Raw genomic sequence first — 65,730 nt, 5'->3', positions numbered from 1 at the left:
ACACACACACACACACACACACACCTGAACAAGCCTTGAGGAGCAGGCCCATGCAGCACTGTCCTCTGCCTCAGTTCCTGCCTGCCTCAGTTCCTGCCCTGCCCTCCTTCAAGGATAAGTTATCATATGGAAGCATAAGCAAAACAAAACCTTCCCCCAAGCTGCTTATGGTCCTCGTGTCTTATGGCAGCACTAGAAACGTGGTACCAGAGATTGGTACCAGGGTTAGGGTGTCCCTGTGACAGACCTGATAATGTGTTTTGGGGAGGACTAAGGTGGCATTTGTTCTTCGGGCTGGAAAAGCCACTGGGGTGCTCAGGGCTCCAATGGGCTGTTGTGTGGACACTTGGAAGAGAACGTGAACAGCAGTGCAGACGGTGGAGGGCTGGCTTGTCAATGTTTGAGGAAAGTCTGGGTCCCTTAAAGACTCTAATGAGGCTCTTTGTGTGATGCTTCAAGATTCTGCAGTCTCTGGTTACCTGGAGCTCAAGAATTAGCTTTGATTAGTAAGAGGCCAGTACCAAATGGAGTGAAAACTCTGCTCTCCTGGGACAATGGATGCTGGTCAGACGGAGCCAGACAATCAACTGTGACTCAGAAAAGGTAACAGACCGGGCGTGGTGGCGCATGCTTTTAATCCCAGCACTTGGGAGGCAGAGGCAGGTGGATCTCTCTGAGTTCGAGGCTAGCCTGGTCTACAAAGTGAGTCTGCTATGCAGAGAAACTGTCTTGAAAAACAAACAAACAAAACAAACAAACAAACAAACAAAACCCCCAAAACAAAACAAAACAAAAAACCAAACCAAAACAAACAGAAACAAAAGAAAAAAGAAAGAAAAATGAGCACGATGGGCATGGTATGGTGGCCATGCCTTTAATCCCAGCACTGGATGGGACAGAGGTAGGCAGGTTGCTGCTAGTTCAACGCCAGCCTGGTCTAGGCTACACAAAGAAACCCTGTCTCAAAACAAAAAAGAAAAGAAGGAAGAGGAAGAGGAAGGAGGAGGAGAAGAAGAAAAGGGAAGCAGAATTACAGAGGCAGAATCTACTGGGAAGTGTTTCCTCAGGCTTATCACACACAGCATAGGGCTGAGAAACAAAACTCTCCTAAATGCACTGGACGTATTACAGATGGCCGCGGGCTTGTCTGTGGTTTTACAGCTTAAACTCAGTCTTCCTCCTGGAAGTTAGTGGGTCTGTGCTTTAAGGCTCCTCACTCCTGCAGCATACCTACTGGCTAGATCTACTTCCTGTTCTAACCATTAAAAGGGTTTGCTCATCAGCGACTTACTTTGAAACTTGACACCTCCTTCTTTGTTCCTAGTGATCCCTGCCTGTAGTAATCACATGATCATGTGTAATATTCGGATGGTTTTATTAACAAGTATATAATACATATATTGCATACTGTATATAGTATATGAGGACTGTACAGTACAAATTTATGTTCACAGTTTGACATGACAAAATGTCATTACTGAATTCCCATTGGACTACAGGGTAGAAACAGAGAAGGTACATTTAACATTCACATCTTTAGTAAGAAAGATTACCAAAATGTTTCAGTATTTGCAAGTATACTAACGCATGCTAAAAACCTTTACCCATTCAGTCTTATTAGCTTATAAAATATATTACACTTTATTAAAAATTTCTGCATAGTTTATACAAGTATTAAAGTACTGTAAATGCAATAATCCTGCTATGCTTGCAGGTTGGGTTTAAGAGATGCTAAGCAGAAAGATTACTCTGACCCTCAAACACTAAGTACAGAACAGGAAAAAAAAAGTGCTAGTATTTGTAAAACACATTGTAGCCCTCATAATGCACGTAAGATGGCTTTGTAAATGTATTACTTAAGTGAATTTGCAATCATTTAGAAACTGTTAACCTTGACCAAGAAGAGAACAAAGAGAACTCAAGTGACTTCATGTACGTTAGCAATTCCTTCAAGACAATTCCAGCCTCAAACCAAATCACTTTAAGCCCTCTGATCGCCGAGATTGTCTACAACAGTCTACGGGATGGTGTGCAGATTACAGTATCAGCAAGTCTCTCAAATTCCACGTTAGTGCAATACTGATAGTGCAGGTGGGTGTGTAATAAAACACACATATACATAAATCATTCCCCTGTAATTCTGTTCCAAGGCTCTTGCAACGTCTGCATACTTAGCATCTTCTTAGTTGAACAAAGCTATGCCACATACAGTCTCCAAACCAAGCGACTTTAGAGTGCTAAATGCCCACTTAATGATGTACCCTCCCACTGTAAAACTCAAACACACAAAGATTCTGATTTTTCTAACTTCCCCAAGATGATACTTGAGCAGTAATTGAATGAACCCTGTAACAAATTGCACAGCGCTGACTTCGTGTTTGTAGCCTGTTCTCATCAATTTACTGCAATTTAATCACTGCTGACGACATAGCATGCCACCCTGCATCACGTTTCCAGGGCATCTTATCCTGCATCTCCCACAAAAACAGCTAAACAAACAAAACAACTAAGAAACTAAATTTCTCAACTATCATAGTAAGATACAAATACATACGTATGTATGTATGTATGTATGTATGTATGTATACAAAGAAAATTTGGTTAAGGGCCAATTAACTAAAAAGTATATCAGACCAGCCTGGGAACAGAGAATGGTTTCTCTGGGTTACTTTTCTTTTAGCGTTAAAATGGATCTTTCTGACTGAACTGTTAACATGATCTAAGCAAGCTAAACAGTAACATAGCATAGACTCTTGAACAAAATTTAAATGTCATATTTAAATACGTTATGAAGCTACTAACTGCACTCGGGTGTGAAGCCGAAGCAAAGCTAATTCTGTCCTTCCTTGCACCCTTGCCTCTTCTCAATGGGTTGGGACACACAGACGGAACAACAGAAAAGCAAACTGTGTTCTTCAATGCGCCGCCGCCGCCGAAGAACCATTTCAAGACATGATGGCGTTGGCGTGAATGCAAGTGAACAAGGTTGGGGATCCTGCTTCCCCAGCAGTCATTCGACTCCCCAGTCCGTGCAGTTGCAAACAGAGAAAAGCAAGAGCCTAGTTAGCTTGCTTTAATAGCCTGAACAGATTTTTTTCCCCTTGCAGTGCTAGAAAAGGAAAGAAAAGAAACCCAAGTGCCAAGATAACATTTCTTTGCAGTTTTCACTCAACATTTCCCTCTCAGCTGGATCATAGGGCTGAGCGGAATCTCCCTAGGGCAGCCGCTGCAACAGCGAACACAGTGCCACTAAAGCACGCTCCCTGAACATGCGCAGGCCTCCAGCGCTGCTCATCCACTGACGCTCTAGAACAATCAAGCCGGGTGTTCCTCCCAGTTAAGGTTGTGTTGGGTCCTGAGCTGTGGCTGGGACGAACTTTCAGGATTTCCCCCTCTCTTCTCCTCCATCCTTTGTGAGGGGATGATGGCACCGTTGGTCACAGGTACCCGTAGGTGACCAGCGTGCCCATTTTCTTCCCAATTTATAACCAACGGCATTTCTGCCTCTGGATTGTTTTCATTGGTGCTTAGACTGTGGTGTTCAAAAGCCTGCTTCTGAAACCCCTCCACCCCCAACGGTGCTGTTTATCTGCACCACCAACACGAGTCATTGTTTTTAGTTTGTCCTAATGGGATATGTGGTCGCGACAGGAAATTGCTAGCTCCAGCAGAGACTTGTGGGAATCTTCAAGCTACACACACACACACACACACACACACACACATAAATCCCTGAATTGTGGTTTTCTCTATTTTTCAAAAATCTGTAACCAAAATAAAGATCTATGTGCTTCACACTAGATATATTTACAAGTAGTGTCATTCAGATCTTAGTTGAATGACTTCCCTCAAGCTTAGTGGCTGTTCTCTTATGCTCTGTGTCAAGGGCACGATGACAGCGTTTGGCACCATACAGCTCACACAGGAAAGCTCCATATGAAAGCTATGTGACAAATTGGATACGGGGATTATAAGTACCACTCAGTGTTTTCCTGTTTGCACAAACACTCTTAGCAGACTAGGGCAGGCGGGGGAAAGAGAGCGTTTTATACTCTGTCTCCAAAGTTTTTGTTTGTTTTTAACGTAACTGGGCAAATATTTCTGTAGATCCCTTACTTCATGATCACAAATGAAAGATCCTGCAGGGATGGCTGGCGGTACCCACGACCCTCTCGGGACCCAGCGCAGCAGCAAGGGTGTGCTCAGCTGAGTTATGCTGGGGATGGACACTTAGCAACACTTAGCAACTGCGCTGCACAGCTAATGTCAACGGCCCGCGCGGTCCTAGCCAGGAATCGCTGACTTCCTCCTCCATTTTCAGTATCTTCTGCTTCTTCCCCACACCAAGGGGGCACATGGCCCACCAGGTTCTTCTCCCAGGGGTCTCACCGTCCTCCACAAGAGCTCCAGGCGCTAAGGAGGACAAAGGACTTGATTTAGCCGCGCTGGTAATCCAGGCCAACACGCAAGCGATGGGAGGGGCGCTGGCGGCAGGGAGGAGACCAGCTTGACATCTCGCGGGATCTTGCTAACTGGTGAAAGGGACCACATTCTTCCTGTTGTCAGACACGAAACGCGGCAGAGGTACGAAGGTCTCTGGCAAGGACTAGCAGGCTGGATACTGTATTTCTAATACATTTACTTTGACATTCTCTGAGGAATACATGGAGAAACCGACAAATCGGCCGTTCGTTTACACGTTCCCTTGTTCTCGTTACATGTAGGAGGGTTTGCTTAGCATCCCCGGAGGAGAAAAAAGTGTTCACATTCTTTAGGTCTGACCCGTGGTAAGGGGAGGGAGGGTTAGAGTATCAACTACTGACCATGTGGAAGTCTTGAATGATATAAATTCAGAGATTCAGACCAGCTGAACCGAAATTAAAATGTACATATAAAAATGAGTTAGGTAATGGGCAGGAGGAGAAGAGAGAGAGTGAGAGAGAGAGAGAGAGAGAGAGAGAGAGAGAGAGAGAGAGAGAGAGAGAGAGAGAGAGAGAAAGAGGAGAGGAGAGGACAGGAAAGCAGAGGAGAGTAGAGAGAAGAGTGAGAGCGCGGGCAAGTGGGGAGTCACACTGAAGTGGAGGCAAGGCTTTCAGACCAGCATGTGGCGTTTCCTGTGTAGGGCAAGATGGTCGGAGCGAGAGAAGCTTCGGTCACAGTCTGGGCACTGGAAAGGTTTGATCCCAGTGTGCTTCCGGAAATGTCTTGTTAGTTCATCTGACCGAGCAAACTTCCATGTACAGCCTTCCCAGGTGCATTTGTAGGGCTTTTCTCCTGGGGGGAGAAAAAAAAGTGAAAAGGAGCTCAAATTTTTTTGTTGTTGGAAAATACAACTTTTGAGATAATGCCATACTCGTTTATGTATAAACCACTACAGCAAAAGCACAGAATGGACATATTACCCACGGAAACCCAAAGAAAAGGAGTCAGGAGTGGGTTTTTTAAAGACCTCTTAGGGCAGGAAGGCCGTTATGAGGGGCCAGCATGGGGCATCCGGGTTCTGTAAGCACAGATGTGCAGGCCCTAAGCCTTCCTGTACGGTTCGTCCCATGCACTTCATCGGCCCACTGGAAGTGTGTGGGTTTTTCTCACGCTTTCCCACAGTTCGCTAAAACTATAGAGTCCCTATCAACCAAAAATACCTGTTAAAGAATCCAGTACCCCACTTTCTCATTTAGCCTCTGACAGGAGAATGCCAAACACAGTGCTTCAAGCCCCTATGTTCCCTCCGCCTCTCAGAAACCAGGCTTCCACAGCCCTTCCTGTAGGCCAACCCCTCACTCCCCTATGAGGAACAGACAGCCCTTGTGAGGAAGTCCCGTGAGAGCAAGCATGAATTCCCTCAGAGATGAACAGTGCTTAGTGGTGATCTTACTGTAGTTAAGTCGGTAAACAAGTTGGCCACCCCCAACACAAACTTCAGACTACTCTAAAACAATGGTTCTCAGCCTGTGGGTGGCGACCCCGGGAGAACCCGCGCGCGTGCGCTCTCTCTCACATGCATGAGCCGTTCATAACAGCAGATGGTCCCCTTGGCATCATGTCAACGCTCAGAGTTAGAAAAATGTCCTCTAACTAAAGTTACCTTCAGGCCGGGTGTAGAAAGCACACACAAACACCGACTCGCCTTATCCTCAAGATACCTCCTTATGTTTATGCAAAACATATGCTAATCGCCTAGAGTATTGCAGTCAGGGACACCTGGCCTATAGCAGGTCACAAATTAGTTCCTGCTTAGAGTGCCTTGTTCCTAGAATCCTTGGCATAAGAATTGGGATTTCTGTGCTGTATCTTCAGCCCACATACACCTGAATCCAAATACTCAATTCTGTTTTAATTTTAGGCTGGACAACACAAGGCGAGGCTCCACCCCGTTGGGCCCATCCACGCCCAGCAGATGATTTATGGGGTGACCTGCCACTGTTTTTTGGGAGCCCCTCGCCTGCAGGTTCCTCTGCAGCGCCTCTTCCTCCTCAGAGTGCTTGCAACACCAGATCAGAGTGGGGCACTCAAGCTGCACCCCGCTCTGAAGGCCAGATCGGCCGACTTCAACCATGTACACTGCTCCTCCCCAACGGTGCCAGTGGGGCGCACTGACGCCTCTCTTACCGGTGTGAGTTCTTCTGTGTGCTTTCAAGTGTGAGCTCTTCGTGTAGACTTTGTTGCATCCGTCGTAGTCACATCTGTGTATCCTCCGCTTCCTTTGGGTGTCCGGGGATTCCACAGGGAGGGGTCTCTTCCCTGGCTGCACTATGACCGAAGGGTGGTTCCTATCAAAGCCAAGGTTAAATGCAAAACATTGAGTGAATGAAGGCACTTCCTTTCCTTCAGTCTACTGAAAATAAAAAGCATTTATGACACCGGGCAAAAACAAACAAGAACCCCCCAACAAAATTAAAAAAATAAGAGTAATAATAATAATATAGTAATAATAATAATAAAGAATGAACTGTTCAACCCACGAAGCACTGCTAATATTCATTCAACAAACATGTAGCGAGCACCTACCATGAGCCAGGCACTGTGCTTGGCACCGGGACACAAAGATGAATAAAAACAGGGTTCCTGCCCTCGAGGAGCTCACACTCTAGGGGGAGACAGACATGGAGATAAGTAATGACAGCAAGAAGGTTAGGCGCGACGCGAGGCGCTCGAGGGAGTGCCGCGTGCTAGGAGAGGCTCTCTGCTGGCGTTCGAGACTGTTCCTTCTTAGCACCTCTTAGCACAGCACCGGGTTTCCCACAGGCTGTCTGAGTCTCATTTTTCTCGAAGGGAAAAATGTATAAAACAGTCAAATCCCTACTTCTCAGGCAAACACGCTGCTCGACAGAGCTAAATTCTGTCCTTTCTCTGAACGTCTTTTTTTAATGATCGAGGGTTCACTCGTGATTCTCGGAAGCCGACTCTATGAAAGGGAGAGTGTCGTTGCTGTCTCACGCACCATCTTTCAGTGCCACCGTGGCTCTGACAGGGGGAGGGCTCATTGGTGAGGTAGGGGTGGGGGGTAGGGGCACCTGACGCCCTCCCTGCCTCAACCTCTCTCACATCTGCCCCGGTTCCTAAGCCACATCCGCTCACCATTACTGTGAACTGTTTCCATCCCGGAAAAAGAAGCTGACGGAAGGGCAGATGGGAAAAGCTGTGGTGGTCTCACTACCCTTTCCTGTCGACTGCCAAGTCACTCGAAAGAGTTCTAGTGTGCCCATTCCCCTTTCATGGGCATATGCAGCTGGCCTCTGACTATGAGGAATTCAGTGTCAATCTCTGGGCTCTAAACTATTATAAATGATGCAGGAATGTTTCCTGTGTGGGAGCAGATTAAAAAACAACAAAACAAAACAAAACCAAAACCAAAACAAAGGGAGATAGCAAAAGGGTAATAAAAAGAACTTGGTTAAGGAACCACTTCAAGTTTCTGAGATTAACATAAATGAAGTTTTGGTCATTGAGGTGAGCCTGCAATACAATTTTGGAAGCTCAAAAAAAAAAAAAAAACAAAAAACAAAAAAACTGAACACACACACACACAATTTGGGGGGGGGTGACAAGTGTGTTAAGAGGTGGCCAGTGAAATAATAAAAGGTGGGCTCATTTTATGTGGCCGTTTTCTATCTTCCACCTGGGAGTGGAATATAGACAGATAAACGAAGTCAGACTCAAACGCACAGAAAAACCGAACACCAAGCAGCAAGGGCAGGGCCAGGAGACTCGAATTTCCATCTTACATGAGTTTTTTTAATTGAGAAAAGACAATGGAGAATAAGGTTTACTTGGGGTTTTCTTGTTAAGGTAAGTTCTCTCTTTTTTCCCTCTTTACTTTGGGGAAGGTTCTGGGCTTATGTGTCTGCAACACAAGCAGAGTCCATGCCAAATGGCTTCGGAAATTTCATCCAACAACTGGGTTCTGTGGTGTGGGCTGAGAATCATCTCAGCATGGTAATTACGACTGCTTTTCCCAGTGTCAGCTGTCACCGACCATCTCTGCCTCGGTTTACTCTGTGAAGTGAGGGTGTTAATGCTCCCAGCTGAAAAGGCTGCTATGGATGAGGACAGTGTGAGATGGTGTCTGTCACTGAGACCCAGAGAGCCACAGGACAGCGTCTGTGCCAGAGGCCAAGGGACTAACGGAAAACCACTAGTACCCTGAGTTCAGAAGTCCCCTTCCTGCTGCACTCTAGAGTTGTCTAATTTCATGTGAGGTTTTCTGGATGTTCCAAAGCCACTCTGGTGTCTATTGGAAAAGGAATAGTGAGAGGCTGGAGAGATGGCTCAGTGGTTAAGGGCACTGTCTGCTCTTCTAGAGGTCCTGAGCTCAATTCCAGGCAACCACATGGTGGCTCACAACCATCTATACCCTCTAATGCCCTCTTCTGGCGTGCAGGTGAACACTTATAAACATAAAAATAAATAAATAAATAAATAAATAAAAAAGAAAAGGAATGGTGTGATGGTACTGGCTAAAGCCAGAGGGAGATGAAGGGTCATGGTTGGAAATCAGTCTTCCGCCTTTCCAGTCTTTGTTTTTAAAGACATCCTATGGGATTGCGCCACCACAGACTAGCCACTGTGTATCAGATGCCCCCTTTGAGTTAAATTAGGCCTTCCCACGTTGTGTTCTCGTGACCCCCTCCTGGTTCCTGCTCCGAGTGCAGCCTCACGGGGGTAAACACACGTGGAACGGCATTTCGTTGCTATGCTTTTGAAGGCATCTAAAAGTGACCCTAGGCTGTAACTCTGGATCAAGCACATAGCTCTCCAAGTAGGAAGCCCGCGCCTGGGCAGCAGGCGTTCGATGGCTGGTGCTGCTGGGGGCCAGTCTCGAGGCAGTGTGCTAGGCACTTGGCGTCGAGTGAGTCTTTCCTGGCTAATGTGTCCTATGTGGGCTGCTGCTGGGCCCACTCCAAGACATTACTTAATCCCATCTGCAAAAGAATTACCGAGCGTGCTTGTTCCACTGTGCCTAATCTACAGTTTGGGTTTTGGCTTTTTTTTTTTTTTTGGAGAAAAATGCATCTTAGGTCAGCATTAAAAAAACACATTACTCACAAAGCATTTAAAGCCTCTAGTAGTGAGAGCACTAAAGGAATATTACTTTCAACAGGGAAGGAAAAAACATTTTTTTTTTTTGAGGCAATGTCTCATGTAGCCCAGGCTGGCCTAAATTCCTGACCCTCCTTCCTCTACCTCCCAAATGCTGGAGTCACAGGCACAGGCTACCACAACTGGCTGGAAACAGCATTTTCTTTTAAGCAGTATTTAAAGAATGAGAGACTCACATGTTAAATTTGTAATTTAAGACTTAAGCCATTGCTCAGCTAACACAGGGAGAACACCTGAACAGACTCAGGAGCTCAAAGCAGGTCCCCCCGTGCAGCCAGGAGTGGGACTGAGGTGTGTTAGGGTGCTCATCAGTTCTCTATTTGCTCTGAATAAAAGAGCTGATATGAAACACTTGGGGATGGTGTGGGGGCTGGAGAGATGGCTCAGTGGTTAAGAGCGCTGTCTGCTCTTCCAGAGGTCCTGAGTTCAGTTCCCAGCAACCACAGGGCGGCTCACAGCACGATGGTTTGCGCTTGCAACCCAGGTCCTCAGGAGGCCAAGCAGGTGGGTCACGAGTACGAGGTCAGCCTGGGCTACCCGTCAAGACTCTGTCTTTAAAACACACACACACACACATACACACTCCACAACTGAACTTGTACTATGCAACTGTGAAAACTGAACACACAGGCCTTCAAGACACTTCCCTCGCCTGATGTTGCACTTGGGCAGAAGAGCCCCCCTGCTGACCGGTTAGGGACTATATACGATGACACATATCTGCCATCATCCCTAGACTAAAAGGAGCTCAGAGTTGCGGTAAGGTCACACACGAACCATTATAAAAGCCAGAGGCGGGCATGACTGCAGACACAGCTTCTGGGAAGCCAGAGAACTTGTACTCTACTGTTGAGTTGAGTGACGAGAGGGGAGAAGGTGAGGCAGGAGAGGTGGGCAACACATTTACTGAAGCCAGAGAGAAGGTGGCGTGGGAGGACGCTGGGAGGGGCCCTGAAAAGGCCATGGCTGTGGCCACTGAGGCTGTCCACCGGAACCAGGGCAGAAGCATCATAGCAGAGATGATACGAGAGTAATTACAATCAAAAAACAAAAGCAGAAGATGTAGGCGGTGAGAGAGGCCACGGTCCCGAGCGTGCTGGAGCATAGCGCCCAGGGCCAAGCCATCGTCTCAGAGACTGCCCACCCCAGTGGTCAACCTATGAATGCTGGGACTTAACCATCCTGTCCGAGCACATGCTCAGATGCTGGCCAAGGCAAGGCAAGGCAAGGCAAGGCTCTGCAAGTGACAAGAGGCTCCCTGGGCAGCTGTGATTAAACTCAACATAAAGATTTCTTCCCGCAGCACTGAGATTCTCCGAGCTGCACGGTGAACCTTCTGAGGCCAGCACTGTGGCTGGTCAGAAGATTTTAATAAAAGACATTTTCAGTAATTAGACCACACTATATATACTGCATTAGAAGTGACAACTGTGAGGAGGGGCTGGATTCTGTTTGACACATGAAGACTTTTTGGTATTCGAGCTGATGTGAACATTAAATCCAATCTTCATGAAAATACTATATACGCATATCCCAGATGAAATGGAAAAGGGAAAAAAAAGATTCCCGTGGTCACCCTGGGGGACCCGCTCACTGAAGTTGACCCAACTGCTGTAGGTGTGACTCATGCAGTTCTTCGAGATTGTCTTGACCACTGTTACTGAGGCACCACCCAGTGGCGCCACACAATACAGGATGTCCCCAGTCACCCACAGCGCATCACGTTTGCTTTATTCCAAGTCCCCAGGTGCACGCCACTACTAAAACGCCAGGTACCCTAGGTATACTTACTCTTGCAACAGTGCTTGCGGGGGGGACACTGAGTTCATTAAAGGGGGTGACATTTCTTCAGGGTAATAGTCTGTCCTCTGTGGTTCAATTCCAGGCTCCGTTTTAATTTTTTTCTGTAACATGGGCTTCTCATATGATTCAATTACAGGTACTAAAAAACAAAAATAGAAAAATCGTTCTACATGCAATGTACCAACTTCAGCTTGTAAAAGCTCACTCGCTGCATGGCTTCTAGCTACTCCAGTTTTGTACGTGTATTTCTTTCTTTTCTTTCTTCTCTGGCAAGGGTTATTTCTGAGTGACCCTCACTTCTTTTGAAGCAGACAGAAAGAAGGCCCTGCACTTCAAGATGATTCTTCATTACAAAATCTGGCTATCCCCATAGTCCCCTGCCTATGGTTGGTGGCTTTTAAGAGCCATTAATTAGCACCATGATCAGAAAGTACTTAAGTCCCTTTTGTGCCCAGGACCACGTTAGTACTTGGAAAATCAAAGTATAAAATACACTGTGAAAGTAACTAATTATTGGATGCTCTCCCAATACCAGCACTTCAAAACAAAAACAGAAAGAACTGGCCAGGCCAGGCCAGACCATCCTCTTGAGGGTACAACAGCTCTAAGCCTAGTGTCCTCACCAGAGTCCCGATGGGAAAAGCAGGTACCGGGCGTAGGCAACACAGCAGGATTTACCTTGCATGCTACTGTTTGAATTGTCCATCTCTTCCGACAAGGAGACCATGAGTGGCTGCTGGAGGTGGCTGGTGTACATAAAAGGGACGGGCTGCACAACAACAGGCTGGATGACAGGGAGGATGCCCGGGCTGCGGATTCCGTGTCTGGACAGTGCAGCCGCCATCACCGGCGGCATGGACAGTGGTACCCCGAAGGGCTGCACGCCGGGAGAAGGGGGTGAGTACTTCTTAATGGGTGGGCTGGAGGACGGCATGCTCAGCCCAGGCGATGCTCTCCGGTGAGACGGAAATTTCAGGGAGGAAGGGGAGCTGCCGGCGGAGGGTGGGGAGCCCCGCTTGTTCACAGTGAGGTCCACTGGCTCCATCTGTATCCCGTGAGTAAGGCCTTCTGGGGCCTGGAAGAACTTGTCAGTTAACGGCGTGGAATAAATGACCCCATACTTGCTGGGCTTCATGGATTCTATGTAAGTCGACGGGTAGGACTATCAGAAATAAGAGAAAAAGGAAAAGTGTGAAAAAACAAAACAAAACCCAAAACAGTATACTTTACATCTAGAGATACATGATCCCACAAAAGGTATAGCAAAGATGGTTTAGCAAATGCTAGAAATTAAGGTTACTGGGCGTACTCGCTCGGGGATGGGGAGAACCTTGTCACGTTGGTACTGAGTAGCCCTCTTCCGGAAGGCTGAGGTGAAAACACAAGACAACCTACGTAATCATCACAACCTAATTCAGGACACACCGGCTTGCCCTGAGTCCCTCCCAACCATTTATGCAGGAGATGGACACTGCGGGCTGCGAGACTCCGAACATGGCTCCTCTACGATCACGGTGCACGCAAGGTTGGCCAGGCACACTGTTGGGAATTCAGGTTTTGAGCGACTAGGTGAGCAGCAGGCTAAGGTGGCAAACACCGCCACCTTTCTAGCCATGCCCTAAAGGACAGAGATAAAGAGCAAAAGCTCAGCTGAAGGATGCAAAGACCACCACCACCAACTGCAGAACTACGCAAAGGAATAAAGCCGGGAAGTACAAGACTCAAGGCTCTGGCGTCGGATTTCGGCTAGGGGTGGAGGGTTGAAAAACGACAATCTCTGTGCTCTCCTCCCTCTTCTCTGAACTTGTAGCAATCCTCCTGCCTCCACCTCCCAAGCGTTGGTCTGTGTCAGCAATAAGCAGCCCTGTCTTTCTTTAGAACTGGCCACAACCACCCAAGTAATAACAACACAAGGCAAGAGGTCCAATTTATATAGCAACACAAGCATTAAGCATATTTAAAATTAATTAAAATAGGCATTATTAAAAGAAGAACAAGGCTCACTTAAAAAAAATCAGACATTACGCACAAAGAGGATTGCCAGGGAGAATTTTCACATGTTTTAATTCTCTGAAGGACATAGTTCTGGTGGAGGCAGGACTTCGTGAAACGGACAGCGACGTGTTTCTTCACTGTAAAGCTGCGCCTACCTTATTTTCAGCCCTCTTCTTCTGAGACCTCCCACTGACCTAGATTTTAAGGCCCACAGTCACTGGCAGCTGAGCAGGGAGCGGAGTGAGGACATACTTTCACTGCTGCCACTGGCATGGATTTAAGACAAGTGGGAATTCAGGCAGAACCTGGGGGAATCTGCAAATGTAATAATATCTTCAGGGTCCTCCAAGCCATCAAAGGGGGGGGGGGGGAAGCCACGCATCAAGTGGAGTTTAATACACACTGCATTTTTATATACCCTTAGTGTAAATGAAGGTCCCTGTTCGCTAGACCGCTTGCCCGTCTACTTCAAAGTCCCAGGCTGAGTGCAGGGACAGACACTTAACCCCAAGTACGTAAGTCCCTATTTCCAGCTCAACTGCCTCACAAAAGGGCAAAGAAACGTGGTCCTTCCAACCGGCTCACTGGCAAGTCTTCTCTAAGCCATGTTTACTTTCAGCATTTGGGCGGAGCACACAGCCCACTGCAGGGGCTGGCACCCACCTGGCACCCACAGTGTCAAAAGTGATGCACACTAGGTGTGACTAAGTTACTTCCGCTCTAGTCTAGACCACTCCTAGCTTCCAAGACAGGAGCGCACAGGTGCGGCTCAGCAGGTCCTGAATACACACTAGAGCCAAGTGTTGGAACAGAAAATTCTCTGGCCATTGGCAGGCACGGAGAAGACCCCCAATGTCCCCCCACCCCATCTCCAGCAACATAGCTGTCCAAAGACGAGGACACAGACCCTTGCCTATCAGCTCCACCGCCAGCCCTGAGTTCTTTTCCTCTGTTGAAATGTGCACACCGGGATGTCCACACCTTTGGTGTGTGTATGCATTCACGGACTGCTGTTCTCCATGGATGTCTGGGGTGAATTAACCCGCTTTCTGCAGGTCTTCGATCCTGGGAAGGCTAGGGTAAGGACAATACATCTAAGTCTTGCGGATGGGGTAAGAGGGTTGGGGAAGAGGAGGGGTGGCAGGGGCTTGGACACTCTCCTGGAGGTCTCACTATTATTTTCTGCAGCGAGAGAGTTTTGTATTTTATTAGAGACAGCTTTGGAGAGTTCTCCTGACAAGACAGTAAGTGGGTGGGACAACTGACAGGAACAGGAAGTCTCTACTGCTGGTGAACATGAAAACAAGGGGCATCTGTGACTGGCTAAGCAGGAGTCCTCAGCCCGCAGGTGGGGCTCCAGGCACAGGAAGGCAGAAGGCGTGGCTCGTTCATAAACACTTGCTCTGGGCTCAGCAAATGCTGAGGCGAACAGAAGGCTTTCTGTCCACCTGGCCCGGGCAAACCACCAAGGGTTCTGTTGGGACAGAGCTCAGGAAGTGACTGGTTTAAGAACTTCTCCAAGTACAAGGGGTCTGCTGGGTGACAAAGATTCACCAGAAAAGAAAAAGAAAAATGGACTTCAAAGGGAGTTTCGAGAAAGATTAAAAGGATTTTGTTTGTTGGTTGGTTTTTGTTTTTGAGATAGGGTATCTCTGTGTAGCCTTACAGAAAACTCCCAGACTTGCCAGTGAGCCAATTGGAAGGATGACATTTTTATTGCCCCCTCCCTACAGTTAGCCACGTTCTTCTTGCACTTAGCAATCTGGTAATGTGGGTCTCATGTTAGCTGCAGTTGGGTTCGTGAGCTGTATTTTCATGCTTGACTAAGAACACTGGATGGGTATCAGTCAAATGTGTCACTGATGGCCATGCACCATTTATAATTATATTCTCCAGTTACAAACTGGACATACAAACGTGACTATCTTTTAGCTTTCATTTTCCTAGAAGGTGGCCATGCAGCAGGGGGCCGACGCAGGACGGTAGAGTAGAGAGAGCCTTGGCACTGTGGTTCTTAACCTTCCTAACGCTGGCACCCTTTAATACAGTTCCTCGAGTGTGGTGACCCCCCAACCACAAAACGATCTCATTGCTACTTCAGAACTGTACGTTTGCTGTCATGAATCTTAATGTTAATATATGACATGCAGCATATGTCTGGAACATGACCCTCCGAGGGGTCCAGACCCACAGCCTGAGAACCACTGCCTTGGAGGAAAAGTCCATTTCGTGACGAATATAACTTTAATGGCTCAGTTATTACATCCAGGCTTGTGACAGCTGCATTATCCGGCGATTGAGCAGCATTGTTCTTCCCTTGAAGATGCTCTCACTTAGCTTTTCCTCACAGACGATAATAAATACTTCACTGGCTTAGTAATTAATATCTATAATAACTGGGTTCCAAGCACCTTGGAGCGACCCTGTCTCTTGTGTAAGTATTTCTGGCAGGAGCTTCCGCAGCCAGTGCAGAAGGATGATCTAATTTTGCAAGCGCCGTTCCCAACCTTCGGATACACATCCAGGCCAAGATTACTTTCCCCCCCCCCTCCTTGTGAATATTTTCCAATCCCATGGAAGAAAAGAGCAAGCCGGCCCGGGAGCGCTGCCTTGTTAGTCAGTACCCCCACTAAACGCATCCTCTCGCGGTCAAACTGCTCCTGCTTTGAAAACTCCTCGGGCACCTCTTTGTCACCCACGTCTTGTCTCCTCAGCACTAGCGCTGGACCTACACAAACACCTGGACTCACTAGTTCCCTGGTGGCCTAGCACACGACGGCCTGGCTCACAAGAGGGGACAATGTTGCACCGAGGCTTAGAAAAAGACCACGGATGTAACTCCCACCCAGCCACGCACGCTTCCAAGAGAAATATGACTCTGGTCTCACTGCCAAGTCCCTTCTGCGGCTGGCTTTCCTTGGTCATCCCGCATAGAGCCACAGCCCCATATGGCTTCCGTCAATGTTTTTTAATTACTTCATTCTCAATGTATTTTACACATACATTTGTGAACTTATTTTCATTGTGAACAGATCGGCCCGTGGTTGACCGTACCTAGGGGGTGTGGGGAATACAGGCTAAGGACGGGATAGTGGCACCTTGTTTATTACGGGGCGGGGGGAGGGCTTTGAGAAATGCCACCTGTCAAATAAGAAGCACTTTAGGAAACAACACAACGCACGATGTTATCAGTTACAAAGAGTTGTTCACTTTGGGGAAACTTACCACCGAGACAGGGTCCATGGCCTCTTGCTTGACAGGGACTGGGTCAAACATGAGCATTCTTTTACTTAAGCCTTTCTAAGGTGTTCTGGTGTTTGGCCTAGAAAAACAAAACAACATACCAAAGTCTTAGTACCGAGGTCACATAAACTGAAGCAGCCCTTTTCCGTCTTTGCTCCACTGTTCTTTCCCCTTATCTCCAGAGTGGCCAGAACAGCTTCCCTCATCTACTTCGAAAGACACCCTTTCATGTAATTCAAACCAGGCCTCGCAGGCAGGACTAAATGAAAGTGGCCTAACTCAACTACACACACCCTGACATCTCTGGAACAGTATGTGCAGCCTCTTCTGGCAGGAAACCCAGCGTGGCATTGCCGGGCAGCTCAGCAGACGCTCCCCCTCAGGCTCACCACAGAAGAAAGCAGAGGCAATCATCACAGATGCGGGTTCTAACCCTTGTAAGCGGGAATGCCACGCATGCACTGCTCCTTGCCTATATGGTCACTTAATTCTTTACTGAAAATGCTTTCTTTTTGTAATGAGTATGGACTTAAACCACCAAGCCACGCTGCTCTGTGAGATGGTCAGCTTAAATTGTCACTTTTCTCCGAGCACTCCTTTAATCCCGACATTCCCAGAAGGCAGAGGCAGGGGGATCTCTGTTGAGTTCGAGGTCAGCCTGGTCTACAAAGTAAGTCCAGGACAGCCAGGGCTACACAGAGAAACCCTGTCTCAAAGCCCCTACCCCAACCCCAAAATTATTACCTTTCATTAGAAACAAGGGCCAGTGAGACAGCTCAGTGGGCAAACTGCTAAGCCTGACCCCCCCACACACAGTTAAACCTCCCAGAACCCATGTGGAAGCAAGTTGCCCGATGTTCTCCATGTGTGCTTGTACACACACACACACACACACACACACACACTCTCTCTCTCTCTCTCTCTCTCTCTCAAATGAAACAATGAAAACACTGTTGGACTCTTATGTTTCCAAGATGCTCACCACTAGAAATATCACAGACACATCCCCCCCCCCCCCATCCACAGGGTCTCTCTGAGTAGCCTTGGCTGTCCTGGAGTAGCTTTGTAGACCAGGCTGGCCTCGAACTCACAGCGATCTGCCTGTCTCTGCCTTCCAAGTGCTGGAATTAAAGGTGTGCGCCACCACACCCAGCCACTTTTTGTACTTGTATCGTACACACAGCTTAGTTTGTATGACAAATGCTCTAAAGGAGAACTCTTTACTTCCATTTTGATGTTTCCTAAATGATACATTGTTTCTCTTTGAGTTAACCATTGCTGAACATGAACCCTTTTCATCGTTAATTGTCATTTATATTTCTTTCTTTGAGAAAAGTCCACTTTGATCTTGAGACGTGCCCTACACACACACACACACACACACACACACACACACACACAGAGTTTTCTAGACATGGTTTCTATATTAGCTTGCTGTCACGCTAACATAAAGGCAAGGCCTACCTTGAGCCTGTCTTGCTTCTGAAATCACAATCTGCTGCACAGAAGAACCCCTGGCCAGCTGCTACACAGACTTCACACAACTGCACTAAATCCTTACTGTCCCAACTTGGTTTACACGCTTAGCGATTTGACTTAAGGCAAGGTCACCCTGGCTCAGGAGGCAAAGTGAGCAAGTTTGTCCCGAGGAAGCAGCATGCCTGTGATTTCAAGCACTAGGGAGACAGGGGGAGGAGGACTCCCCACAAGCTTGAGGCCGGCCCAGGGTATACAGCAAGATCCTGTCTCAAAAAAATTAAAATCCCTGTGGAGGCTGCAGAGATGGCTCAGTGGTTAAGAACACACACGTCTCTTGCATCAGCCTGAGTTTCGTTCCTAGCACCCATGTTGGGTGGCCCACAAGCACCCATAACTTCAGGCCTAGGGGACCCAATGCCCTCTCCTGGCCTCCATGGGTACCTGCACATAGCCACAGAGATACATAATTTCAATTAAAGTAAAACCTGTAAAAGAAGTCCCAGGTTCTAGAGTCTTTGCATCTTCTACCTCAGTATGGAGACTGTCCCACCCGGACAGCCCCATAACTGCACTTCGGAGTCTACTGCGCATGTGCTCTAGCTGTGACACCAAGACAGCATCACATACACACACGGACAGGTGGCTCTTGTCCTGCAGCACCTCAGCGGAACCTCCTTTGATCTTCCCGGCAACATGTAAATTCCACCACCAACACAAGGCCCTGACAACTGTCCTATACCCCTAGGGTGTGTAATAATCCAAAAACACAACTCAACACCAGGCTGCCCAAGGCCACGGTGTCATGACCCTCAACAGGTACCCAAGCAAAAACAAATCGACATCAGAAAAATCAGTGATCTCATTAGGAAGAAAACCATTTGTGTCTTGGCATCTAATAACCGGTCCTAATAAAGCAGCTACATACACAGGTGGGGCTAAGACCGGTCCATGCCCCCAAACCTGCATCTCCTGGCATTGTTAGGGACCATAATGCTGGCTGACACCTTCTACTTCCCTTGATAAGGCCAGACAGTTTAGCACCTTCCCACCAACTCCTCCGCTTTTTAAATGGAATTCCGGACTCTATCCCACAAGATGGTTATCTTGGCTCTCACATTGCCAGGTGTGGAAGGCAAGAGACCTGACTTAGAGAGCTCAGACTGCAGCCTAGCCCAGCCCCCAGGCAGCACTTCTCAGGAGCAGGAGGGTGCAGCCCACAGCACTTTCTCAAGTTTCAGGAACCTTTTCCCTCTAAAGTACTGTTTCAACGGATACACACACAGCCTTTTGGATGTGGTACATACTACAAACAGACACACAGCCAGAGAGACAGACAGACAGACAGACAGACAGACAGACACACACACACACACACACACCCCTAGATTCATTTCAAACCCTGGAGCAATACATAAAGTGAGATGAACACCCAGAACTTTCTACTGATAACAAGAGCTTCTAGGGGAAACTCTCTGTAGTGGTACGCGCCTATATTTCAGGCCTCAGGATGAAGTTAAGGCAGGAGGACGCCACAAGTTCAAGGCCAGTCTGCACTCACAACAGAGTTGGGAGCAGGGACTGGCTTCATAAACGGTGTGATGTTTACGCTCGTTAAGCCTACAGTTAAAAGGTTAAAGATAACAACAGGGAGAGACCCTGGAAAGGACAGGAAGAAAAACAGAGCACAACAGGGATGCCTGCTCAAGACAACAGCAGCAACTCCGTGGTACCAACCGCTTAGGCCTCTGCTTTAGGCTTATGGGTTCAGGTGAAGAGCCAGGGAAGGGGGTGGGGTGCCAAACTCTCTTGGCAGAATGCTTGCCTGGCACTGCAAGGCCCGGCATGCAATTGTTCATACTTGAACTAAAGTTAATATTTAAATCAGGAAAGAATGACTACAGCACTACCAAAGTGCCTCCATATTAACTAAAAAGTAAGCTAAGATCTGTAAGAGTCAGGGCCTTTAAACTTGGTGGCAGGCATTACCCAGGGACTGTGTGGTGCTCTACAGCTGTTGTTAGTTCTTTTTTAAAAGCTCGATTACCTTCTTTGCAGACAGGCCCTCACTATATAGCCTCGGCTGACCTAGAGCTCCACCCAACGACAAACGCATACTACCACACACATTCACTTTTAAAAGAGGATTCTGAAACCAATGCTTGTACAAGTCTTTTCCCCCCACACTGGCAGCAATCATAAAGAGAACCAGTAGGTGGCGCACTAAAACTGGCATTGAAGCCTTAAGACGCTGGCAGCAGATAGGAGTGTGCCAGCCTCAGGGTCTTTAAAACCTTGTGGGTTTTAACCAAGCTGAAGAATCCTATTAACTACTTTATGTGGGCATCGCAGAGATGAGAAAGCCTCAAATGTGGTTGTTTCTCTTCTGTTTTCCAATCAAACATGCATTTACATCAGTTCTGTTTAGTTTAACACTCTCAATCTGAATTAAGCAATGGCAGGAAAAAACAAAACAAAACGGTACGCCATGGGGGCAAAACAGGTTTTTGTTTTTAAAATTAAGCTGTCGAGGTGTTTAAAAACTAACAATATAGGAAAATTACCTTTATCCAAACAATTTTCCATACTTGTAACAATTTGCTCATTTTATGGGGAAGGGCCTATGATAAACCAAAATTTCACATAAAAGTGATGTTTTAAATAAAAAAAATCCCCGCTCCCTTTCTACATGCAAAACTACAGAATACACTGGAAGTCTGGCGAGTCATAGGTGACTTCTAGAAACGATGCAGCCCATGCACTGTGAGGCTCACTGTTTCCTAAGAGGTGGTGTGTGTGCACGTGCGTGTACATGTGTGTGTGCATATGTTTGTGTGTGTGTACAAGTGTGTGCGCGCGCGCGCGCGTGTAGACTCGAGCCTTCTCGGTTTGTAGAGGACAAAGCAAGACTTGCCCGACAGTCTCCTTGCCCAGCCTGACCCTAAGGCTTGCCCCAATTACCTGCTTCCCTCAAAGGCCTGGGTCAGGTGTGTAGAGAACACAGCCAAGCAGAGAGCAATCAGCAAGTGCCCTTTTCCACTCTCCCAAGTGTCTGAATGTTCAAAAGAGGAAGTAAGTGTGCTACTGGTCCCCACCCCCTCTCTCCAAAGGAACTTAGGGGGTAAAAATCTGCACCCGCTGTGTATCTTGGCCAGGAGGGCTAGCACCGTCTCTGGAGCTGAACTTCCGTTCTCAGAGAAACCTTTCTTCACATTTCTGTAGCAAACTCTCTGAGCGCTCCCAGCGGGGAGTGCTATATCGTGGCTTGGCCAGACCCACAGACGGGCAGGCACTCCGAGCCCGAGGCTTGCTTCCTGAGAGCCAGGCGCCGGTACCCACCTGGAAGGGTGGCTAGTTTTCACACCACTCAAGGATTTTTCACCCACCTCACTCTTCCACTGCTGATCTGAAAAGAACTCCGCGGGATACCTCCAAGTCTTTGCCTCTCATAAATTATTTTTGCATTCATGTGTTTTGTAAACGGGAGAGAGGTTAATTATTTCGATTCAGATGGGATGTAATGATCCAGTGAGCCAACAGTCCGCCCTCTCCTCTCTGTGAACAAGCCACCCAATTTTACTTTTCTGCCTCCACCCATCGACTCCACCCCATGGAGAGCTGCCAGGGCGAGTCCAACTTGTCCAAACAGGACATGGCTTCAGATAAGATTCCGCCCACACCCTGTACTTCGGAAAGACCGAGTGAAGCAATTGATTTTACATGTAAATAAGGACAGGTGGAAAGGTAACGACCCAGGAGAATCCCTCCCCCGTCCCACACCAGCCCCACAGCTCGGCTAGGGCTGTGGTAAGCGTACCCAGACCCATACTGCTGCCCTTCGGGCCAACCCTCGCATTCAAGGGCACCTGGTTAGTACTTGGGTTACATATTTGTTTTCCTCCTTTATGCCCGCTTGACAATTCCGTGTTTTAGTTTTAAGGGCAGGCAACCCAAGATAAATTGAAAGCTACCCACAATGTCTTAATCCTGGTGTGTACACACACAGCTCCTGAGGCCTCGCCTAAGCCCTCACCGGCCTAGTCTCCTCTGTGAGGCGTTATATAATCAAATCCAGAAGGGCTGCGTGAGACCACATGGCCTCTCATCTGCCTGGCTCACTAGGTGCCCTCCCTATCACTGGCGACCCACCTCACTCCACCCTGCTGGGCCTCCACCCATGTGGCCCCACCCTGCAGGGAGTGGGAAGGCTGGGAGGGACCTGACTGGCTCCAAGCTGCAGCCAGTTCCTGGAAATTCCACCCTGAACAAGGATGGCTGGAGCCTTAAAAATAACCAGAAAGGACTGTCAGGGTGGAGCAGCGCCCGGTGTGTGGGGTCTCACAGAAGTTCACCTCAGGGCTGCATCTTCCACACAAAACTGTGCTGGGCAAACTGCCCTCCGCTTGGAGAGTAAACACAAACCCGAAAGCATTTGCAACCACTACTGGGCAACAAGGCTCTAGCCCAAGCCGCCCCCTCCCCCTCCCTTCTCTCAGTCCCTGCTCTAAGAGGTGGCCCCTCCCTCCCGTCTGCCTTATTTTCTGCTCTGTCACCATGGAAACCTAAGGTCATCTGTGAAGTCGGCCCCACCCCTTCTCTCTCCATTTCCACCACTACTCCAGGGGGGCCCGGTCCTTAGGTCTCGCTCTGGAGTCCCCGACCCAGTAATACAGCCCAGCCCCCTTGCTACCAGTCCCAACCTCATCTGATCCCTCCTCCAGGGGAGCCTGGGGCTTCCAGGGTGGGGTCATGCTGCCTTGTAGTCCGCTTCCAGAACCAGCCCTGGCTCTCCAAGTGGCCCTGCCTGCCTCCCCCTGCCCAAGCCCAAGCTTTTGTTCATTTTTGGCCCTGAAGCTGGGCAACAGGGTGGAATGCCCCCTCCCCTTCCGGCTTATCTAAATCCTCTCGGCTCAAGGCCCTCCGCACCCCATGTGGCCAGCTGACCGCTCCCTGCTGCACCCAGGTTGGCCTACTCTTACCTAGACAAGCTGGAAGGTGTATCCTCTTTCTTCCCCTGCCAAAGGGGTCCAGGCAGGTGCCCCCCCCCCCACCTTAGGAGGCTCTCACTCCCAAAGAATGAAAACAAAGAAGTTTCTATGCTAGGCCCAAGGAGCTAACAAGCAACCCCTCCCCCCAATAATAATAATTAATTACAAGTGACCAAGCCTTGAGTAGGTCTTCTGCAGTCATCTCCTCCTGAGCACACTTGAAATGTTCCTGAACAGGTTCCAAGGGCGAGGGAGGGCCCAGCCCTACAGGAAATTAGCGATCAAAACTTCCTTTAAAAAGCTCCTGGCCCTAACCTTAGCCTTGCCTATCCAGTCTCCCGAGTTCTTCCCATATCATCTTCAATTATCTTTTCTTTTTTTTTTTTTTAAATCCACCCATGGAGGTCTTTTAAATAAGCCTCATTGCAACTGCTCTGGAAATATAAAATAGAGCAGTAAGAGAGAATAGGACTAGAAGAGGCAGCGTAGGTGATGAGCTTGGTTTAGGGCAGCTGTTTAGCTTTGTTTCTAATGATACTTCTGCCTGGTGTAGTGCTGTGCTGCTCACAGGGGGGAACAGACAGAAGGGCTACAAATTTGACACCAGCCTGGGCTACACCGAGAGACCCTGTCTCAAAAACACCAGAGAAGATAGTCTTGCTGACCAAAGAAAACAAAGGCTATGGGATGCATCTGTCCTGCTGGTCACTGCCACCTTCATGACGAATGTCCTGTTCTTTACTCATCTGTGTCATCTCACGCCTTGAGTGGGAACTGCCTTGTCATTTCACAAATGAAAATACTTAAAAGGCGAGGCTTAAAGACCTGCCAAGTTCACATAGGCGGGAGTGCCAGGACTCGAACTCAGGTTCACTGGCTTCAAGGCTGGCAACTTGGCACAGCACGCAACTGCCCCAACAGACAGAGGACTGCACTCTTAAGAGTGGGACAGTGACTTCTGTGAAGAGACTGGTCCTCGGGGAAAGTGGAACCCTGTGACAATGTCACATTAGCCAGCAGGAATGATTTTAAACCCTTCCAACTGGTGCTGGCTGCCTGCCCCCCCCCCCCTTCTTTGCAAGCACAAGATAAAACAGACATGTTTTCTCAAGGCCCCGAACTAGGTGTTATTCTTGCTAGCCAACACACCTGTAACTGGTCCATAAAACTGCTGAGAAAAACTGGCAGCTTTACCCAAGTAAATACGGATATCCTCACGGCCACTCTTTACAAAGGTGGAGGGGTCAAGTCTTCGTCCCCATTTTAGAAATGAGGAAATAGAGGAAGAAGTGAAGTGACTCTGCCACACTTGTGGGAGCTGCAGCCAAGACCCTCTCCCCTCCCTAAAAACATGCATTTGCAGACCAGAGCGTTTCTGTTCTGCAGAGCCTGGGTGGAGCGAGCCACTTTTGGGTGAAATCACCTCAGCCTGGGGTCACTCCCCAACAGAGGGTGTGGTGTGCACATTGGTCCATGGTAAGCAGTGCCGTGGGGAGGATCCAACAGCAATTAAGATTTCAAAATGCCCTTTCAGGTTAGCTCACTCACTGCAGCGCCACTCCATCCTGTGGCCTAACTCCCGAATAATGATTGCATATAGCATGAGATTACCACTAGTGACTACATGCTCAATAAATACCTGGCAGATGAACAAGCCAATGGATGTCAAACCACACTTCTCATATTAGGACAAACACGAAGGGCAAGAACCCAGGAGAAGCACTGGGTGGAGGCCAGTGAGGCCAGCGCGTCTAAAATGCAAGACATGAACCCTTTAAAAGGGGTTAGTTAGGGGGAGACAAACCACGTTTGGAGAAGTGGAACAGGAAACTGATCTCGCTAAACAAAGTATTTGGGAGTGCAAAGATTTGAAGGTGCCAGGGTATAAAGTACAGGCAGAGATAAAAGGAGTGCGTGGCAGTGATTAGACAGTAGGCAGTTCTTGGAAAGAATGGGGGGGGGGGGAAGCCCACAGGAGAGGAACCCAGGCTGCTCTCCAGGGTGGCAGGCTCCTTTCTCTCTTTCCTGCCTGGATTGGGCCGAGCTCCGTGGATGGGGGTTGACTGCCAGCTTGGAGCCATTTACTTGTGTGATCCCTAAACCTTCAAAGACTGGCAACTGGGGAGTCTCAGACTAGGCTGGACCTGAGATGGTTCTCCTGGGAGGGTACCCACTTTCTGGATATTGGGGAAAGCGGGACCAGGGGTTCAGAGTGTGTGGATGGCCAGAAAATTGCTGCTCGGTCAGCTTTTTTTCCATCTTCACACACACACCTCCCCTTAATATTTAGCTGGGGAGAAATGATAATGTTTTCAGCCTGCCAACACCAACGGCAACAAAACCTCCAGGGACCAGTTTTGCCAAAGAACTTTACTAGGAACACGCAGAACAAGGCACAGAGGACAGCTTCTTTAATGATGCACTGGAGAGGTCACAGTCCACAGTTGGTGTGGTGTGGACAGTGGAGTTACATATATATCTTTCTCTTTTGCTTTGGAAGAAAACACCTCTAGTCCTGAGTCACAAAGTATCTTCGGCACAGTGTTTCTTCTCCTACTAACTTTCAAGGAAGGAGTGTTTGGGGTGGGGTGGGAGAGCACGGCTGCCTCCTTAGACAACCCTCTCCTTTATCAGGACAGACTCTGTCTGGTTTCCTGTCTCTTGAGCTCTGGCATGACTGCCTAAGATGAGAAGCGAGGTCTGGACAGTCCGAGAACAGTCCAGACCATCTCGCTCCACTCCCAGAGGCCCCTCTGAGAAAAATGTCACTTAGCAAACCAGGTGGTAGCCCGGCTATAAGACTCCAGGGATTTCTTTCCTCATAAGAGCGAGGACCAAGGATAACCAGACACCTCAGAAGGAAGCCCAATGCCCTGTCATGAATGTAATTCCTACCATTTAAAGAACAATGTTGCTTCCATCTCTTTTTAAAAATGCAAATGGAGGTCAAGCCAGGAAGAAAACACTGAGGAGGAAGGACACCATTTTATAGTAAAAAGTGAGGATTTGGAAAGAGAAAAGGCGAGAACCTGGAGAGGATGAAGTTTAAGGAGGCGCGATGAGCTATATGGTAAAGAGATGAAACTATTGTTCCCATGTCTCATAATTATAGCTGGCACCAAGCACTACATCTGCCCTAACAATTCCACACAGCCTTTAGAAGCTTGCAGCACTTCTGGTAGAGAAGACTAGACCCTAATCGATCCTATGAGAGCCACCTCCCTGTCCCCACCCAAGCAGAAAGAATGACATGGAGAAAGCCTCATCCAGAGTGTCTACCCAATCTAGTTGGGCTATTACCAACTTTGGAACTACATTAAATTAAAAACAAAACAAAACAAAAATAAAAGCCCCACCTATTTCAATTTGAATGACTTATGAACTTCGGCTTAAAGGATCTCTTGTTCTACAAGTCAGCAAATATATCAAGTTGCTTTGTTCCAAGCGAGGAAGGAAGAAAATAAGAAACTAAACCAAACCACTCCTGGGAATCTCTAGGACGCCCATGATTCTTCAAGAACATATCAGTAGCCAACTGCTTGGCTTTAGTAACTTTCATAAATGAGGCAGATGGAATATTTGTTTCACTTGGTATCATTTTATAGATTCCCTTTGTAACTACAGCAGGATGGGGTAGTTACACTGGCAGCTCGCGCCTGATTTTTACTTGACCATCTCTTGGCTGTACAGGCATGACTACATCATTCCTTTAGGTTTGAAAGAAAATCCCCAAGTAGTTTGAAAAAGACACATAAAAGTCCCCACCCCAACCCTTTCTTTTAAAAGTTTCTCAAGAGCAGAGAGAGAGAGAGAACTTAGAGCAGTAGATAACCCATTTACCCAGGGGGATGAAGCCACAAGTGAAAGGCTGCAAAACTGATATCATGAGGAATAGAAAGCATCCCTCTGTATTCAAAACAGAAGATCACCATTTTCCAAACTATCCTTAAAGAAAACCAATCAGTCCTTAGCTCTCCTTTTCCTTAAGATTTTTATTCTTAAAATGGGCTAGAAACCAACTCTAGGATATAGTAAAGTCTTTATCCTTAAAAATGTTATTCTTGTGGTTTAATCTTCATCCCTAAAAGAAATGACTCTGGGACTTTTTTTTCCTGGGTACGTGTCATGCTTTGCTTGAATAATTTTTCTAGAGATTTCTCCTTCAAAACAAGCAAGACTTTCCAACTCTGCCCAGGTGACCAAGACTAAATTCTCCATCCCCTTGGGCCTACCGTGGGCAGCCCGAGTAAAAACGAACTAGGGTGGGCCACAGCTTTTGCATAATGCTGAATCTTTAACTCAGGTGTTAATCCTGATCTAAATTTGACAGCTTCGGGGCAATGTGCCTATCTCAAAACAATGGCTCTACCCATCTTCGCAGGGAAACTGCTCAAACAGCTTCCTTTAGATTTGTCAAGATGCCCATCAAACTCTCAACAGTAGGACCATATTCTAACAGTAGGACATGTTTTAAAAGGTTAAAAAAAAAAAGTATTGATTTTCCCCAATAAACAGTGGAGCAAAGGGCGTGTGTAAAAAGGTTAACTGCCTTCTCATTATGACATAACATAGGCATCTTAAGCAATCACAGTGCAGAGACATGATAACTCCCTGGGTGGGGATACGGAGTTTAGGGGCAGGGACCGTGGCCTGGTTTAGGCTACTGATCGACCAGAAAACAGCCTGAAACAGGAAAGAGCACACATATGCCACTTGGAATGTATGACGCAAACCCCAGCCTTGAAACAAAGAACAGGAAACAGCCCGGCCGGCAGTGCTGGAGAGAGAGCACAGAGAAACATTTAGTCGGCCCTCCCTGACCCTATATTCATGAGCAGCTGGAGTTTTTAAAGACAGCAACAAGAGGGGGGTGGAGGTGTTTGTTCTACGGGTGTGAATAATGACACCAGCTTTATACAAGGGACCTGCCCTATTTACAAATAGGAGCTGCCACACACAGTAAACATCCCAAGTGACTTTATCATCTTCAAGCTGCAGAGACCATCCAAATCTCCTTCCTCCTGACTCCTTTTGTCCCTTTCAGTCAGGTCCCATGGTCTAGTTGCCTCCAACTCTAACCAAATTTCTACCTTGGGATAATGATTTGAGCCAGCCACCATGCATGCTGGGGGAAACAGAGAGAAAGCACTGTTGTAAGAATCCAGGTTACAACTGCGTTAGCCCACAGTTCAAGCTTCCTTTAGTCACAGCTAAATTCGAAGACAGACATTGGTTTAGGCACTTGAAAATCTCACTCTTTTTCAAAGGTAGTGAAAGACACTGCTAGCCACTCACTGGTCCTCCATCTTTTTTGGGAATATGATCTTTACTCAGTTCCTTTACTCCAAAAACTGATATGCAATCCATAAGCTGCAGCACCAACTTTTAACCAGATAGTCTACCAGTGACTATTTTCCCCTTAAGGTATTCTTAAGGGCAGAATGGTCCACTTGAAGTCTGATGCACAGTATTTGTCCGTATACTTTGTTAGCCAAGATGGTTTAACTCAACTCAGGTTTCCATTATCAGATTTAAAGATTGGTATGTAGACAAAACTACACGTTGAAAAGGGAAAAAAAAAAAAAAAAGCTGGGGGGGGGGGGGGGAAGGGGCAAGGCATCTCTGTACCCATAGCAACAAGATTGGATTTTAATATAGAAACTTTGCAGCAAAGAGACAATAGCTTTCTCCACAGCAGCTATGTAGTTTCCTATCCCACAAGGGTTTGTGACCCCAGTTAACTACTTTTCTTTGTTATTCTCACAGCTCTATTCTTACACTTGTACTCTCCTTCATGCCTGGCAAACGGTCTCTCCAGTGCACCTTCACAGTGATGGTCTACAGCAACCGCCACTGATGAGAAAGCGGCTCTTCTCTAGGGAATTTAAATTAACCAAACATCATCTTCTTTCAGGATTCTTTCTGTTCACAGACTAAGGTCTGGACGAACGTTTAAGCCAAGTGAATAATTCAGAAGGCTCTTTCTTCAAAAACACCGATAACTTGCAAAATTGTGAAGATGTTTATATGTCACAGAGATCCTCCCTCCCGCCCCCAGACGACTTCCCTGAAGTGAGGGCAAGTTGTCATGCAAGAGTAATCACTTATAAAAATTGCTCCTCAAATTTATGCATAAGATACTCATAACAACTGGCCTATGCTCACCCAATTTCGTTTAGGAACAGGATATCAAATCTAAATGACTTCAGAACACCAATACATACTTTCCCACACACACCAGATTCTATTATAGACAGTTGGAGAAAAAAAAAAAAAAAAAAAAAAAAAAGAAAAAGAAAGAAAGAAAGAAACCCAAACTCTTAGAATAAAATCTCAATGACTCCATGTAAAGCGTTTATTTTGAAGTAATACAAGGTGAACAATTTCCAGTGTCCATTTAACCTGAATTATTCAGCCATTTATATTCAACTAGTACTATTGTATCCTGCAGTAAAATTTACAGAAGTGTTTCTGTTATCTACCAAAGGCACGGAGATGACAATTTCAACTCTTATCTGCCACCTCCAAGCTAGTCGCTCTGAAATGTTAGCTAGGTAGGTCCCAAGGGTCCTTGTCCACACCACAGTCCCGTGGCCCCTACGCGGCTCTGGTTCCTAACACCGAAGGCGCTCTCCACAGCTAGCCACGCTGCAATCCTTTGCTTCAGGCACTGCGGCAGGTTCTCTCCAAGTCCCCAAAGGCAGGCTTTCCAAACCTCCGTGGTCCCCCCCAAACCCCCCCCCCCGCGCAGCCTTCCCCCTACAGCCAAATGACCCAGCAGTTAGCGCGCTCCGGGTACCGAAAAGGGGATGCTGCTTCCGTCCCAAAGGCTCCAAGTTTCTCGCCAGGGGTGAAGGAGGCTAGGCTCCAAGTTTGCTGGGGAGGGAGGCAGCTGGGGGCGCGGGCGGGGGGCGGGAGCCCCGAGTCGGGGCGGGAGGGGGAGGAGCAGGAGCGCGGTCTCGCCGCTACCTGGCTCCCTCCAACGCGGCCGCACGCGGGGTGCGCAGGGGGTTCCAAAGGGAACCGAGCGCGGGAGGCCGGGGACCACACAGGTGAGCCCCGCCCGAGCGCGGGCTCCCGCTCCACCCGGTCCCCCTATGCCACGATCCCGACCGCCATCCCCTCCCCCTCCCCCCGGCTCCGAAGCACTTTCCCAAGCCCGCGGGCGCCCTCACTGCACCCCGAACTCGTTCTCCGCGTCCTGCTTTCTCCAAGAAGGGGGGAAAAAAGCAAGCAGATGCGGCGCAAAGCGGGGCGCAGGACGGCAAGGTGAGGGCGCGGGGACTTACTCTGCCAAGAGCGGTGCCGAGCGCAGCGGCCGGGAAACCCAGGCCGCGTTCCCTGGCGCCCCGAGCCCCGCGGGCGGGCAGGTCAAACGCTCCCGGCCGGACGGTGTCGGAGACAGGGACCGCGACCGCACGGGCGCGCGGGTGGGGTCGGCTCGGCAGGCGCTCGCACTGCGCTCGGGCCGCGGCTCCGCGCGGCTCGGCTCCCGGCTCCCCTCTGGCTCCTTGGCACCAACTCTGGGCAGTCACATGACGCCGGCGCCGCTCGCTCTGCGAGCCTCCCCGGGGCTGGCGGGGTAAGTAGAGGCTGAGAGCTGGGGTGGGAGGGTCAGGGAGGGGCAGCGGGAGCCGCCGCAGCCGCCCGGGCTGGGAGGGGTCCCCACCCACTTGGGTGGAGGCAGCCGCCGGAGGGGTCGGCGAGTCACTGGCAAACACGCACCCCGCCCTGCCCTTCCCCGCCCCCGCCTCCCGCGCCGCCCCCGCCCGCGCCCCGCCCAGTCACCCGGGGCCGGCCTGACAGACACTCATTATTCCCCGGAGCCGGGCGCCGCCCCGCCGGCTCGACCTGTCCCGCGAGGCGCGGCGCGGCCTCGGGGCTGGGCGTGAGCAGCCCCCGCCCGGATCTCCACCCTAGGCCTCCACCCGACCTAGCGCTCCGCCCCGCGCCCTGCGCCCGCGGCCCCGCCCTAGCCTTCCAGGCCGCCCTCGCTGCTGCCAGAGCCCTTGGTGGAGGTGGGGCGGGGGGGGGGGGGGGGGGACAGAAAGGAGGTGCTGGCTGCTCGGGGCGTCACTCAGCTCTGGGCTCGTAGCGCCGCTTCCAAAACACATTGTCCGGGTTCGCGGACAAGGGGAGGAGGGGGAGCGGGGCCGTCCATCACTGGCTCCTGCAGGAAGGGCGGCCCCTCCCGGGCGGAGTGGTGTCGCGGGTGCAGCGGCCGAGGACGCGCGTCCCGGCGCCGGGAAGCGCGGTGGCTCCGGGCGCGATTGCTGCCCAGTGCACAGGGTCGCGCTGCTGACTGCTGCGCGTTGGCGCTCAGTATTCCGGGACTCCCGGGTTGCCTTTGTCGTTTCACCCACCCTGCAGGGGCGGCCCGGAGGCGCCTCCAGCCTGGAGGGACTTTTCTTGGAAAGGTGGAGACCCCCACCCCCACCCCCGGAGGCGTGCAACTCCCGAAGGCCCCGCCTGCCTTGGAGCGAAAAGGCGGCTGTAGTTCAGCCTTGCTGCTAGAAAACTTAGCAAACTTAGGCTGATTCTCCCACCTGGGGCGAGAGCTCAAGTTGGCCCCAGGCTCAGCCCCGCGATCTTTCCTTCACATTATTGGAGGGCAAGCAGCCTGGAGGCACTTTTTCTGTCCAAACCAGGTCCATGCAGGGACGACTTCGCTGAGCTTGGTGCTAGAGTCTGATGCTTTTTTTCGTTTCTTTTTAAACAGTATTAATGTAATAAGGAAGACAATAAAAAGAACAAAGGACAAATTGGTTCAATTGTTTTAGTTCTGTGTAATGTTTTAAAACAACCCGGCTTCAGTCTATGGCTTGTTATTACTTCAAGATGTTTTAAAGGCCCTGTAAGTTCACCAGTCTCACTTTGATGCTTCATCCAGGCATGGTCCTACTTAAAACACAGTGATACATAGATTCCCCGCTCCTTAATGTAACTACATAGTACAATAAAATTGGAACCCTGTAACCTCCAACACTGAAACTGCCTGTCCTGAAGAGACCCAGAACCCACTGGTTCATATTCCATCATAATGTCCTCTATTAATCTTTAAACTGTAAATAATTTTTAATAAAATATTCAAAGAAAAAGACAGTTGTTTTTCCGCGTCATTGTTAATTGCTGCTGATTGGTCACCAGTCATTATCACTCTGCTTGAATGGCTTGGATTTCAAGGAGCTGAAAAACAATGTGATGACTATGGACTTGTTTGCCTGGCTCATAGTAGGTGCTCAAAAATAAAAACCGAACAGGTTTTGCCCAAGGTGACACGGCATGAGGAAAACTTGAAAACCCATAACCTTGGCTTTTTTCTACAGTTCACACGGGCATCAGACCAAAGGAGGGTAAAGTAGATCTGTCGGGGGTGGGGGGGGGGAAGAGTGAGTGATCCAAGGTAAGAAGGGAGTAGCTTTGATACGGCGGTGGCTGGGGTGGGGTGGGGGTGTTAACTAGTTAGTGAGCACTCTGTGTAGGGTGGCTCCTGGGAGGAAGGTCAGCCATATTAAAATGCATCCATCCAGTAATGAGTAGCTCAGTGAGAGACTTGCAAGCCCTTCCAGGTTGGCAAGTCAGAGCTGCCTGAAGTCATCCTGGACTCTTGCCCCTCCCTAGCAAGTCACCAAACCCTCTCCCATCATTATCTCCTCTTTGGCCACTACCCTGGTCCACCCTGTTGCAACAGTGTCTCTTCTATTTGTAGCATGGTTTAAAGGTGTGGGAAGAGAGTGGAACCAAGGGAGTAAGGATGTTCTTTCTAAATAAAATGCAAATCTAAATGTGTCAGTTTCTAGCGTGACCCGATTTAGACTGAACCTCACCCTTTCTATCTCTAAGATGGGATGCTGTGTTACTTTTCTACTGCTATGATAAGACACCAAGATCAAGCTCACTTTAAGAAGGAAGGGTTATTTTCGGGGCTTGTGGTTTCATCACTATCACTGTAGGAAAGCGTGGCAGCAGGTAGGTACGGCAGCAGGAACAGCTGAAGAGCTCACAGACTGAACAGCCAACAACAAGCAGGGAGCTAACTGGGGCTGCGAGGCTTTGATACCTCAAGCCCGCTCTCCAGTGACCCACTTCCTCCAGCAAGGCGTCTCCTGAGCCTTCCGAAACAGCACCACCAAGTATCCAAATGCCCAGGGATCTCATTCAAGCCACTGCATTCCACTCAACTGGCATCCTTAGACTGTGGCTGTGTAATAACGCAAAATGCATTTGGTCCACATAGTTTTTTTTTGTCTCAACCCTGGTTTTAAGTCCAGAGTCTCTTCTGAGACTCAAGGCAGGCAATCTCTTAGTTAAAACTTTCTATAAAATCTGAACACAATTGGGTGTGGTGGTACACACCTTTAATCCCAGCACAGGCTGGGGCGGCAGGGATGGGATACACACAGGCAGAGGCAGGCAGATCTTTTGAGTTCTGGGCCAGCCTGGTCTACAAAGTGAGTCCAAGACAGCCAGGATTACAAGAGAAACACTGTCTTGAGGGGCGGGGGAGAGAATCCGAAAGCAAATTACATAGTTATGACATACAGTGGCACAGAATATACATACTGTTTCAAAAGGGAGGTACGTCGGTATAGAGAGAGGGGTTGCTGGACCAAAGCAAGTCTGAAACTCAGCAGGGGCAGTCTCTAAGATTCCGTACCTCTTTGTCTGATGTTGAAGGGCGTAGACGCCTCCGCCCTTCCGGCTTTGCTGCCTCCGCCCTTCCGGCTTTGCTGCCTCCGCCCTTCCGGCTTTGCTGCCCTAACACCTTGGCAGGTATGCCACAACCCTGACATCTGTAACATCTTGGGACCTCAACTGCAACTCTTGAGCCTTATGTCTGGCCTCAGGGGCTCCCTGAAACCATGGAGAGACTATAATCCCTTCACTTCTGCACTTTTCATGACTAAAGCATTACATGGACAACACTGCCCAGTTCTACTGCCAGTTTGGGATGGACCCTGTTCCCTGTAAATCACATTTGCAGTAGCTTTTGTTTGTTTGTTTGTTTGTTGTCACTTTCTAGGAGCAGATAATTCTTTGGAAGCTGAGCCGAGCGGGATCTTCCTGCCCTGTAGAAGGAATCTCTTGTGTGTTGTATCGATGCAACGCCTGTCAATTAAGAATACCTATGGCCTATATCTGAGGCAGGAAATGCTTATAGCTGAGGCAGGAAATAGAAGGTAGGGCATCTGGCAGGCAGGAAGGATTCTGGGATAGAGATTCACCCAGCAAGATGCGAGGAGGATGGACACATGGTGCCTGAGCTCAGGTAACCAGCCACCTGGCAGAATGTAAACTAGTATAATTGCTTATTTTAAGTTATGAGCAAGTTATGAGCCAGTCAGAGAAGAGCCTAGCTATATGGTTGGTTTTATAAATAATACTTTGAGTCTCATGAGTCATAATTCTGGGAGCTATAAGGTGGGAGAAAAAGAGCGACAATGCAGGTCAGACCCTTCCTTTATCTCCTTATCTTCTTCACAAGCCTTGACTGCAACATTAAAGTTCCCAATGCTCTTTTTTCTCTTCCAACTGTATGTTTTGTATTTCTTCTTGTCCTGCTTCCTTTTATTTGTTATTTTATTTAACTGTAGGCTGACATAACCATGCAACAGTCATTATCAGGCTGCCTTAAAATTTCCTCCACCAAAAAAATCAGATCATTAATTTTAAATTAAACCTCAGGCAAGTTCTCAGAACAAAGACAGAAGGCAGCCACAGCATTTGCCAAAGTTTCACAAGAACAGTCCCTAGCCCAGTTGCTGTTAAAGTCCTTGCTTCCCTCTGAAGGCTCTTGAGTTTGTCCTCCAGAAGTCCGTGAAGCTCTCGATACCATCTTCCAAGCACCTAGTAGAACACCTTCCTGCTTACAGAATTCAACTGGTTTCTAGTCCAAAGCCCCAAAGTTGTCTACTTTTCTTTAAAAACAAAACAAAACTAAAACAAACAAACAAACAAAAAACCAAAGCAAACAAAAACAAAAAACCCCACCTGGTCAGTGTGTCACAGTAATACCCCACCCACTCCAGGTAGAAACTTTGGTCTTAGTTTGTTTTCTGTTGCTCTGATAAAAAAAAAAAAAAAAAAAAAAAAAAAAAAAAAAAAAACATAACCAATGCAGCTTGGAAGAGGAAGGATTTCTTTTGGGCTCACAGTTCCAGAAGGATGAGAGCATGTCAAGCATCATGGCAGAGAAGCACAGCAGCGGGCAAGCGTGCCCAGGAGGAACAGCCCAGAGCTCACATCTTAAATGGCGGGCAGCAAGTAGAGAGCGCTAACTGGGGTGGTGGAAGGTTTTGATATTTCAAAGCCTACCCCTATTGAGTACTTTCTCCAGGGAGGACACACATCCTAAGCCGCTTCAAACATTCCCCAACCTATGATGGACCAAGTACTCAAATGCCCAGGAGTCGGGTGGGGGCGGGGCAGGTGGGTATCTTATGCAAACGTTCGCTACCTCCCTTTTAGACTCCTTTCCCGCTGTTCTCTCCTTCCATCCAGCTCTGCTTTATTCCCTGCACCCTGGCCATTTCACACGCTTGGTTCTTTAGGTCAGTGGTTCTCAACCTGTGGGTCGGGACCCCTTTCAGGATTGGATGACCCCTTTTCAATAGCCTGCATCACTTCTATTTACATTACAATTCTTAACAGTAGCAAAATTACATCTATGAAAATAATCTTAGCTGGACGCCTTTGATCCCAGCCCTCAGGAGGCAGAGGCAGGTGGATCGCTGTGAGTTTGAAGATAGCCTGGTCTACAAAGTGAATCCAGGACAGCCAAGGCTACACAGAGAAACCCTGTCTCAAAAAACAAAACAAAACAAAATAATAATCTTATGGTTGGGTGGGGTCATCACAACATGAGAAGCTTATAAAGAGGTTTGAAGCATTAGGAAGGCTGAGGACCAACAATGCTCTGGGAGAAGCCTCCTTGCCTTTTGTCCCAACATCTTACCTCCACTTTTATTTCCCTAAGCTGCTTACTCATTGAGAATTAAATGATGGAATTTCGGAGCCATATCATTTACGGTCATCCTCCACCCACCTTTGGCAAATTGAGGTCTTCCTGCTAGGTGACCTGTAGTTCCTCTGTTTCTCCTCTTTTTGAGAGGAGGAAGATTGGGGATGATCTTGAACTCCTGAACCTCCTGCCTCTGCCTCCCAAGTTCTGGCATTACAAGTATGCAACACCATACTGCAGTTTAATAATATAATATGTGTACGGAGTATGTGTGCGTGCGTGTGTGCGTGTGTGCGTGTGTGCGTGTGTGTGTGTGTGTGTGTGTGTGTGTGTGTGTGTGTGTGTGTTTAGAGGCCAGAAGTCGACCTTGGGTCCACTGTCCTCTCCATTGTATTTTTGTTTTGTTTTGTTTTGTTTGTTTGTTTGAGACAGGGTTTCTCTCTGCAGCCTTGGCTGTTCTGGACCCCCTTTGTAGACCAAGTTGGCCTCGAACTCACAGCGATCCACCTGCCTCTGCCTCCCAAGTACTGGTAGATTAAAGGCATGCGCCACCATGCCCGACCTCCCATGTATTCTTTGAGACAGGGTCTCTCAGTGAACCTTCAGTTCTTTGATTGCCTAGACTGGCTGGCCAACAAGTCCCTCCCCCTCTCTTCTGTCTCTGCTTCCTCACTGCTGCTGTACTTGCATGGGTGCTAGGGATTCGAACCCAGATCCTTATTCTTGTGCTGCAAACACTTTACCAGCTGCGCCGTCTCCTTTAGCCAGGACATTTTCCCACCCTGGTGTTGGAGATTGAACCTGGGTCCCTGGGCTGTGGAAACACTTTACCATGGAGCTGAGCATGCACACACTGCTCATGCGGCACTTTCTTCTTGCTCAGTGGCACCAGACTGGAACCTCTTCAGACAGGGACCGTTTGGTGGCGCATGTCCAGTGAGTGAGTACATTTGTTTTATGAATTGAGAGGAAGGGAGGGTCTTCTGAGCTGAAAAGGTGGGAAGAGGCTTCTGGAATACAAACAAAGGCTGAGGCTATGGCTCTCAGGTTAAGGTTGCCTAGAATGCACAGGACCTGGGTTCCATCTCCAGCCTTGTGGAAAGGGAGGAGAGGTGGAAGGAGGCAGGGGGGCACTAAGCCCAAGACCTTGGAAATAGTGAGGAGTGGGGGGTGGGTGGGGGGTGGGGGAGTAGGAGGGAGTGCCTCTTGCTGAGTAGTCCCAAGCACTAGAGTGGAAAAGTGATACCTGAGTGGGCTTTGTTGTCACTTGACACTGTTTTGTTTTGCTTCTGCAAAGCTGGGGAATCTAAAGAGCCTTTTGCCTACTGGGTCAGCACTCAGGAGCTCTGCTATGTGCGGAGCTGTTATTAGTCCCAGACCTAAGGTTTGGTTTGGTTTTCTTTTCTTCCTATTTCAGTGGGTTTTGGGGGGTTAGGGTCAGGGGCGGGGGTAGGGTTTTTTCGTAGTCCAAGCTGCCCATATTCAGAGCAATCTTCCTAGGTAAACCTGTCTGGAAGCACCCTCATAGACATGCCCAGAAGTGGATCTCCTGTGTGCATCTAACTCCAATCAGGTTGACAGTGAAGCGTACCCTAGCCCGCTCTCCTCCTCCCTTCTCCGTTAGTGAATTTTCACTTTTAAACTTTCTTACTCCCTCTTTTACTTTTTCTCTTAAACATGCCATCAACCGAAACTAGCGCCTCTCCCTCCTCCTCCTCCTTCTCCTCCTTCTCTCCCCCCACCCCCCAGACTCCTGTCTCTACTTTCTCTCAGTAGAATTACAGGCAAGCAGCCGGACATGGTGGTGCACGTCTTTAATCCCAGCATTCAGGAAGCAGAGGCAGGCAAATCTCTGTGATTTTGATGCCAACAAGGTCTACAGAGTGAGTTCCAGGACAGCCAGGGCAGTTATACAGAGAAACCTTATCTTAAAAAAATTAAAATAAAATAAAATATATTACAGGCAGACATCCATATATACCCAGTATTTTTATATGGGTTCTTGGCACCTGAATTCTGGTCCTCTTGTTTGAGTGGCAGAGTGCTTTAACCACTGAACCATCTCCCTAGACACCCCCCTCTTCTTCTCTCTCTCTCTCTCTCTCTCTCTCTCTCTCTCTCTCTCTCTCTCTCTCTCTCTCTCTGTGTGTGTGTGTGTGTGTGTGTGTGTGTGTGTGTGTTTTGGTTTTTCCAGACAGGTTTTCTCTGTGTAGCCTTGACTGTCCTGGACAGGCTGGCCTTGAACTTATAGAGATTTGCCTGCCTCTGCCTCCCAAGTACTGGGATTAAAGGTGTGCTCCACCACTACCTGGTGACCAATCTTACTCTTTAAAAAAAAGTGTTTTTCCTTCTTAGAATGAAGGTCAGGGCATTCCCATTTGTTCCTCTTCTGTAAACTCCTAGAGCAGTGTCTAGAAAGTGAAAGGTATTCCATAGGGACTGATGGATTAATGAATGACAAGATGATCACAAGAAACCCAGGCTCAACCAGATGACCACAAGATCACCCAGGTTGAACATGACTCAGGGACTGGTAGCTCTCTGTCTATGAAGCTCCACTTTCTCTTATGCTTTTGTTTGTGAGCCTAGCCTTTAATGGCTGAGCCATCTCTCCAAACCCCCATTTTCTCTTATACTTTTGGTTGTGAGTCTAGCCTTTAATGGCTGAGCCATCTCTCCAGCCTTCCCCCACCCCACTTTCTCTTTTGTGCTTTCATCACATGCTGTTCCATATCAGGCAGTTGTTCTTGTGCAAAAACAAACAAACAAACAAACAAACACCCCTGAGATTTCCTCTTTTCTGTTACGGTTTAGTGTGTTTCAGTTTCTTGCTCAGGAAGGTTTCTCCTCCTTTGATGATGGAACAAGTGACAACAGCTGGAGACTGTCACGTGACTGTGAAACAGCGAACAGCACGGGCCCGCACACGTTAAAGGAGAACAAGGCTACAGCCTTTAAGGCAAAATTGGAAATATATTAAGGGCCACCCATCTCTAAAACACTGCAGTGTTACAGAGATTCTTTCAAGCATCTCAACAAATTCCCACTTGCTGACAGATAGATAACATCTCTCCATCCATCCATCCGTCTACTTTAAAATTGCCAAGAAAACCAGAGCGGCCTACAAGCATTGAGGTTGAATTAGATGGCTAATGGTTACTTTGGTTTGGTTTTACATAGAGAGTTGTTTTGGTTAGGTTTTAGTTCTTGCTACGTAGCCCAGCCTGACCTCAAATTCTCGGTCCTGCTGCCAGCACTTCCTGAGTTCTGGGATTATGGGTGTGCCGTATGGCACAGGATTTGCATGACCAAGAAGTCTGGTGACGTTCAAACCGTGTGTATGATCTCCTGCCCACCAGATGCAGGAGTGCAACCATTTCTAGCCCAGTGGACAGCTTCGCAGACAGTGGCACAGAAACAGGCAGGTGTGGTGGCACGCTGACATTGAACATGGTTCCATGGGGCTCCTGAAGTTACTTAGAACCATGGCCACAGAGGAGCCCGTGAAGACTCCGCCTGCTTCGGCCACATCTTCCTTTTATAAGAAAGACTTGCCAAGAAACTGCTTGGTGACAGCTAGAGAAAGAACCGCTTTACTGTTCTCAGAGCTGCTCCCCCTGCGTCTTGCCAGCTCAGGCTAAAAGCTATTGTTCGTGTTTGGCTGCTTACTGGTCATTTTGCTTATAATATACATCAAATAGGTTAGGTTTTGACTTTTTTTTTTTTTTTATTACAAATGTAGTATTTCTGTATCATTGAGATTTTAAGTTAGCTTTGAGGGACTTGTCGGAGATAGCAAAGAGTTATAACGTTCTTTCAGAGGGATCTGACTTATAATTTTGAAGTCAGTGACTTATACATGCAAAGATTTAAGCCGCAACTTTATTACTGATTGGGAACTCAATTAGTTTGTTTATTGGTTTTTATAGGGTTTCTCCGTCTTGCCCTGTCTGCCCTGGAACTTGCTCTGTAGACCAGGCTGACCTCGAACTCACAGAGATCTGCCTGCCTCTGCCTCCTGAGTGCTGAGATTAAAGGCGTGCGCCACCAGGCTCAGCATCATTGTAGTTGTAATAATAGACCACACACTGAGCATTGTGAGTTTGATGTAGTGTGTGTCCCTCAGGGAGCTAGATTTCTGGTATGGAGATGTTAAGTAAGACCTTTAAGAGATGGGACCTTAGCAGATCCTGGTGGTTCCTGTCTATAATCCCAGTACTAGAAAGAGGCAAGGGGATCTCAAATCTAAGTCTGCTTGGGCTACTTGAAAAGACTTTTTTTTTTTTAAAGTGTATGTGTGGGTACAAACTACTCAAAAAACTAAATAAGAAGCCAGGTGTGGTGGCACATGCCTTTAATGCCAGCACTCGGGAGGCAAAGGAAGGTCTACAAAGCAAGTCCAGGACAGCCAAGACTACACAGAGAAACCCTGCCTCAAAAACAAAACAAAACAAAAAATTAAACAAGAAGTCAAAAGAATCAAATGACCCAAACAATAAATGGATAAGTGATAAGCACAAAATTCTGCCCTAATCACCTCCCAGAGGCCGTAGCTCTAAATACCACAACAGAATTAAATTTTGGTTAGTTTTTGTTTGTTTGTTTTTGGTTTTTGAGATAAGGTTTCTCTGTGGAGCCCTGGCTGTCTGAGAATTTGCTTTGTAGACCTCGCTGGCCTTGAACTCACAAAGATCCACCTACCTCTGCCACCTGAGTGCTAAGACTAAAGGAGTGCACCACCACTGCCCAGCTAGTTTTCAATCCCTTAATATCTCTCTATGGGCAGTGGTGGTGCACGGAAGGATCTTTCTGAGTTCAAGGCCAGTCTGGTCTACAGAGTTCCAAGACAGTCAGGGCTAAGAAACCCTGTCTCAAAACAAACAAACAAACAAACAAACAAAAATAATCTCTCCATTTGGATTAAATTTCAACAGGAGTTCCCTAGGGAACTAGGTGTGTGGTGTCATTTGAAGATGAAGACAGAAAGATCAAGAGGCTAAGGTCAGGAGCTGAAGAGACTGTTAAGTGGTTAAGAGCATTGTGTGCTCTTTCAAAGGACCCAGGTTCAATTCCCAGCGCCTATAGTTTGGCAGCTTACAGTTGTCTGTAATTCCAGTTCCAAGAGATCTGACACTCTTATACCTGTGATTCTAAGGTCAGTCTTGGCTACACAGTAAACTCCAGGCCAGCCTGGAATGAGCAGTGGGCTCCTGAAGGTCAAGTTCGAACCACATCCAAACCATGATGTTTGTTTTCAAGGAGCTTGCCATCTTCCAAATGAAATCACATCAGGTCAGCCCATCCCCCAAACCCTGATAGAGATGGCAAAGGAAGTGATGTTGATTAGAATTTCATGGCCTTGAGTCCTTTTTTGGGGTATAAAAAGGTATAGAATAAAGGGATCTTGGAGGACTCAGGGGTGGCATGAGGCAAGAAGGATTATGTCATGGACAAAACTGCAACCCAACACTGGGAACATGGATGGCTTTTGAAAAGATAAACACAAATGGGATGAAAAGGCCCAGGGAGGTGGCTCAATGGGCAAGGTACTTGGCATGAACATATGAGGACAAGGGTTCAAATCCCCAACACCCACACAAATGCTGGGCGAATGTGACGGCTGCATGTAATCCCAGTGCTCTCAAGGGAGAAACAGGATCCCTGAAGCAAGGTGACTAGTGAAACTAACCAAATTAGCACCCTCTGGGGTTAAACCAGAGACCCTGGCGAAATATATATGGCGGAGAGCAACTGAAAAAACTGACATCGACCTCTGGCATCCACCCACATGAGACCACACACCCGTTTGAATACATATACACAACTGTACACCCAACACACACACACATACACACAGAAGAAAAAAAATATGTCTGTTCTAGTGGCTCATGCCTGTAACTCAACACTCAGGAAATAGAGACAATAGGCTAAGGGGTTAAAGGCTAGCCTGGGCTACATAAAACTCAGAGTAAACAAAGAAAAGACTATAGAGACAGCTCAGCAGGTAAAAAGAACTTGCCACACAAATCTGATGACCTGAGTTCAATCGCTTAAAACTGTGCTAGGAGAGAAAAAAGCTCCCAAAAGTTGCCTTCTGCCCTCTGAACATGTGTTGTGCACACATGTCATATATATGCCTGCATGGACACACAAACATACACAACAACAATAATAATATAACTAGCTGAGCATGGTGGTGCACGCCTTTAATCCCAGCACTCAGGAGGCAGAGGCAGGAGGATCACTGTGAGTTCGAGGCCAGCCTGGTCTGCAAAATGAGTTCAGGACAGGGAACATGGTAAGACCAGTGGATTTCATGGGTGTGGACCCATTGTCATTGTTGCAGTATTCTGGCTGTGAAGGGAGTTCCTTGGCCAGAAGCAATACTGCATGGAATACCACAGCCGTGGATAAGGCATTCTCTAAGTCCTCGGACGGTGGTGTTGGGAAGCGTTATGTGCAGGGAAGGCAAATCCATAACCAGAATAAGTGTCTACCCCAGTGTGGACAAAGTGTTGTCCAGAGGAAGTGGTGCAATGTAGTCAGCCTGCCACCAGGTCTCTGGCTGGTGATCCTGGGGAAAGGTGCCACGTCTTGAGCTCCGTGTTGGTCGGCTGCTGGGAGATCTGGCACTCAGCAGCAGCTGTAGCCAGTCCAGCCTTGGTGAATGGAAGTCCATGTTGTCGAACGTAGCACCATCTCTGCCACCATGGTGACTTTGCTCACGGGCCCAATGGCCAATGACAGGGACAGCTGAGGCGAGAGGCAGCCTGTCCACAGAATGGCAGAACTTGGCTGCTGAACTCCCTCACCTGAAGTCACCTTTTGATGAGCATTTACATGGGTCACCATATCTCCACATCCTTTGCCCACTTGGAGAGATCTATCCACATATCCCAGATATGTTTCTCACCAATTTCCCATGTCTCTGGCCATCCAGACAGTAACCACTGGCTGTAGCCCATGAATAATCAGTGAACACTCATATGTCTGGCCATTTCTCCCTCCAAATGACATACTTGACCATGTGTGGCCTCTGAAGTTCTGCCCACTGTGACGGTTTCCCTTTGCCAGTGTCTTTCAGGGTAGTCCCAGAAAGGGGCCACAATGTTGCAGCTGTTCACTTCTGGGTGGTACCTGTGTATCATGAAGAACCATCAGTAAACCAGTCCCCAGTCTTCTCTTCCTCAGTCACCAATCACAGGGAACACCCATCAGGCTATAGATGCACACTTGGCAGCAGTCAGCATTGTAATGGGAGTAGAAACCACAGGCATTTGGGCAACTTCTTCATGTAACTTGCTTGTGCCTTCAGGACCTGCTGGTGCCTGACCACGTATACACTACTTCCATTCGATCATAGATTGCTGCTGTGCACATCCTACTTTATGACTGGTGGATCGGAAAGCGTGCAACTCATGATGGGCAGCTCAGGTCACATGATAACTTGGTGACCCCATTGTGAAACATTCACTTTCCACTAAGGCCCAATAGTAGGTGAAGAACTATCTTCCAAAGGAAGGATACTTATCTGCAGATGATGGTAGAGCCATGCTCCAAAATCCCAAAGGCCTCTTCTGTGATTCACCTATAGCATTCCTATCTCCCACTGACACCTCAAGTACCATCAGGTCTGCTGAACCAATTGGTCCAAATGATAGAGCAGTCTGTACATCAGCCTGGACCTGTTGAAAAGCCTGTTATAGGCCCCACACAAAGATAGCAGTTTTCTGAATCACTTGGTAAATGGACAGGAGTAACACACTCAAGTGAAGAATATGCTGCCTCTAGAATCCAAATAGGCCCATTAAACACTAGGCTTCTTTTTTGGTGCTGGGAGGAGCCAGGTGCAACAACTTATCCTTCACTTTAGAAGAAATGTCTGCATGCCCGGCGCCACTGGACTCCTAAGAATCTCACTGAGATAGAAGGCCCCTGAATTTTGATTGGATTTATTTCCCATCCTCTGATATGAAAATTGGTTACCAGCGGGTCCAAAGGGGTTGCTGCATCCTGCTTGCATTGGTCAAACCAGCAGAATGTTGTTAATACAGTGAGCCAGTGTGATGTTTTGTGGAAGAGACAGACAGTCAAGATCCCTTCTAATTATGTTAAGACACAGAGCTGCCTTGAGGTGAAACTGTGAAGGTGTACTGCTGACCTTGCCAAATGAAAGCAAATTGTTTCCAGTGGTCCTTATGGACAGGGATGGAGAATAAAGCATTTGCTGGACCAATAGCTCCACACCATGTACCAGGAGATGTGTTAATTTGCTCAAGTAAGGACTCAACATCTGGTACAGCAGCTGCAGCCACACTGGGTTTCCAATAGTCATTCTCCGAGGTCCATTTGTCTTCTACGCTAGCTGGATAGGAGTGGAAGGGGAGTTGTGGTGGGCTCCGCCACCGCTGCATCTTTCAAGCCCTCGATGGTGGCACTAGTTTCTGTAGTCCCTCTAGGGGTTCAATACTAGTTTCGATTCACTGTTTGTTTGGGGGAGGTAAAATGAAAGGCTTCCATTTCCCGTGTTGAACCTAGCCTCTCCATTGAGAGGATCCATATCAGGTAAACTCAGCCTGATCCAGCTCTGTGTGGCTTCCATTCTTACCCCACACACTTCAGACCCATCCCCACATGCACTCTCTACACGTCTGCTCAAATGAATTAGCAAACTCATTAGGCTCTCTAGTGGTGTAGCACACCTCCTCATGGACTACACTTTCTACCTCTCTTCTGGGCGGAGCCTGCTTTGTCTTAAGTCTGAATACAGGTCTTGAGGCAACTATCGGTGGACCCTAGGGGACATCATATATTGTCTTGCCTGGCATCTCCTTCAGAGAAAGTCTCTTCTGGTTTAGAGACAATGAAGGACTGATTTCCTCAGTCAAAGGTGAGGGTAGACTGTGTAAGACTGAGGCTTCTAGAGAGCTCTCTAGTCTATTCCCGGAGTCCCTACTGAGAGATGGAGTCTGTTGCCAATGCAAATGCATAGGAATTTATTGAGCCTGTGAGACGGGGTCTGCTAAGTTCTTTCGAGTTGGAGACCCTGAGAAGCAGAGGCATGGGCCTTTTATAGGTTTTAGACAAAGAAATGAGTTTTACAGTATGTGATTGGTTGAAACAGTTACGGATGGGGGGGGGGAGATTAGGAACTTTCTTAGTTGGGAGAGGTAAGTACATTCCTGGGAAAGTGGAATTTTAAACAGAAGCTGTAACACAAACTGTCTCTCCTTGAGTCAGGCTGGACTCTTCAAGGTTTTTTTCTGTCCCTGCCACACATCTGATATCGATGTCTGTCCTTAAGTCAAGCTGGACCCTCTAGAAATTTACATGCTTTGGCCTTAATGGGGGCCTTTAAGGAGGGGGCGGCCCTGGTTCCCTCAACTGATGACTTCAGGTGAGATAGACCCTTGGCAATCTGAGGGCTCAAAGGTCTCTGCTTCCTTAGGATCCTCCTAACACATCCCCATCCCAAGTTACAGGACATGCTGGGTTCTTTACCAGCCAATGCCCTTAGTTTAAACCCTCTGAGGCTGGGGACATGAATTTTTAATGTACTTCGGCCAACCATATGATTAGGGCTTTGGTTTGATTTTCTGCAGCTTGAGCTCTGTGGCTCCTGGAAAGAGGGTCCCCCAACCCTTTAATACAGATCTTCCTGTAGTATGAACACCCTGACACCAACACCCCCCGCCCCGTGACTATAAAGTTATTTCATTGCTACTTCACATCTTTAATCTTGCTGCTGGTATGAATCACTATGTAAACATTTGATATGTGACCCCTGTGAAAGGGTCAATAGAGTCCTAAAGGGGTCGCAACCAGCAGGTTGAGAATTGCTGCTTTAGACTGTTTATGTACACCTGAAGCAAGTCGGTTTTATCATTAAGTTCATTGCTGTCTTTCATTGTATTCTGAGATGCTGGAGGTTGGTTAATTTTATTACGGAGCTCGTCCTTGTCCTTCGTCAAGTTTATCCAGAGATGCTAGAAACAACTGACCAGCATCCCCCAATAGTAATTCTTCTTCTTCTTTTTAATTTTTTTCTTATTTTTCCTCAAATTGTGAAAAGCTTCTTATTAATGGTCACTAAATCCACTCTCCCTCACAATTGGAGAATCCAGATAATCACATGCATTTGTCTCCTTAGGTGAGTAAAATAGTTTACACTATGGGCTTTCAGTACACTTGGAGCTTCCAGGAGAGGCTTCTGTACCTGAAGAGGCTTCGCTAACTATAGGTGTTGACGAACTGAAAAGCCTATTCCAGGCACTTACGAGAGTCATCCTTATTCTTCTGTTGGTTCAGAAGGCTGAAGATGATGCTCTAGTGTTCTAGAGAAATCTTGTGTGACTGTCCAGGTAGCCAGAAGTCACTGTCATATAGTTTTGGAAGCTGCTTGCTCTGCACTTCCTGTTTATTCAGATAATATCATCCTTCTCAGGTCTCTCATGGGGTTGAAGACCAAACAGTCTTACAATTAAGCTTAAGTTGTTTAGGATTTAAGAAGATGTTTTAGGTCTAAAAAGATGGCTTTTTTGCTTGGTAATGCAATTTATGATACAAAGTGATTTAGGTACAGAACTTTAGAATCACCAAGACAGGGTAGATAGTAGAATACTTTCTTCACGGTTGCCAAACACTATGGACTGGACTTTATGAATGGATTCTTTTTTTTTTTTTTAAATCATAGAGTATGTAGTTTGTTGATGTTAGAGAAAAGTCTTTTATTTAGACAAATGGGGGAAATGTTGCAGGACATTTGACCCCTTGTGAACCCCGAGACTGTAAACTATAAAAACCTGTTTCTTGTTTGGGGTGGTTTAGCCCTAGCACACACCTTTAACCCAAGAACTCTGTCATTATTGTAAACAGGTGACGACGGTGTGGCTCAGCCTTAGCACTCACCTCTAATCCAAGCGCTTTCTGTACAGGGGTTTAATAAAGTTAGCACCAGATCAATAGGGTGGAGCCAGTGACCAGACGTCAGGAACCAGGTAGGAAGGAGAGACACTGAAAGAGGGCGTTTTAAGATGGTGTGGAGGAGGAGGAGAGACACTGAAAGAGGGCATTTTAAGACGGTATGGAGGAGGGGGGGGGCGCTTTTTGGTGCTGTCAGTTGAGCTAGCAAGCTTTTGGCCTTTTGGGCTTTGAGCTTTTGGTGTTTTGTTTTTTTGTTTTTTGTTTTGGGATGTAAGCCGAGTAGGAAGGTCAGATGGGTGCTTTCTCTGCCTCTCTGAGGTAGCAGGTGTTCACTCCAGCATCTGGTTCCTGAGTCTTTGTTGGTAAAAATCAAATGATTGGGGATTTTTAAAAATTAAATTTTAAAAATTATTATTTTATGTACATTGGTGTTTTGAGCACATGTGTGTCTGTGTGTGTCAGATCCCCTGAAACGGGAGTTACAGACAGTTATGAGCTGCCCTGTGAGTGCTAGGAACTGAACCCAGGTCCTCTGGAAAAGCAGTCAGTGCTCTTAAGCACTGAGCCAATCTCTCTTCAGTCTCTCTCTCTCTCTCTCTCTCTCTCTCACTCTCCTCTCTCTCTCTCCCTCGACCCCTCTCCTTCTTCCCCTCTCCCCTCTCCTCCCTCTCTCCCCCTCTCTCTTTACAGCTTCAGAATCTAGTAGTTAAAGTAAATAAACAAAATCATTAGGTCAAACCATTAAATCAGGGACTGTCTGTGTGTGCGTGCAAACCATTAAATCAGGGACTGTCTGTATGTGCGTGCAAACCATTAAATCAGGGACTGTCTGTATGTGCGTGAGTGTATATAGCATCTTTTCTGCTGCTGAGGGGCACATACACATTTTTCTCCCTCTGTGACTCAGCCAGCAGAATGTGGAACACGCTTCATGTATTGACATAGTCTTGCCATCTTCCTCTTCTCGATTTGTTCCCAAAGGACTGCCTCCCTGCCCGCCTCCCCAAATCTCTGCATCTGCAGCAAGTGACATTATGCAGGCTTCCTGGTATAGGCAGGACTCCAGCCTTTTATTCCTGGGTCTCCCAGCCTGGCACATTCACAAGTGCTTTGGAAGTTTTACCTCTTTGCTGTGGAAAGACTCAGCATGTGGTGGTCCTTAGAATGGGCCAGAGGTCTTTTTCAGCTTTGGGAAGAAAGATTTGGTGGGAAAAAAAAAAATTGGAGTGGTTGTCTCAGTGGCTGGTGGGAGGGTGATTTTTTTTTCCCCCTTTGGATTTTAATACTATGATGTAGGTTTTCTTTAATAAACACACTTTTCAGAAACAAGGAAAGATTGTGTTGTTGTTGTTGTTGTTGTTTTAAATAGCTAGAAAGAAGTGGGTAAGTTTTGTCTAATGAAATGCAAAATTGCCTTCTTGGAACCACTCTAGGCACCTGGCACCTGGAAAGGGGGCAGGAAAGTGGGGACCGGGTGGGAGGTGAGGAGCCTGGGAGAGGAAGACACTTTTAAGTTTTCAGTGGCCGCTTGAGTGGTTGGGCCTGCTCGGTTTCTTGCAACTAGAATTCTTCAAAAGATATCTCTGTCTGAAAACCTCTCTAAGCAGAAAAAGTTCAAAACCAGAGGAGCCAGCAAATTACACTGAACAGGGCCCAAGTTCCTATTTTTAAAGGCATGTACCTCCTGGGGCGCAGGGTCCACTCTTCCTGTCTGAGGTCTTTTGTCCGGACCTATGTAGTCCAAGGCCAGCACCATGAGAGTCGGTGGTTAGGGGCCTGACCGTGAGAGCTGACCTACAGCTCGCCCAACACCAGACCCCCTGCTGCGGGGCTCCTGGGCAGGACGGCCTCCGGCCTTCAGCTTCTTCCTTCTGAGCTTGTTTGTCTGCTGCTGTGCTGAAGGTTTTCTGGGTAACTACAAGCAACAGATCTTGTTAGTTCCTCTTCAGATTGCCCACTACTCCCCACCCTGATTTCTCACCTCCCAGCATCCTGTTTGTCTCCCTGACTCAGTTCCCCTGCCCCACCCCTAACCCCTACCCAACCCCTAACTCCTACCCAGCTGTCCCCTGAGCCAGGTTTTTCTTCCCTCAGCCAATACAATTTAACTTTTTTTTTTTTTTTTTTTTTTGGTTGTTGTTGTTTTTCATTTTATTACCCGTACTTAGACCAAACACACCACGCGTGCTTCTCTTCGGTTTTTAATTCACTGAACCATTTGTTTTTCTCTCATGAAAACATTTAAAGCACAGTTAGATGCCATGTTTGGCTCCTCTTTCTTCCCTTCCCTTGAGGTAATGTACTTATAGAAGGTGAACATGAAGGAGACTAAGAGGGAACTGTAGAAATAAGGAAATGCGAACGGTCGGTTATAATTTAGATATATTGGTCTCTCTAAAAGGCTTCTGTGAGGCTTTGTGTCCGTCACTGACCTACCCCTTGGAAGTTCTTATTCCTGGCCAATTCATAGTCGGATGGCATTGTTTGCAGGCAATGGAAACTTCCAGAGGCGGGTCCTCGTTGGAGGAAGTAGGTCCTTGGAGGTGTGTCACTGAGAGTTCTCCATCCTCTGCTGTCTGTGACATAACTACAAGGCTCTGCTCTGTCACGTCTTTGCCCTGCACTCAGCCTTGACCCAGATCCAAGGAGGACAATGGAACAAAATATCTGGATGGGACCTATAAAGCTGGGGCCGGAATAAACCTGTCCTTGGGTGTTACCTCTCCTGTGGGATTAGCTGCAGTTATAAGAAACTGCCTAGTGTGGAGAGATATGAACCAGGCACAGGACATTTTCAGTGCTGCTTGCCTACCTAAAGTTCTCTGGTTATGACGGGGCGAGAACTATGTAATTCACTGTGTAGTCATGTTCACATCAGTATAACAGTTCATTTATTAGATTTTTAAAATATTTATTTAGAGAGGGGGCTGGGGAGAGAAGATGCTATTGTGGTCCACAGCACCGCTGTGGAGGTCAGCGGACAACTTTATAACTTTTGGGGGTTAGTTGTCTACTGCCACTGTGTGGGCTCGAGGAATCCGGCTGAGTTCGTAAGGGTTGGCAGCAAGGGCCTGTGTCTCCTGAGCCTTGTCACTGGCCCAGTTTATTAGGTACTGAAGAGTGTTTTAAAAGGGTACAGGACACACAGCTGCAATCTCATCACTAAGAGGCTAATGCCAGGGGAGTGCCGCGAGTTCTGTCTAGCCCAGGCAGCGAGTCCAGGGCAACCCTGTACTACATACAGTATAAGACCGAGTTTCAAAAAACACCAAACCAGACCAAACAAAGGAAACAAGTGCCTGTATTCTAGCCAACCAGTAACCGTATATAAACTGTTTGTTTTCTGCACTGTTGTGAAATATCTGAAATAATCACCTTACAATGAGAAAATGTGTATTTCTGCTCAGTTTTGAAGTCGCAGCCTGGTATCAGTTGGGTTGTCTCTTTTGGGCCCTTGTAAGGTGGCACACAAGGATTTCTCACCCAGGATTAGGAAGCCAAAAGAGCCCACAGTCCTTCTTAAAGGAATAAACCTCCCACTAGGCCCAGACTTCTAAAGTTGCCACCATGTCCTCATAGTGTCATCTAGGGGCCAAGCCTTTGACACATGGGTCTCTGGGGGAAATTCAAGATCCAAAACTATAGCATGAGCTGTGTGGACTTGGGCTTTATTATTATTATTATTATTATTATTATTATTATTATTATTATTATTATATTATTATTATTTTACATTATTGTGGCAAATGGGTCTATGGAACCCAGCTATTTAAATTTTCAGGTTTATAAGAAATATTGTGATTTGAATGAAAATAGCCTCCATAGGCCCATAGGGAGGGGCACTGTTAGGAGATGTGGCCTTTTGGGGGTAGGCGTGGCTTGGCTGGAGGAGGTGTTTCACTGGGCGTGGGCTTTGAGGGTTCAAATGCTCAAGTCAAGCCCAGTATTCTTTCTTCCTGCTGCCTGCTGATCCAAATATAGAACTCTCATCTCTTTCTCCAGCACCACGTCGGCCTGCATGTCACCATGCTTCCTACCATGGTGATAATGGGTTAAACCTCTGAACCTGTAAACCAGTGCTAATTAAAATGTTTTCCTTCTGCAGGGCAATGGTGGCCCATGCCTTTAATCCCAGCACTTGGGAGGCAGAGGCAGACGGATCGCTGTGAGTTCGAGGCCAACCTGGTCTACAAAATGAGTCCAGGACAGCCAAGGGAACAGAGACACTCTGTTTCAAAAAAATCAAAAACCAAAACCAAACCAAAACAAAAAACGTTTTCTTTTATAAGAGCTGTATCAATTTGGAACTCTGGAATTTTCTCCTCTTTAAGCTGTTTTGTGTCCATTTCTCTCCCGCACCTCCCCTTTCTCTTTTTTTCTTTCTCTTTTGTAAAGGCAATTCACTAGACCCAGGAAGGACCCTTTAGTTATACAAAATTGTTTAGGAAACTCCTACTTTTTCCTTCCTCTTCCAATCAGCACACACTGAGGAGCTCTTGCATTTGGTGGCCTGGACTTGGACATAGTGTCTGGTTTCACTTGTTTTGTTTTATTTTATTTAACTAAAGCTATATAAAGCTTGTGGATTAAACAGAATAAATTTCTAAATTAAAAAAAAAAAAAGCTGTAGTGGAAGCCTGATGTGGTGGTGACCACCTTTAATCCCAGAACTCAAGAGGCAGAGGCAGGAGGATCTCTGTGAGTTCAAGGCCAGCCTGGTCTACAAAGTGAGTCTAGGACAGCCAGGGCATTCTGCACAATTGTTATGGGGTGGTGGTGGTGGTGGTGAAGTCTTTCAAAAATATTTTTATTTATTTACTTAGTATGTGTGTCTGTGAGTGTGTGTTTCTGTGTGTGTGTATTTAAATTAGAACAATTTACAGCATTTGGTTTTCACTTTCTGCTCTATGGGTCGAAGGGCTCGAACTCAGGTCATCAGGCTTGGCATCAAATATCTTCACCCACTGTGGGCTAACTGCACAGCCTTCCATTGTATTTATTTACTTAATCACTTAATTATTTATTTGGTTTGTTCCAGTTCATTTTTTTTTTTAAAGGAATAAATACTTTGAGAGCTCACTGAGCACAACTAAATAGTCATTTGTCTAATTCTAGATTCAAAAGATGCAGAAATAAGTAATGGTGAGGTCCTAAGCACATGCTGAAATCTTAGGTTTCTCTTACTGTGTTGTGGACATTCATAAAATGAAGATGTCCCTCAGATTGACAGAATGCCCTTGTTTGAGTGCTATGGGACAAATTTTCCAACACAACTCATGTCCCTTCACTCGGTGCTGAGAAGGCCAAGCCTCATGAGACAGCTTCCCCGTCAAAAAGGGACAGGACAAGCCTTGTTCAGGGTTGTCACCATTTCCTAGGGCAGAAACTCTTGGCTCAATGTCTTTCCCTCACCCGTCTCCAGACACTCCCTCTGCTGTGGCGTTGGGACTTTTCCATCACAAAGCTGTGGCCCTCTCTAGTAAGAGGTGGGCCCTGGAGAAGGACATAATTATCCACACTTCTTATATTTTTCGGTTGCGAGCCTAGCCTTTAATGACTGAACCACCTCCCCAGCCCACATTACACTCCTCCTCCTCTTTCTTTTTTTTTTTTTTTTTTTTTTTGGTTTTTCAAGGCAGGGTTTCTCTTTGTAGCCTTGGCTGTCCTGGACTCACTATGTAGACCAGGCTGGCCTTGAACTCACAGTGATCCACCTGCCTCTGCCTCCTGAGTGCTGGGATTAATATTTTTTTCCTGTACACAGAGGGAAGTATGCTGAGATGCTTTTTAAAAGTTCTAGTTGAAGCTGGGCGGTGGTGGCACACACCTTTAATCCTAGCACTCAGGAGGCAGAGACAAGTGGATCGCTGTGAATTCAAGGCCATCCTGGTCTACAAAGGGAGTCCAGGACAGCAAGGTTACACAGAGAAACCCTGTCTTAAAAAGCAAAACAGTCCTAGTTGAGCCAGGCAGTGGTGACTGGCAGCACTTGGGAGGCAGAGGCAGGTCGTTGTCTGAGTCAGAGACCAGCCTGGTCTACAGAGCGAGTTCCAGGACAGTAAGAGAAACCTTGGTTTTTTGTTGTTGTTTGTTTGTTTGTTTGTTTTTTAAAAAGGCCAGGTGGTTTAATCTAGTTCATTTGGTCCATTTGACAGGACAAAGCTACATTGTATAACTTGGGCCCGCCCTAACAACAGCTGATGCTTATGTGGGTTCAATCCCAGGTCACAATCTTTCTATTCCACTGTCTTTAGAAACTAGGAATGGAAGGCAGAGTTTACTTACCTTATTTTAAAGAAAGCATTTCCTGTGTCATTGTTTTTCAAAAGTGTATCAAATTTTCTTTTCCAATCTAAAATTGAATACATGCCCCTAAAATATTTAAAAATTTTCTTTTAGACTTTAAGTTCCCCAACTTGAGTTTTCCAACTGACTACACCTCTGGCCATTGGTCATATTCTCATGAGAATAAAGGCTTTATCTTTTTTGTTTATATTACTTACAACTTTTATATTTAACATATTGTCCTATATAATTTCCTTTACCAAGGATTTTTTAAAAAATTAGCTTTGTTATCACAAGGTCGAAAAAATAAAAGATTCAGAGTTGTTCTTCTCTATGGAAGTCTTTAGTAAAGGGTAAAAGATTAATATGATCTGAAGAGAAACTGGAGTATCTAAATTGCCTTTTAAATATAAGGACAGGCACCCACAGAAAGGATTTCAGTGCTACCACAGACAGAGTGCCTGTGCCTAGGTGAAGATTTGATTCGTTGTTACGTTATCACTTGCTTTGTTACTCTGAATTAGAATCCTGAAAAGACAAATTTTGCTGCCAATGGGATCATCGCCATTGAAGAAGACAGACTGTGACATCCATACCTCTTAAGACTGAGCCTCCCTTGCCAGCCCCAATTAACTGAAATTTTAGTTATTGTTTGGAAGCCGTTTGTTGCAAGGAAACACACCAAGTCTTTTCAAGGTCATGTGAGGGTGAAATCAAGTGGTCTGGAAGCAACTGGAAAAAGATCACCGCAAGTTTTCCTAAAAGCTCCGCCCTGAGTCCAGACACGAGAATCCTCTTGTGCTGGGGCAGTTTCCCTCCCACAAAGTGAAGCAGTAAAGACGGACTACCAGAAGCTGAAGGAAACGAGAAAACCGCACTTGAATTAGTTTGTTCCACTATGCCTTCTGCCTCCAACTGCATAAACATTCTCTAGACGGCTGCCAAAGGCCGGAGAAGCAGATTAAACACATCCGCGTCCGCCTGCGGCTCCGGTGTCTGAGGCAAGTGCCCACTCAATCAGAAAACGAGAGCAAAGGATGATGGGAAGCTTTGGCAAGGAAGCTTCCGCTGTGGTGGTTTGACTGGTATGTTTACCACGGTTTCAAGCATGTAACTCCTTCGTCCTTAGTTGGGTGTGCTCTTTGGGAAGGTTAGGAGATTGTGGTCTTGCTCGAGAAGTGTTTTACGGGAGGAAGGCAGAAGTTATAAAGCCACGAACCATTTCCAGTTTGCTCTCCTTGCTTCCTGATTTTTGTGTGTCAGAGACGTGAGCCCTCTGCTTTTCCTCAGTGTCTAGTCACCATTCCTGTCAGCTGACACGCTTGCCCATGATGGTAGCGATGGACTCTTATCCCTCTGGAAACATAAGCTCAAATAAAGTCTTCTCTTGGTCAGGGTGTGTTATCATAGCAACAGAAGACTAACTAATGAAGTTGGTACCAGGGAGTAGGCTGTTGCTATGACAGACCTATGTGGTTTTGTTGTTGTTTGAGGAATGTGGACGACTTTGGGATGTTAGTTTAGAGAGGGGGGCTGGGCCATCCTAGTAGGAGTTTGGAAGACAGCGACGCTAAGAGATACGTAGGTGGGGAGGCCCACCGGATGGTTCCGCTATTCCAGTCCCAGATAACAATCTGGGCTGGAGACCACTTTTGTGATGTGTTGGCAAAGAACAGCTCTGTTTTCAGCCCTGGTCATGAACGCCTCTGAGGCCAAATTAAAAAGTACTGGATTAATTTCTTTGGTGGGGAGGTTTCAAGACAGCCTAATGTTGATTCTGTTGCACGGTTATTAGTGATCACGCCGAATGAGAGCGACGCAAGAGAGCAAGTGGGGCAGGAAGAATTGCTGGTGCGAAATTGGAAGAAAGAAGAAGCACCAGAAATTCTAATGTTGCAGCCACGGCTTGTGCTGACAGGGATAAAGGGGACCGAGGATGGGCCAGATCTGCAATGCTCTTAGAGCAAGGCTCCCCCTGGCTTAAACTTCCAACTGGTGAAAGAAAAGTGCTCAAGGAATTTTCTCCTCATGGAAAGCAACATTAAACAAAAGCTGCTGAAAATGTGACTAAAGGGAGCAGGGCCCATCCCAAGCTGGCAGCTGAAAATGCCAGTGTCATCTCCGCGGTGCTGGTTTTAGAGTCATAAAAGATGCACAAGCAAAGCGCTATGGAATCTTGCTCTAGGACTTGAGGGAGCGGTGGAGGCTCGGCGTGTGGCAAGGTAGTCCCTGCATGAAGGCCCTAACAGGGCAAGAAACCCCGAGAAACCCTGGCGGGAAGCTGTGGGATTGGAGTGCAAGGTATTTTGGAGACCAGAAGATGTTGAAAATGCCAGAACCATAGGATATCTGCCAATGACAGCTTCAAACTGGGAGTGGGACCACAGAGCAAAAGGATGTGTCAGGCATCCACATTAGAAGGGCAGAGAGAGCCGTCTAAGCCCTTTGACACTGTCCGTGGAGCTGGCGAGCTTGGTATTTGGGGTTTGCTTTTGCTTTGTTCCGATATTCCCTCACTATGTCTCCATTTTTCCCTTTTGGAATGGAAATATATATTCTGTGCCATTGTGTATTGCAAGTATGCAATTTACTTTTTGCCATGGGGGGGTGGTGGTGGTGGTGTCGGGATGTCAGTTACAGTTGAGAGATTGCCTTGAATCTCAGAAAAGACTTTGGACTTTGAAACTGTGAGATCGTGAAGGAATCTAGGGACTTTCAGAATTGGACAAAGGCATTTTGCGTTATGACATGGCCGCAGGACCACCAGGGCCAGGGAGAAGAACATGGCAGTTTGAACGAGAGCTGCCCGCCCCCCCCACCCCCCGCCCCGAGTCTTGGGCATTTGAATGCTTTGTCCCTAACTGGTGGTGCTCTTTGAAGTCTAGGAGGTATGGCCTTGCTGGGAGAAGTATGTCACTGCAGGAAGGTTTTGCAGTTACAAAGCTCATGTGCAACTCCCAGTTTACTCTCTCTGCGTTCTGCTTGTATACCGAGATGTGAGCCCTCCCCTACACCCACACCCCCCATCCTCACCCCCTCCACACCCCCCATGCCATCCCCAGCTCCTGCGCTCAGCATCGGTTGTTATGCTTTGCAGTGATGGGTTCTCTTCCCTCTGGAACTGTCAGCCCAAATAAGTCCTTTCCCCGTCTAAGTTGCTTTGATGATGGTGTCTTATCACAGGCACAGAAAAGTAGTGAATACACCCAGCATGAGCAAGTAGGCGTCATTCAGAAGCAGGGCCTAGGGCATGGTCACATCACCGATGTTAAGGGCAAGGCCACACTTCTTGGGGACCACAGCATGCCCTGTTGACTATTCATACCCTTCGGTTCTGCACATCCCTTTTTTTTTTTACAGTCTGGCCTTAAGGAGTGTTGGATTTGTCAACGCTTCTTGGGTTCTTCGTTCAGTGCTGGGATGAAATCTACTACACAGCTGAGGCTGATGTTGACCTCTGGATCCCCTAACTCCAGGTGCTGGAATTGCAGGTATGTGACACGTGCTTGGCTTAACTAAGATCATTTAAATATGTTTTACTATTTAAACTTTTATTTACTTATCATTCTTTGTTTTTTGTTTTGTTTTGTTGTTCCGTTGATGTTGGTTTTCTTGAGACAAGGTTTCTCTGTGTAGCCCTAGATGTCCTGGAACTCACTCTGTAGACCAGGCCAGCCTCCAATTCACAGAGATCCGCCTGCCTCTGCTTCCCAAGTGCTGGGATTAAAGGTGTGCACCACTACGAGGGTTTTGAAGTAACCTAAGACCAAGTTGGAAGGGAAGTTTTATTTTCATTAAAAATAACTATGATTTCCTGCACTACAAAATGCACCATTACTATGTCCTCTTTCTCCATTAGATAGTGCCTCCACCTCACCCCAGGACTGGAGGTAAAATCTAAGTAATCTTCCTGTTTTATCTTTCCAAGTAGCCTGAGCCATCAAACCTGGGTACACTTATCCATTTGTCCATTTTCCATCTAAACCTTCGCCGAGTGTCTAATGTGAGTCTGTTACTATTGTGCCCCAAATCCTTTACCTTTCTATCTCTTTTCTCCATTTTTATTCTGATTGCTTTGACCATTTACCTCTTTATGAATCTTCAATCTCCTTTTTTCTTTTTTCTTGGTTTTTCAACACAGGGTTTCCTCTGTGTGGCCTTGACTGTCCTGGACTCACTTTGTAGACCAGGCTAGCCTTGAACTCACAGCGTTTCACTTGCCTCTGCCTCCCAAGTGCTGGGATTAAAGGCATGCACCACCACCGCGTGGCTCCTTTTTTTTTTTTTTTAAGATTTATTTCATGCATAGAGGTGTTTTGCCTGCATGTATGTCTGGGCACTATATGCATGCTTTGTGCCTGTGAAGGCCAGAGAAGGTGTCAGATTCCCTGGAATTGGAGTTACAGACAGTAGCGAAGCATCATGTGGTTGCTGGGAATTGAACCCAAGCCCGAGCCAGCCAGTGCTTTTTTTTTTTTTTGCCAGTGCTCTTAACCACTAAGCCAGGTCCATCTCCATTTGGTCATACTTTCAATGTTATTCTCTTACCAGATATCTCTTTCCTTTGCTCTGATTATTATTTCTCATCCTTTTCAGCATATGGACACAAAGTTTTTAAATGAAATATTATTATAATAAAAGGGAAAAGAAAACTTAAGGTTTTTATTGTTGATAGTAACTGATCAGAGGGTCAGTCCCTTAATAAAGAAATGCCACAAAAAAGTTGGAAGCTTTCTCTTCCCACTACATTTTAGATCAATTTAATTTTAATTATAAATTAAAATCCTTTTTGTTTAACTTAAGCTAGCATCTGTAGGTAATGATAATCACTATCATGTCATATAGAAAAAGGGCATCCTTCAAAATGTGAATTCATGCCTGTAATCTCAGCACCCAGAAGGCTCAGGCTGGAGTCCTACTATGAGTTCAAGGCCAGCCTGGGCTACAATAAGTCCTGGGCTATGGCATGAGAGCCTAGCTTAAAAAAAAAAAAAAAAAAATCAAGACACACAGGTAGATAGATGGATAGATAGATAGATGAATAGATAGATGATAGGTAGATAGATAGATAGATAGATGGATAGATAGATGATAGATAGATAGATAGATGATAGATGAAGATGAACAGCTGGTGTAGATGGCCACATGACTTCAGAAATGTATACTCTGAAATTAACTTCCTTTCATCCTCTCTATCAAGTCCTCTCTATTCCTTTGTCATACCTTTCTGGACACAAGCAATTCATGTCATATCATCAGATATTAGCTAAAACCCTAAGGAAAGACTCTGCATTTGCCCTGTAGCTCCACATTAGTCAAATGACCAAGTCTCCTTTGGAAAGTCTGAAGATTCTCAGTGCAGCTCAGCAAATTCTATCAAAAGATAAGTGGAGAAGTGTCCCCTTATAGTCATGATGGAACCACAGAGGCCATACCTTAACTGTGTAATATAAAGCATTAGAAAACAGGAGAATGAAAAAATAAATTAAAAAAAAAAGAAAAGAAAAGAAAAGAAAACAGGAGAATGTGTGAAACCATTGTGTTTAGACATCAGACAGTAGCCTACACAGACCCCTGACCCTGAGAGAAAAAGAAACACAAAGCATTAGCTCCAAGCTTTCTGCCTGGAAGCAGTTCTTGAATTTTACCCTCAAGAAGCCAGGTATGGGGCCGCATGCCTCTAATCCCAGCACGTGAGAAGCAGAAGCAGGCAGATCTCTGTGAGTTTGAGGCCATCCTGGTCTACACAGAGAGAGTATAGGACAGCCAGGGCTCTGTGTAACAGAAAACTGGGGGGGGGGGGGGAGGCGGGGGGGAGAAGGAGCACCCAAAGACACTGGTTGCCTTGCTGGATGGATATCATGGCCACCAGAGGATGAGAAAGCTGAGGTGGCTAGAGATAGTTGGGTAAATTTATGAGAAGGAAACTGTGCAAAGGGGGGCGGGTAGCTCAATAAATATGAACTAGTTATGCTAGGAGTCTTTGAATCTTTGCTGAGCAATAGACCCAAGTTCATAAAATGACACAGCACAGTTAGGGCAAAAAGACTGGTAAGCTGTAAGATATATACATCTCAGAGCACACAGGAGTGGGACAATGCATAGATCTGGTTAGCTGAGGAACAGCCCTTGGACTGCTCAGTGGAGATTCCTGAACCATGTGTTGATAAGTATAGCTGAACTATCTTTGGAATAAAATACACTGTAGACCAGTTGGTGGAATGTTTTCCCAAGATTTATAGGAAACAAACACCTTACACCTGTGGGGTCACATGGTCTAAGTGCTGAGTTCTTCTGATGCTTAACGTTGATTGTCAGCTTGATTAGATTGAGATACCTAGTGTAACAAGCCACACCCCTGGGTGTGTGTGAGAAGCAGTTCTGGAGTGGATTAGCTGGGGGTGGGGGTGGGGGAGGAGACCTACCCTGAGTGTGGCTACGATTCCAGGACCTCAGAGGTAGAGAGGCAGGAGGGTTAGAGTTCAAGCTCCTCATTAGCTGAATAGTGACTATAGAAAAAAAGAAGAGAAAAATAGGTAAAGGAACTTCTTCAATCAAGATCTAAATGACAAGCAGGTGGAACTGTGAAACACTGTATCAGAAAATGTAAACACAGCAGAGAGAAGAGTTCTTGTTTCATCGGTTTTAAATTTCTTGAAAAGTTAATTGGTTATGTAAAGTAAAACTAATAGTGTGCTTTGGAGATTTATCAAGTATGTAGAGGTAAAATGATTGGTAATATGTTGAAAGACGGGATGAAGAAAAACAAGTAGAATTTGGCATTGTATATACATGAAATAGTATAACATTATTTGACTATTACGCCTTAAAGTACTTTGTAGAAGGTGGAGAGTAGTCACCAAAACCCAAAGGGGTTTATATATGCAGAGCTCCTCACTTGGAGGGGTTGCATCCCAAAGTATCATCAAGTTGAACATTCTTAGCACCACAGTACCCTGTGGCGTGTGATTTGTTTCCCTTTATGATTGCATGGCTGTGTAGAGTTGTGTCCTGCAGCTGGCAAGTGTCATGACAGAGAGGACAACTCAATATCACATCATGGAAGGAAAGATCAAAATCCCAAATGTAGCCACTATTGAATGTATATTGCTTTTTCAACATCGTTAGCTAAATGTGTGAGGTGAACCACTGTAATTTGTGGACTACCTGTGCATACCTGTGTATATCATATATAAATACTGTGGAGATAAGACTGAAAACTAAAAGAAACCAGTTAATTGAAAATAAGCAGGAAAAAGAAAAAATGCAATAACTACAAATAAGTCAAATAGAAAACCATTAGCAGATAATTGATTTAAACTCAACCACAAGGATAGTTATATTAAATGCAAATGGTCTAAACCCTCCAATTAAGAGTCAGAGGTTGGCAAGTGTGGTGGCGCACCCCTTTAATCCCAGCACCGGGGAGGCAGAGGCAGGCGGATCCCTGTGAGTCCGAGGCCAGCCTGGTCTACAAAGCAAGTCCAGGTCAGCCAGAGCTATTACACAGAGAAACTCTGTCTTGGAAAAAAGAAAGAAGGAAAGAAAAGAAAGAAAGAAAGAAAGAAAAGAAAAAAAGAAAGAAAGAAAGAAAGAAAAAAGAGTCAGAGGTTGTCAGATTGTCAAAAAACAAGTAAGAGGCAATGTATATAAGAAAATCACTTTAAATGTATAGGACAGATTCATCTGAAAGAAAGGCAGAAAATATATAGATATAAATTACAAGAAAACTGTGCTGGTTGTATTAGTATAATACAAGGCAGACAACAGAAAAACAGAAATATTGCTAGTAATAAAAAGATACTTTTCATAATGGTTGAAATGTGAATTCCAACAAAAAGATTATACACACACAGACACACAGACACACATTGCATTCTAAATGTAGTGCAGCTTCAAAACATATGTACCAAAAAGTAATAGCACTGTAAGATTTTTTTTTTTTCATTCAGGGCTAGGGATGGAATCTGGAACCTTGCAAATGCATCCTACCACTGAGCTACAAACACAGCTCCTTATGAGAGGAAGCTTTAACAATCTATAGTTACAGTTTCAGATTTCAACGCATTCTACTTAATAATCAACAAAGAAAGAATACAAGGTCAACAAGAATATAGAAGACTGGAATATCATCACCACCCATCTAACTGGACTTGCTCCAAAGACATCCAAGTACACATTCTTTCTAAGTTCACATGGGACATTAACCAAAAGAGACCATATATTAATCATGAAACAAATCTAAAAAAGTTGAAAGCATTGCAACCATAGAGTATCTCCTTTGACCTTTATTAATTAATTCCCAAATAGCAGCTATTTGGGAATTTCTAAACATTTGGGAACAAAACTTTCAAACAACACAGAGATAAAGAAAATAAATCACAAGGAAACAAAATATTTTGAACTAAGAGAAAATGGAAACATATGTACAAGAACTTGTGGGATGTAGCTAGCACAGTGTGTCCAGGGAAATGCAAAATATTAAATGCTTATATTACAATAAAATCAATAATCTAATATTGTACCTTGAAATTAAATCCAAAGGAAATAGAAGCACAGACTAGAAATATAAAAAACAAATATCTATAAAATAAAAATAAAAAAGAAATGATAGAAACAATGAAAACTAATGCTGGTTCTTAGAAAGGTGTAGTGGAAGTTTTGGTTATATAAACATGTTTTTGTTTAATCCCAAGTGTGGAATATAAAACTACCTGTAGTTTATCCACAGCTGATAACAGGCTTGTGAGAGAGCGGGTGATCTTTGTCAGCTGGGAAAACTGCCTCTTTCAGGGGTAGGGGCTGGCTGGGGGTGCGCATGGTCTTTGCCAGCTGGAAAACATCCTGGTGCGGACTCTGAGAGGATAGAAATAGGAGCCCGGGGTGGGGTGGGGTGGGGGGGGTGGGTGGGGTGGTGGGGTAAAGGTCACTTTGCTCTTAGACGCTCCTAGAGAGAAATTCTCCAATGAACAATTTGAAGAGCCTGCTGCTGATTTGTCCTGCTGCTGCTGTTTGCTGTTTGCCATCACTGTTTATTTGCTGTTTGCTGTTTGTCTAGACTACTGGAACCTGACAGAAGAAGGGTGGAATTGCCCCCAAGGACATGAGTCTAAAAAAATGTCGACATTCCATGTCCCTATTAACCTTCCTTCTCTCCTACCTAGAGTCAGTGGGATGGAAGGGAGGTAGAGGCGTTAAGGAAGCCCAAATAAAGTAGGTTTAAAAAAAAAAAAAAAAAAACCCAAATCCTACAAAAATGCTCAGCTAAATTATAACCTTTCAGCTAGATTTAAAGGGAGGGGACACAAGTTAGTAATACTTGTAGGGAAAAAAATGTGCTATAGGCGCAACAGATATGAAGATATGAGGAAACACTATGGCAACTTACAGAACAGAGTGTATCTGGGCTTATAACCTGACAGGGATAAGAGTCTGTCATGGCAGGGAGACATGGCAGCAGATGGCAGAATGGCAGCAGGCTGAGATTGAGACCTTGAAGCAAAATCATGAAACAGAAACAACAAACTAAAAGCAGTCTGGAGATCTGTTACTGCCACAGCTATAACTTGCAGCAATCCAGGAATCTTTTTTTTTTTTTTTTAAAGATTTATTTTTTAAATTTTTATTTGCATTAGTGTTTTGCCTGCATGCATCTCCTAGAACTGGAGTTACAGACAGTTGTGAACCATGTGGATGCTGGGACTTGAACCCAGGTCCTCTGGGAGAGCAGCAAGTGATTTTAACCACTGAATCAACTCTCCAGCCCCTTACGGAGTCTTTTAGAAGAACCCTGTGAGGAAACGGATATTCTTTCAGGCACATAAAGGCTAAATAAGCTTAGACATAGAGACTTTGAAGACCCTCTCCACAGTTCTATAGTTACTGCAATTTGAATGGTCTCCTTTAGTCCCAGTACTGAGGGAGGGAAGGGTATGTATGCAGTTTGAGGCCAGCCTGGTCTACAGAGTAAGTCCAAGACAGTCAGAGTTACACAGAGAGACCCTGTCTACAAACAAACAAACAAACAAACAAACAAACATTCTTGACTGGGCTGACACTATAGCTCAGATAGTAGACGGCTTACCTAGTGTACACAAAGCCCTGGGTTTGACCCCAAGCACCCCACAAACCAAGTGTGCTGGCACACACCTGTAATTTCAGCACTTGGAGGTGAAGAAGTCAGAAAATCAGAAATTCAGGGCCGTTTTCAGCTACGTAGTGAACTTAAAAAAAAAAAAAAAGAAAGAAAGAAAAAAAAAGTACCCTCATATTCTATACTTCACAAACCAGGATTCATATTGCCTAAAGTATATGGTAATGTAGATGATCCCTTTGATTATTGTAAAATTTGGAAAAATTGTTACTGAAAATGTAACTACACTGGGGCAACAGAAAGAAGTGGGCTTTTCTGGAAAAATTGGAGCATATGTCTCAAAACCACCTAACCATATTTATTTTGATATTCTGTTATCTTATCAACTATTCTAGGTAATTAAAAAAATGCTTTTGGGGACCTGTTAAACCATTTTCTGTAGCTCATTAATGATTCTCTGCCAAAGCACTTTGATTGCCTTTAGGAAATAACTAGTTTGCTTCAATATTTCCTGGGTCTAGAAGCACTGAATGTTATTAACATAATTATTTGCATATACAAATATGAAGAACTCAGGCTCCAGGCCAGGATAACTTCTAATTGCCAACGCTATTTTTAATCTAATATGTCTCTATGTATTCAACTACTAAGTCTTTGAGCACTTTCTACGCTGCCCAGGGCTGGCAATGGCCAGGCACTGGCTGGTGGGATTTAGCTGTTATGTTTTAGCATGAAGAATAGTGTGGTGCACCGACCAGAGGCCGTAGGAAGGGCAGGAAAGGAAGGCCAGCAAGATGCAATGATTCCAAAGAGGAGACCCCATTCCATTTGCCCCATCCTTCAGGAGGATGCCGGTGGCTTGGAGAGTGAGAGGATTCACCAAAGAGTGGCTACGCTGCTGGCAGCTTCTCACAGGCTAGAGTATGGTCCTGGGCTTGTTTTGGTTGCTCTTCCTAAACTTATATTAAACTCCACGAACACATTGACAGTAATGGCAGTCTATTTGCAGGGGGCTTGGTAGGATTTTTTTGGGGGGGGGAAGAGTCTCCTCAAGCCCCAGGTTATCTTCCAACTTGCTATGTGACTTTGACTGACTTTAATCCTCCTGCCTCGGCCTCCCAAGTGCTGGTATTATAGGCGTATACCATCCCTCCTACGCCTGGCCCGACCTTTTTTTTTTTTTTTTTTTACGTACAGTGAACATGTGCCAATACTCTTTGTTTCCTTTCTTCTTCTCACCCTGCTCACTCTGAGTCACTCTTCCCACAGAACTTTCACCTTCTATAAGCGTACCAGCTAGCTGACTTATCTGTGAAGTTTAGTTATCTGTTTTCTCCTTGCAAGAGAACAAGCTCAGATCAAGAAGACCTGTTTTATCCACTGAGGTGTAGAGGAATTTTAATTCAGAACATGGCTGTTCTGGCAAGAGATCACAGCCAAAGGCCTTCTAGGTCTGTGTGATCTGGCTGGAATACAAACACGCCTTTGATCTCAGGAGACAGAGGCATGCAGATCTTGGAGTTCTAGTCAGCGCTGTTCAGGATGTTCCACTGAGAGTGAGTTGAGAGGCCGTACCATGGAGCTGAATTTGTGGCACGTTTTTACCTGGAGAGTTTCACAGAGACAGGTTGAAGAGAGAACAACCTAGACACAAGTGAAGACATAATGAGGAGACAGAAGATTAGAACATATCGCTAGAGTTGGTTTGAGGCCAAGCAGAGCAACTCAATGACAAACTGAAGAGAAGCCAGATTGAATCAGTCAGCTTGGAGAGGAGTTTGATCCAGAAGAGCTGAGTTGAGGCAGCCAGCCAGAGTTCAGAAAGAACTAGGAGGGGGAGCTTCTAGCAATAAGTCTCAGAGACTGAAGACATTCTAGGCCTAGATTATACAGAGGCTAGAAGCTTCCAGGACTAGGTCTGAGCTAGCCAGTAAGCCTCAGAGACAACAATTATAACAGGCAAATAAAAGTTACTTTTATGCTGAGGTGTCTCCTAGTCCCTAAAAATGTACTAGTGTACACACAGTAGGGTCCTGATAATTTGGGAATGACTCAAAAGACCTCTCTTTAATACACACAACACACACACACACACACACACACACACACACACACACACACACACACATATATATATATTTAAATTTTAAATTTTGTGTGTCTGTGTGGGGGAATGTGATTATGTGAGCACAGGTACCTGCAGAGAGGACAGAAGAGGGCGTCAGATGCCCTGGAGTTGGTGTTCTAGGCAGTTGTAAGCTACCTGATGTAATTGCTAGGAACTGAACTCTGCAACTTCAGTATGTACCCTTAACTGCTCAGCCATCTCTCCAGCCTCCAAAGAGCACATTTCTGTGTGTAGA

At 46.5% G+C, this 65,730-nt stretch overlaps 1 protein-coding gene and 1 pseudogene across 2 annotated transcripts; both read right to left on the bottom strand.

Annotated features, from left to right (window-relative positions):
- Window positions 1-5,046: 5,046 nt before the first annotated feature.
- On the bottom strand, window positions 5,047-30,543 carry Klf3 (KLF transcription factor 3). 2 transcript variants are annotated; one of them, XM_051164735.1, is made up of 6 exons: window positions 30,395-30,543; window positions 16,624-16,720; window positions 12,082-12,565; window positions 11,392-11,542; window positions 6,610-6,770; window positions 5,047-5,274 (listed from the first exon to the last, which is right to left on the bottom strand). In XM_051164735.1, exons 2-6 carry the CDS (start codon window positions 16,678-16,680, stop codon window positions 5,093-5,095), a joined length of 1,035 nt encoding a protein of 344 aa, XP_051020692.1. In that variant the 5' UTR covers window positions 16,681-16,720; window positions 30,395-30,543; the 3' UTR covers window positions 5,047-5,092. The 2 variants fall into 2 exon arrangements, with proteins under 2 accessions (XP_051020692.1, XP_051020693.1); XM_051164736.1 differs by lacking the exon at window positions 30,395-30,543 and adding an exon at window positions 21,504-22,433.
- Window positions 30,544-53,555: 23,012 nt separating this feature from the next.
- On the bottom strand, window positions 53,556-53,665 carry LOC127206059 (uncharacterized; annotated as a pseudogene).
- Between the last annotated feature and the right edge of the window lie 12,065 nt (window positions 53,666-65,730).

The sequence above is a fragment of the Acomys russatus genome, chromosome 22, assembly GCF_903995435.1.
Source record: "Acomys russatus chromosome 22, mAcoRus1.1, whole genome shotgun sequence".
In the NCBI taxonomy this organism is placed as follows: domain Eukaryota; kingdom Metazoa; phylum Chordata; class Mammalia; order Rodentia; family Muridae; genus Acomys; species Acomys russatus.
The sequence above is the reverse complement of the archived record's forward strand: the minus strand, read 5'-3'. Positions and strand labels throughout refer to the sequence as shown.

What these genes read in the sequence shown, in the direction of transcription:
- Klf3 (XM_051164735.1), bottom strand. Translation starts at nt 16,680, where the DNA reads ATGCTCATGTTTGACCCAGTCCCTGTCAAGCAAGAGGCCATGGACCCT. An exon ending in CCATGGACCCTGTCTCGGTG is followed by an intron (nt 12,566 to 16,623) that starts GTAAGTTTCCCC and finishes TATTTCTGATAG; the next exon opens with TCCTACCCGTCGACTTACAT. An exon ending in ACACAGAAGAACTCACACCG is followed by an intron (nt 5,275 to 6,609) that starts GTAAGAGAGGCG and finishes TTCTCCCCCCAG; the next exon opens with GAGAAAAGCCCTACAAATGC.